This window comes from Peromyscus leucopus, chromosome 2, assembly GCF_004664715.2.
Source record: "Peromyscus leucopus breed LL Stock chromosome 2, UCI_PerLeu_2.1, whole genome shotgun sequence".
Taxonomy (NCBI): domain Eukaryota; kingdom Metazoa; phylum Chordata; class Mammalia; order Rodentia; family Cricetidae; genus Peromyscus; species Peromyscus leucopus.
The window spans coordinates 11597020-11669108 of record NC_051064.1 but is presented as its reverse complement, the minus strand read 5'-3'; the positions used below and the strand labels follow the sequence as shown (position 1 = coordinate 11669108).

Here is a 72089-nt window from a genome sequence, read left to right as displayed (position 1 = left end):
TTAATATTGCTTTCCCTTTTATGGTCTGCTCAAGTCCTTGGCATTTAATCCAAGGGCAGAGATGCTAACTATATTTTGGCCAATAGGGTATTCCTTTCCCAAGCATTTGAAAATAAATTGAGGTGTGAAGAAATGAAGGTTTCCTGAGCTGAGTCATTGATGTCCAACAGAGAAATTCCAAACAATCAATTGTGATCATGTCTCTAGATCTGTTTCCATTTTTTTTCTCTTCATTGAGTGTGTATTCTGCTTTTCCTTCTTTTTTTTTAAAAAAATTGTTTGTCTACCTTTGAGATTGTAATTTAATTACAACATTTCTTCCTCTCCTTTCCTCCCTCCAAACTCTCCCATATACTCTTCCCTACTATCCTTCAAATTCAATTGACCTCTTTTTTCATCAACTGTTATTTTCATCAATTTTTATTTGCATGTAAATATATATTCCCAAATAGGAACTGTTGAGTCCATATAATATAACTTGTATGTATGTTTTTGGGGCTGACTGTTTGGCACTGGGCAACCAATCATTCTGAGAGCAGCCCTTTTTAGCACATCTCCTTGTTTCCCTGGGTTGAGTTAAAGTCAGTTTCTTTGGCTTACAGATAAAGCAATCTTAATCTAAGCATTAACTACAAAAGAACTACATCACTGGCTAATTTTGTACTCTGAGGATTAGTGTTAGAGTCTTATTAACCTATAGCATTAAGCTCATTGAGCAGAGGTTTCATATCTATTAAATTAGATTTAACAGAAAGAGAAACACAGCACAGGTTGAAATTCACAACAGTATTTCCCCACAAATCACACAGACTCAAGTTGAATAGTTTATTCTAAGTGTCATTTATTTAATGATTTTTCACAAAAGACTACATTTTTTCCCCTTCAGAAAATAGACTTTCTATTTGAACATGTTAGTATATACCTGTAATTCTAGCACTTGGGAGGGAGATTGAGAGATTGAGGTAGTGATTTATGAGGTTGAGGCCACACTGTGGCTATATAGAGAGATCCTGTCCCAAAAAAGCGAAAGGGGGGAGGAAGAAAGATACTAATAGACTTTCCACTTCAAATTTAATGTTCTATGTCAACTTAGCAAATAATTTTGGCTTATATTGTTCCCTCAGTAACAATCAGGACAAGTTAGTCTAACTTACATAGTATCTGATGTTTCCATAAGAGCCGGCAGTGAGCCTTTCCTCACTAATTAGCTTAATTGGCTTAGAGGAGCACTGTCACTCTCCTTCTACACAATAACGAGAGGTTTTAAGATATGGTGTGGTGATATTGTGTTCCCCGAAATATTGTGCATGCTAATAAACTTATCTGGGGTCAGAGAACAGAATAGCCACAATATTAAACATAGAGGATAGGCAGTGGTAGCACACGCCTTTATTCCTAGCATTCCAGAGGCAGAAATCTGTCTGGATCTCTGTGAGTTCAAGGCCACATTGGAAACAGGCAAACATGGTGACACACGCCTTTAATCCCAGAAAGTGATGGCAGAAAGCAGAAAGATATATAAGGCGTGAAGACCAGAAACTAGAAGCATTTGGCTGGTTAAGTTTTCAGGCTTTGAGCAGCACAGTTCAGCTGAGAGTCGTTCTGGATGAGGACACAGAGGTTTCCAGTCTGAGGAAATAGGGTCAGCTGAGAAACTGGCAAGATGAGGTAGCTATGGCTTGTTCTGCTTCTCTGATCTTCCAGCATTCACACCAATACCTGGCTCAGGTTTGATCTTATTAATAAGAACTTTTAAGATTCGTGCTGCAATATGGTCTTTTGTAAACATAACCATGTCTGATAGTATACCGGTAGCATTCTACAAACTAGAGTCATCTGCGAAGAGGGACTGTCAATTGAGAAGATGTCTCCACCAGACTGACCTGTAGACAAGACTTGGGGCATTTTTTAAATTAATGATTGATGCGGGAGGGCCTGATCTACTGGGAGCTCTGACTTCACTTGGCAAGCAGTACTGTGTTGTATAGAAAAACAAACTGAGTGAGCCACAAGAAGCAAGCTATTAAGTCGCATTCCTCCACAGCCTCTACTCCAGTTCCTACTTTCAGCTTCCTGCCCTGCTTGAGTTCCTGCCTTGGTTTCCTTCAGTGGTAGACAGTGATCCAGAATGTGTAATCCAAATAAACTCTTTCCTCTCTAAGTTGTTTTTGGTTATGCTTTCTATCACAGCTGTATAAAGCAAAGTAGAACAAACAGGAACCTCGAAATTTATCCAAGTAAAAGAGAAAGGATAAATGCTTTCAGACAAATTGTTAACTTCAAGCTGAGATTTGGCAGAACATTGGGAAGAAAATATCTTCCACTCTTTTGATATCACACACATATTCACTGGACAGAAGCAATCCAAGGTTTTGTAATACAGTTTGCTGTAGGGGACATCCGGCACCCAAGCTTTCTATATATTGTCACAAGATATTTTTAAATACCTATTTAGAGGATATATCTGTCTGTTGATTCAGCTCCCCTACTTCCTGTCAACAAGGATATTATTCCAATTCTTCACATACTCAGCAGCTATTTAACAAAGTAAATGCAACTCCCAAGAAACAATAATCCATCAAGCTAAAAAGTACACTGAGAATTCAAAGCAACATGACAAAGTGCAGGTGCTATAGCCTGTTCTGATCCCCAGGCACTCTTATTTTAGAAACGATTCTAAGTAAAAACCCAGTCTTATGGCACCCAGTAAACAACATCTAATGGGATGCAATTGGCAAAGGGAAGGAGAAAACTTATAAATAGTTAACTACTATAACACTGACAGTGAGGAACCACTGATAACATTTTTAAAAAGATGGATTAGACTACTTTTGTAGACAAATGAGTGCTTGTCCACAGTCATTTAGACATGAGCAAGCTGCTATGGACGGCTTAGTAAACTCAGAAGCAACCTTGTTTTATTTAAGTGAGTGGGGCACACTGACCTATTAGGAAGAATTAATATTCTGTGTAGAGGCTTGTGTTCAAGAAAGTAATGAGACAGTCATTTAAATTTTTATGAGAGAGACTGAAGAGATGCTTAGCGGTCAAGAGCCTTTGCTACTCTTCAGAAGACACAAATTTGGTTCTCAGCATCCATGTCAGGCAGCTCACAACTGCCTGCTACCCCAGCACCTAAGATCCTCCCCACTCCCTGGCTTCTGTGGACATCCACATGCATGTGCACATACACACATAAATTTAAAAAATTAAAACCCTTAAATTTCTATGAGAATACACTATATTTAAAATTCTATCAGATTTATTTGAGGCATAGAAGGGGAGGAGAGTGAAAGAAAAGGAGCCATGAGTCCCAGGAAATAAAACAGATGTAACTAAGGGCTTAGTTGTCATGGTAGCATATAGTGTCATGAAGGACTTGAGAGTGCAAAGAGGAAGGAGAATTGGAAGATAAATAACTGGAATTGCAAGAGAAGCTCAGAAACAGCCCCAGGGTGTTTAGGAAAGGATGCCTAGACTAGTGACAGGAAAAAATCATTGTGCAAAGGGAATGGGGCAGCATGATGCAGGTGGATAAGGAAGATGGATGTTTAGAATTAATCTGCAATACCTGTGAGTTTGGAATAAACTGAAATAATTTTATTCTAAATAAATCAATTGACCAACCAATCATACATATCAATTATGCATGTGTCTATTTGCAATATCAACATCAAGCTTACCATTTTTCATAACAAGTAGGTATAATTCTTTGAGCAGTGCCATGCTATGAACTAAAGGAGATACAGACCAGAAAGGAGGCAATGTCCCCTTTCTTGGTATGTTTAGCTGAATGAGTGAAATTGCCACAAGTCTTTGTAATGCAAGGCAAGGCCATCCCAAGTAGGTACAAATGGGTCCTTTACTGAGCACCTACTTTATGCTAGGCTGTGTTCTAGCCTTTAAACATATTATTTAATTCTGATATGCTAGAAATCTCAAAACCTATACATTCTTATGTCACTTTCACAGATGGAGAAACTGAATCCAAAATATTCAATAACTCTCCTTAGGCCTCATGGCTACTGAAATCAGAAGTGAAAGATCCAAATTCCTCTGATTTGTAGATTCGCTTTCCTTTCCGTTCTAATCAATTAATTTATTAGAGTTTGATTGTATTTATTTGCTTCATAGCCAACAAGAGCTGAAGTATTTATTATAAGGACTTTATCAGCTGGGCTTTGCCTAACAGAGTAGGGGCAATTCATTTTGAAAGATAGATCAGTGATAGGCTGAGAAGAGAGAGGCTGCTATGAGATTGGACATCTTCCAGTTACCACAAAGGGAGACTGTGAAGAAAGGTTCTGATCTCTGAAGTAATCAGTACTTTGGTCTTTCAAACCTCTGTTCTTCTAGACAATGAAGAAAACAAGTGTTTTTGAGGTATTCCCCAATTGGGATATTTTGCCATGGCTATCAAGTAGATTCTAGTGAGTGCATGAATAGATATGGTTGAAAAACAGCAATAAATGAATAAACTGAATCTCTAATATAAGGACACATCCAAAATACTTTCCTCTTTTATGACTCAGGCCCCATTCCATAGGCTTTCCTGTTTATGTATATACCACAGAATTGGAGTCACTCTACTGGTTCATTAGGGAATGGCCTTCTCGAAGCTCTTGGCTTGCAATGAGGCCTATGGAACTGGTTTATTATTAAGGTGCTTAAGCAAAGAGGATGCCATTGAGAAAATAGTGCTGATACATGATCTATGTAATCCAAGCATTCCTTACCGTGAAAGAGAATTGTAGTTACAGAGTTCACAGGATTGCATCCATGTGACTTTCAGCTTGTATTGGAACATTGCTTTTTAATCATAGCCTATGCCTAAATGAGTCCACATTGAAATCTCCCTCCCTTCTTCTTTTCCTCCTTCTCCAAGAGTTTCATATTTAAGTGAAGAAAACTGTTCATTGATGTGTTTCTAGCTAACACATCTTTCTATCAAATCTTGATTGGCAGGGTAATGTAAAATTTACTGCAGATGCAGAGTGATTGGGCTATTGTCCCCACTCCTACCCACCCAACTCAGCGAATACTGTACTTAAAGCAGACCCTGAGTTCCACTTTTGCCTCCTGTGGGGCAGTGGTCATTTGTGGTGCTGATGAAGTTATTGCCCCAGATGGGAATTTGTTCACTCAACAAACAAACAAACATGATTAAATATTACCTAATAATCAAAAGTGATTGACAGCACATAGTAAACATGAGACTCCCAGAACACTTATTTATGAAAATCTTGATACATATTCCTCTAGCTTAAGAGCATCCTGTCTGTACATCTGTTCTTGATGGGAGGAAAGCTTTGTGGCTTTGAGTTGGTGCACAAACATTGGGCTAAGTGATGCCAAGGGCTTTGGAATTAACCTTAAATGCCATTTGCAAATGTTTGAAATAATGTCTCTCCTTCTCTTTTTTCTTACATCATTTGTCTTTTGCTCCTTAATATATTCATTAATTGTTAATACTGAAAGCTTCTGCTCTAATCTGCTTGCCTGGAACACTTTGAAAGAGAGATAATATAATTCACTGAATAAACAGACAGGGCAGGCAATGTAAATCTCTCTTGAGAATTCACTCTTCCCCTTCCCCACTTTAAATGGACTCAATCAGAGGGAGAATTAACCAGTTATTTACATATTTTAGAGTCCTGTGAGGTTTTTTCTTTTTTCTTTAGCTTGTATTCTTTTCTCATACATTATGTCAGACCACAGTTTCCCCTCACTCCATTCCTTCCAGTCCCTCCCCTCCCCTCCCCTCTCCCCGACATCAATTCCTCCTCTGTTTCTCTAGAGGGTCCATAGTTGCTGCTTCAGTCTCGGTGAGCCCCTGTGAGCCCTGCTTAGTTGATTCTGTGGGCCGTGTTTTCCTAGTATCCTAGACCCCTCTGGATCCTACAGTCCTTCCTCGCCTCTTCTGTGGGGTTCCTCTGGCTCTGCCTAGTGTTTGGCTATGGGTCTTTGTGTCTGCTCCTGTCATTTTTTTTGTGGTGGATGTTGAGTGTTTGAACAGGCAAGCAAACTAGATTGAGAGTCCTTGTCAATTTTGGATTGGTATTTGCAGAAAGGGTGAGGCATCATGAAGCAATCTCAATGAATTTACCTGTCCTTTCAGTGATCTTCTGCAGATACTTGTGTTTGTAGATCATGGGAATAAGGCTTTGCTTAGTTGAATAGTTTCTAGCTAACACTTATTTCTATTGAATCTTGACTGGTAGGGTGCTGTCAAATGTCCCTGTAGGTGCAGAGTGATCTGGTCATCCCCAACCTCCACACTCAATGAATACCATTCTTAAGGGAGATGCTTGATGCAGTGGTGAGTTGTGATGCTTGTGCGGTAATTGGCCCAGATGGGAATTTGTTCAATCAACAAACACATGATAGATGCTTACTTTGTGGTGAGCAGTGTAGTAATTTCCAGTTATTCATCAGTAAAGAAAACAGTGGGGTCCTATGGCAAGCCAGCCTGGGGTCCTGAGGATGTATTTCTCTGTGGGCACTGAGCAGGAGAGCGGTAATCTTTGGGTTTCAGTTCCTTTTCCTTCACTACATGGGGGCAGCAAACTGTTTGTATGCCAATGCAAATGTATAGGTCCAGTTGTATGCCAATGCAAATGTATAGGTCCAGTTGTATGCCAATGCAAATGTATAGGTCCAGTTGTATGCCAATGAAAATGTATAGGTCCAGTTGCCTAGCTGTGCTTTTGCCTTTTCTTCTAGGATTTAAATTAAGCTTTATAGTGGGAGTGATCTGTCCATTGTTCATTAAAATATATATTAAATGCTACCAGATTCCAGGTTCTGGGCCAAATACTGAGTATACAGTAGTAATCTAGAAGATACATTATCTTCTCTCAAAGAACATGGTTAGATAAGCAAGACCAACATTATAAAGCAAAATATCAGTTTTTTACAAACTGAGGCTGGAATTATTAGTCAAAAAACAGAATGTTCTGAGGAAGGTGAGTACAAAATACCTCCTTAAGATTGGAGGACTTTTTGAGTGGGTGTTATGCAGCGTTGTTATGTAATTGAGACTTGCACAATTCCAAGACATGAATGGTATCCTCTAGAGTTGTGCAGCATGGTAACTAACGCAGTGACACCAAAACCTAAGGGGAGGACTGGGGAGACAGCTCAGCAGATAGAGCTGCTTGCTGTACAAACCTGGGTGATGTGTTTGGTCGCTAGGGTCTGTGTGTAAAGCTGGAAGGAGAGAAACAATCACATGAAGCTGTGTTCTGACCTCCACACGCTCCCCCAGCAGTTATAGCCATCCACCCATGCACAGCCATATGCGTGTGCGTGCTTGCATGCGTGTGTACACACACACACACACACACACACACACACACACACACACACACACACACCTTAAAAGTGGGGAGAATCCAGAGTAAGAAATTCCAACAGAAAAGTGATAAAGAACATGTATGATAGCCACAAAATGAGCTCAGGGGGTTGTCAGTCTCAGAAAAGACCAGTAAGAGTGAAGGTATAGGCATGGGGAAGCCAAGCAGAGGAAAGAATAAAAGTGCAGGCAAAGAACTGACTATTCTCAGCCGTGTTCATTGTGATAAATATTTGATTTGATGTTAAATAAAATGGGAAGCCATGAAAGAATTTTAAATAAGGAAGTGACAGAATATTGGTTTTTTAAAAATTCCTCTTGGGTGTAAAGAGGACAATGTGTTGAAAAGAGAAAGAATAGACACTAAGAATTCTGTGGCCCTAATTTAGGCAAAAGATGGTAAAGAATTGGATTTAGGTGCTAGATTAAATAAATATTTTGGAGGCTGAAAAAATAGCTCAGCAGTGACTGCTCTTGCAGAGGACCTGGGTTTGATTCCCAGCACCTACATAGTGGCCACAACCATCTATAACTGCAGTTCCAGGTGATCTGATGCTTTCTCTTAGCCTCTGTGGTCACTGTACATACACAGTGCACAGTTGTACTTGCAGGTAAAACATCCATACACATAAAAACAAAAACAAAGAAAAACAATTAAAAAACTAAAATATTTTTTTTGTTAGTAGAATTGAGAGCATGGTGGATTTTATATGTTGTGTTTGTTGTTAATATTTTGTCAACGTCATACAAGCTAGGGTCATCAGGGAAGAGGAAATCTTAATTGAGAAAATATCTTCATCAGCCTGATCTATAGGCAAGCCTGTGGGGCATTTTCTTAATGACTGATGTGGGAGACTTCAGCCCACTGCAGGCAGCACCACCCATGGACAGGTAGTCTGGGATGCTATGAGAAAGCAGGCTGAGCAAGCAATGGGGAGCAAGCCAGTAAGCAGCACTCCTCCATGGCCTCTGCATCAACTCCGATCTCCAGGTTCCTGATTTGCTGGAGTTCCTGCCCTGATTTCCCTCAATGATGGACTGTTATCTGGAAGTTGAGATAAAATAAACCCTTTGCTCCCAAATTGGGTTTGTTTTTTTTTTTTTTTTTGGTCATGGAGTTTGCTTCATCAATATAAACCATAACTAAGACATGTGGTTAGTAAGAGAGATTTATGTCATAGCATAATTCTTAATATTTACAACTTAAAAACTCAATAAACCATTTTTTGTAGCTACATCACACAAAAAATTATGGTTGAGCAGTTAGAACATTGTTCTGAACTAGAAGTCCTCAGTTATACTTGGCATATGACCCAGTGCTCAGCAAATGCACAAATATTTGTGAGGTGAATAATTAAAGTTAGTAATATTCCTATCACTCTAGTAATTTACAAGAAAAAGTTAAGGTCATATTAAACAATTTTTCCTGATTTCTTAAATATTAGTGGACTAATAAATATCACGATTGGAAAGGCTTATCTGAGATGCTTTCACAGCCCCATTACCAGCAAATCCACATTTTTGTTGCTATTGGATGAGAGGGACTCATCCCACTGGGCTGGGTCCTCAGTAGACTGTGAGTTGGGCTGCTTCTGACCTCCCTGGCACTACATGGGAAAGGCAAAGATGATAGTTTTGAAGCCTAGGTCCAACTGTGACACGAGAAGACAATTTCCTCTTTTACTTTAGGTTAATCTAATAGGATGTCTTATTTTTCACAGATTCAATGATCTTTGGAGGCTGTGACTTACAGATGAAGTCTACATTAATAAGACTATATTAATATTTATATATGAAAGAGTCTAAACACTTGACATCTAATTTCATGTTAATTAAAAAAAAATCTATTTTCGTCTAACCTTTGTCTGAATGTTATGTAAAGGTTACAGTGAGCATTTGCTGCTTGTGCTGTCTGGTGAATCTGTCCTTCTGGGTGTTCAAGGGCCAAATCCTGGAGGTCAAACAGTACTTGGCTTCCTTCCTTGTAAAAATAGGAGGGACCCAGGAGATGACAGAACTCTAAAGGGGCCCTAAAATTCTGATTTCACCAGAGAGGCAGTAGAGACCCCAGAGGCTGAACTTACAAGTGCACACCCTGAAAAACAGTCTCTGGAGGGAGAAATGCCCACCTCCTCCAAGGTGAGCCACATGGTCAGCAAACTGCTGATCCATTCCAGTCAATGGCATGACTAGTGAAAGAAGCATTAAAGGAGCCAATATGGGTTCCCAACAGTAACCACTCTTGGAGACCTGACTGACAACAGAGCAAAAGAAGCGTTGGTTTGGCTCCTGTCTTAGTTACCTTTAAAAATTTTTTTTACTGATTTTTGTGGATTTCATATCATACATCCAGATCCCACCCATCTCTCTCTGTCCCCTTGCTTCTGCCCTTTGCTCTTGCAATTCCCCCCCCAAGCAAAAACCCAAAATTAAAAAAAAAAAAAAAACAACCACCAAAAAAAACAAAATAAAAAAACAAAAGGAACACAAAGAAATCTCAGCATGGAAGCCATCGTGTGGCCTAGTGAGTCATACAGTATTCCCTTTAGTCTATATATCTTTACTTATAAGTATTCATTGCAATGAGTCGTTGGTCTGGCTTTTGCTACACCGTCTCATTCTCACTGGGACTCCTCTTGGATATCCTATTGTTGCCTTGTGTCATGGAGATCCTGCAGCTTTGGATCTGCAGGTCCAGCCCCTTCACATGCTCCAGCAGCTCCCAGAGCAGGTGGATGTTGGGGTGGGCTTCCTTGTCGTCCTGGATCTGGGACTGGGTGGTAGCTGGGTTGGTCACCCTGCCAGCTTTCCCTTATTGTCACCACCCAGGCAAGCTCTCCAGCACTGCCTTGGCTAGCTCACCAAGTGTAGCAGACAGCAAGGAGCAGGGCCAGTTCTGCACTCACACCCTCAGGTCCAACTCACCGCACTCACACCACCAGGGCTGTGGCAGTCTGTCGGAGTCCAGCTCCAACCTGTCGAAGGGTTCTTGGGGAGAGGAGAGAAGAATGAGGAAAAGATAGATAGAAAGATAGAAAGAGATGATAAGAAAGACAGAGACACAGGATAGCTTTGGGAGGGCCCTGGGTCAATAGCCAATCACCTTGAGGTTTATTACAAAGGGGTTTTTGTATAATGCCAAGGGGTAAGGCAAAAGACCTCCCCATTTCAAGATCAAAGCACAATGTACACCCAAGTGTAGACCCTTCAAAACACCTGGTAACCATGCCCCTGACCAAATCATCCCATTATGCAGCTCTGCTGGATAAAGCAAGCTCAGATTCTCTGACCTTGAGTAATTAGGGCCTCCACATAGGGCCAGCTCCGCCGTTTTGCCCAGGTGAGGTGCAGGGCCCCCTCTCTGGATTGCTGAGGTTGGTTCTCATGCTCCTGAAGTCAGCTCTCCTTCCTGTCCAAGGTAGCCAGGAGTAGGTTGGGGGAGCATATTTCCCTTATCCCTGCTGTCCAATGGCATATGAAGGAAGGGGCAGGGGCAGCTCTCCTGCTCTCATGCCCCCAAGCCTGGCTCATCTGTGCCCCTGCCAACAGGGTCAGCTGTACTGTATGACAGGGTCGACTGAGGACTGGGCCTGCTCTCCTGCGTGCTGCGACCAATGGCAGGACGTGCCAATTCTCCCACTCTCAGGACCTCAGGACCAGCTCTCCCACCTGCCACAGGTTGTGAGGGTGGAGGGAGGAAGTGGGGACCGCTCTCCAGAGTGGTGCAGTTTTAGTGAGGGGCAGGGCCAGTTCTCCCTAGTGCTGCAGCCAACTCTGTGCAACCCTATCCTCCCTGCTTTTGGTGGTAACAGGGGCCAAAGACATCGATATAGACCCTGGCTGTGGTTAAGCCCTGGACCCAGACATGGCCTGGACAGTTAGGGACTGGACAACACCATGGCCTCAGTGGCAGCATAGGCTACCCAGGTCTGTATGGCCCCAGTGGTAGCCTGACCCTCTAAGACCAACATGGCCTCAGGTGTTGGCCTGGACAGCATGCCTCTGCATAGCCCTTGATGGCAACAGGAGCCATGGACATGAACTCAGAGCTACAGCAGGGCCATGGACCCAGACGTGGCCCCCAGCAGCAGTCTGGGCCAGATGTCACCATGGTCCTGGGTGGCAGCATGGGAATCCTGGATGAGCATGGCCCCTGTGAAGGAATATCATATCTCAAGGATATGATGGAAGCTAGCCAATAGTGATGAAGCTTCCTGGTCAGTACCAGCTTGATTTGTCCATGTCCTGTGATTCAAGTATGTGGTGTCTTTAGCAGTAGGGTCTTATTATCTTGTTCTGGATAACCAATAAGCATTGATAATGGTCTTCAAAGTCTAGGAATCCTCACTGGCTGATGTCTCTGAAGTAGGCAACCCATTTCCAGCACTGGGATTTTCATCTGTTAGCCTGTGGTGTTTAGTAGGGTTGTTGTTGCCCAGTTATAGGGCAACTTCATTCTCTGTCTTTTTTTTTCTTTTTCTTTTCTGTCATGTTTTTTGTTTTTGTATTTTATTTTTCAAGACAGGATTTCTCTGTGTAGCCCCAGCGGTCCTGAAATTTTCTTTGTAAACAGGCTGGCCTCAAACCCAGGGATCTACCTGCCTCTGCCTCCCGAATTCTGGGATTAAAGATAGGTGCCACTGTACACAGATAAAGGGTTACTCCATTTTAACTCTCTGTCTGTCTGTCTGTCTAGCATGGGAACTATAACTGGTGGAGAATTACTGGCAGTTGATAGGTGCTAGGAGAAAGAAAGTCAGATTTCGTTAACATTGTGTTCCCTATGGGGTGGGAGAGATGGCTCAGTAGTTAAGAACACTAATTGCTCTTCTAGAAGGCAGGAGTTTGGTTTCCACTATAACATATGAAGCTTGGGCCATACTAGTTAAGTTTTCATATGAGTTTTTAAAAAGGTATTTTGTATAAACACCTAGAATAAAAGTATAACCAAAAAAATAACATAAGTTATATTATAGAATTTCTACTACCTTCCAATCAGGATTCTCATCCTGACTTTCTTCAGTCAGGGAATCACACTCTTTTTTAAAATTATTTTTTAATTTTATAATTTAATTTAATTTTATATATCAGCCATGGATTTCCCTCCCTCCTTCCGTCCCTAGCCCCCAGTCCTCATCTCAATCTGCCCACCCCCCCATTGCCATCTCATCCAGGGCAAGCACTTCCCTGGGGATTCAGCTCAGTCTGGTAGATTCAGTCCAGGCAGGTCCATTCCCCTCCTCCCAGGCTGAGCTAAGTGTCCCAGCATAGGCCCCAGGCTCCAAACAGCCAGCTCATGCACTGAGGACAGGTCCTGGTCGAACTGCCAAACAGTTCAAGCTAATCAGCTGTCTCACTTATCCAGAGGGCCTGATCCAGTTGGGGGCTCCTCAGTTATTGGTTCATAGTTTATGTGTTTCCACTAGTTTGGTTATTTGTCCCTGTGCTTTTTCCAATCATGATCTCAACATCTCTCGCTCATACAATCCCTCCTCTTTCTCGCCCATTGGACTCGTGGAGCTCCACCTGGGGCCTGGCTGTGGATCTCTGCATCTGCTTCCATCAGTCATTGGATGAGATTTCTAGAATGACAGTTAGGGCGTTTGGCCATCCAGTCACCAGAGTAGGTCAGTTCGGGCTTTCTTCTACCATTGCCAGTCGTCTATTGTGGAGGTATCTTTGTGGATTTCTGGGGACCTCTCTAGCACTCTGCTTCTTCCTATTCCCATGGGGTCTTCATTTATCATGGTCTCTCTTTCCTTGTTCTCCCTCTCTGTTATTGATCCAGCTGGGATCTCCCGCTCCCCTAAGTTCTCTTTCCCCCGACCCTTGGCCTTCATTACCCCCACGTCCAGTTTGCTCATGTAGATCTCATCCATTTTTCTGTCATTGTGCAATCCCTGTGTCTTTCTTAGGGTCCACTTTACTAGGTAGCCTCCCTGGAATTGTGAGTTTTACATCTAGGATCCACCTATGAGTGAGTGTATACCATGTTTGTCTTTCTGAGTCTGGATTACCTTACTCAGGATGATTTTTTTTCTAGATCCATCCATTTGCCTGCAAACCTCATTATGTCATTGTTTTTCTCTGCTGAGTAGTATTCCATTGTGTATATGTACCACATTTTATTTATCCATTCTTCAGTTGAAGGGCATCTAGGTTGTTTCCAGGTTTTGGCTATTACAAACAATGCTGCTATGAACATAGCTGAGCATGTGCCCTTGTGGTATGATTGAGCATTCCTTGGGAATATGCCCAAGAGTGGTATAGCTGGGTCTTGGGGGAGATTGATTCCCAGTTTTCTAAGAAAGCACCTTATTGATTTCCAAAGTGGTTGTACAAGTTTGCACTCCCACTAACAGTGGATGAGAGTTCCCCTTGCTCCACATCCTCTCCAGCATAAGCTGTCTTCAGTGTTTTTGATCTTAGCCATTCTGACAGGTGTAAGGTGGTATCTCAGAGTTGTTTTGATTTGCATTTCCCTGATGATTAGGGATGTTGAGCAATTCCTTAAATGTCTTTCAGCCATTTGAGCTTCCTCTGTTGAGAATTCTCTGTTTGGCTCTATAGCCCATTTCTTAATTGGACTGTTGGGCATTTTGATGTCTAATTTCTTGAGTTCTTTATATATTCTGGATATCAGCCCTCTGTCAGATGTGGGGTTGGTGAAGAACTTTTCCTATTCTGTAGGCTGTTGATTTGTCTTGTTGACCATGTCCTTTGCTCTACAAAAGCTTCTCAGTTTCAAGAGGTCCCATTGATTAATTGTTTCTCTCAGTGTCTCTGCTACTAATGTTATATTTAGGAAGTGATCTCCTGTACCAATGTGTTCAAGACTACTTCCTACTTTTTCTTCTGTCAGGTTCAGAATAACTGGATTTATATTGAGGTCTTTGATCCACTTGGACTTAAGTTTTGTGCATGGTGACAGATATGGATCTATTTGCAGCCTTCTACATGTTGGAATCCAGTTATGCCAGCACCATTTGTTGAAGATGCTTTCTTTTTTCCATTGTACAGTTTTGACTGCTTTGTCAAAAATTATATGTTCATAGGTGTGCGGGTTAATGTCAAAGTCTTCAATCCTATTTCATTGGTCCACATGTCGGTTTTTATGCCAGTACCAAGCTGTTTTTATTACTGTAGCTTTATAGTAGAGCTTGAAGTCAGGGATTGTGATGCCTCCAGAGGTTGTTTTGTTGTACAGTAGAGAGTCACACTCTTAAAGACTCTCAGAGATAATCATCCAGGTGACCAGCTTCAACTTATATCACAGGGGTCTTTTTCAGGTCATATTAATTACTCCAATGGCTGTCAAATACCCCAGTGAACTATAGTTTCTAGCTATGATATCCCAATGACACTTGTCAGCTTCTAATGGTATTATGTCCCATTCAACCAATCTTAAATGTATTTGAACAGTGTGGCTTAGCCACAATTCCTGTAGAGTGTTGGCTGTTGACAATGCTGACTGGGAGCTCTAGTTCTGGACTTTGTCTGGCATCATGAGAAGTTATCACCCTGCCTGAGAGAATGCCAAAATTCAAAATTTGGGTTATGGCTTCCTTTCATTGTTTTTTTTTCCTGTGTTGAAGACCCAACCCAGAATCTCAAGTAGACTAGGTGTGGGTTTTACCATTGAGACATACCCTAGCCCCCAACTCTGTTTTTTCCTGAATGCATATCACTCATAAAGATGGGAAATAACTCCTTCCTTGGTACTGTATCTGACTCTCCAATGCTGCAGGCCATTCAGACAGGCCATTCAGAAGTTCCAACTGCAGCCATAATCAGCAAGCTATAAGAACTTCCAATGTAAATGATCTTGCTAGTGAGCTAAAGAATGCCCTATTTATGGAGGTTTGAGTCATTGAATGAAAAGCCATAGCAGAGCTTTCCACATTACTTTCTCTTCTCTTCCAGAACACTCTTATTGCAGTGATAGCTGGTCATTTTGTCAAGGACTGTGATCCTTTGAAGATGCCTGCTTTAAATGTGGCAGAGGCAGTCATATTTCTAAGGACCACAAAGAACTCAAGAGTAAGGAAAGATTGCCACAACTGTAGTGAGCCCATCCATCCCGTTCATGGTCTTGACTACATGGATGAGCATAAGTGCTAATCTCATGTAGAATTTATACACATTCAAGAAGTTTGAACCAAAGGGAAGTGCTATGGGTGTAGGGTAATGGAGCAAGGAGCCATCAATGACTCCATGCTACCAATGTGGTGAGTTAGGGCACCTTTAACTAGAATGTACAATGAAGACTATAGGCTAATTATTTTCCTTTGCTGCTCTCATATTTCTGACTGATGATTGTATTTTATCATGCTGTTGTCACTGAATCCTGCTCACTGGTTAAAGTTCAGTAGAGAGAGAGGCTTTATTCAGGTCTGTGGGCTTTACTTGCAATGTAAAGGAAGGAAAGGGAAGGGGAGCCTGACTTTTCTTGTTCTACTCTGTCCCAGTGTGAATAGAGAGTTTGAACGTGAAGAGTTGAATCAGATCAGCAGTCAGTTCTGTGTTTCTTGACTGTGTTCCTATGTAGGAGGTAAAACCAATTGTAAATCTATGGGTTTCTATAAATAACCCAAGTTTAGCATAGTGGTGGCCTTGGGTTGTCTGACTTGAGTAGCTATTCAATAACAACAAGTAACATGTGTGCCAGGTCTTTATAGAAAATGCAGCTTAGTGGTGGTAAATAAATCAGAAAAGCAAACATGCAAGGAAAATGCCAGGTGAGAGGAGGTGGGATCATTGCAGCCTTGATGTGGGACACAAATGATGGCAGAGGTTTAGAACATACTGTTTTCAAAGTCTACATCTAAACCCCTGAGTAAACACTGATGCCTAGAGCAGCATAATTTGGAGCTACTCAGGAACTGCAGAGAAGTGCATTTTCTCAGAAATCAGGATGTTATTTTTGTATACTATATTACTTAGACAACTGTATTTCATTTTCTGTAATCAATTTTTCAAAGTCAGGTGGAATAAACAACTGAAGTTCTAGAAAAAAATGGAAATGTATTTTTAAACTATTCCAATAATACTTAAGTAGGGCAAAAGGTGAAAATTCTAAGTTGAGCATTGTTAAGTGAGATGTTCTCTACATTTCTAAACATCCATTTGTACCTATATTTCAGCATCCTAATTCAATTACACAACTTATTTCTTGATTTTGTTATGAAAGATAGCAATGAGGAAATAAAGTTGGGTTTTTTTGGCAAGCTATATTGAATAAAGAAACAAAAGATATTTGGAATAGTATACTAACCTTGTTAGTTCAAGATATGACCATGGGAGTAGACTGGCGGATAATAGAAACATTAAGCTATCATGTATATTGGGCATGGGGAGATGGCTCAGTGGTTAAGAGTACTTGTTTTTCTTGTAGAGGACCTGGCTTCATTTCTGAGTGCCCACATGGAAGCTTACAACTGTGTGCAACTCCAGTTCAGAAGGATCTAATGCCTTCTGGTTTGTAGTGGCACTGCACACACATGGTGCACAAGCATGCATGTAAAAACACCCATACACATGAAGTAAAAATAAATAAATCTTTTTTTTTGAGACAGGATTTTTCTGTGTAGCTCTGGCTGTCATGGAACTCACTCTTTAGACCAGACCAGCCTTGAACTCAGAGATCTGCCTGCTTCTGCCTCCAAAGTGCTGGACTTAAAGGTGTGTGCCATCACTTCCCAGCTAATAAATCATTTTTAAGATGAAATCATGTATGTTAATTTACTCATGGAGATATTTTGTTGGTTTTTAGTTTGATTTTTGCTATAAGACAAAGAGTGCCTCATTTTGATACAGATAATGTGATGAATGCTAATCTCTCAAGAATGTGCAAACACATTTTGAAGGACGAGTGTTTTGAAGTCCACAAAGGGTATAATAAGAACATAAAAATGGCCTCTGCTAGTCCTGATATCAATCTCTTGGGAGAAAGCCTTGTTATTAATTTCTTATCTTTCTTGGTTGAAACAGCTTGGATGTTTTCCACATCATTGCATATGAATAAAATGATACATAGGTCCAGCACTCTCGGGTGGACAGAGAAGGTAATTCAGGTTGGTGGATACTAAAGGCAGTGGCATCCCGAGGGCTGCGAGATGAACATCTCTGCAGGAGGAACAGCTGTGTGCTTTGACACAACAGCTGAAATACTCTGGATTTAAAAATAAATGTGTCATCTATTTTCCCATTACTGTTTTTTAATGAATATTTAAAAAGTCCTTTTCTTAAATTCTGGCTCTGGGCTTACACTTGACAGTATTACTTGATTCCTAAAAGTTAATGGGGCTGTTTTCACTTTTTTTTTTGTCTAAAAAGAAAACCTCTTAATTTATATCAGTTTATGCAATAAGTAGACACTTTCTATTTAAAGAGAGTGCTGTTCTGTTGTGTCTATAACCATATCCACAGAGGTGGAAATCACTTTCTGTTAGGGTTTTGGATCTGAGGTGAGTCTTTCAAGCCCAGCAGAGTGCTCAAGTCCTTGCTTCATGGGCCCTTTGATGTCGAGCCACAGCCTTGGCATTGACTTCCTCAGAGGCTGAACCTGCTTGCTCTGACAGTGCCCTTGAGTTACATTTAAAGGTAGCCTTTATTTTCTTGTTCAGAGTATATTCTTCCCTAATTACATAAAGTGCTTACACTGTAATAATTATAGCCTAGTGGATAAATATGTAGGAAAATTCCAAAACTGTAAGAAAAAGGAAAAGGGAAAAACTATTAAAGTGTTAAGTTGATTTAAAAGATATTAATGCTTTTCATTTGACATCAATGAGATAGATTTTTGCCTACTTTTCTTAAAACTATCTCTTCAAGTGGGCAATTCTCACGGATCTAAGCTGGAGTTTTTGTTGTTTTTTGAGTCATGCTCTGCTGAGGTTTCTTCTGAACTGAGCTCTGCTTTCTGTTTTGTTTTTACGGAGGCTTTCCTTTTTTCCTTCCTGCTGCGCTTCCACATTTTCAAACCACTCCTGTGTTTAGTTCAGCCTCTCTGTGGGGCTCGGGCGGGGTCAACAGTGTCCAGCTGCTACCGATTTGAACCAATTACTGTCTCTGCAGTCTTTCCTGAAAGTGGCCTCACCCCGAACAGCAGAGGCCACTTCCTCAACATGGAGGCTTATGCTGCCCTCTGGAAATAGATGGATTGAAGTTTCTAACTGCTTTTCCTAGATTTCTAGTGTTTATTGAGGAGTTCCCGTGTCTGTCCTGACTGTGCCCTACTCTCCCACTTGACACACTTTGCTCATCTTTAAGCAAATAGATATGACTGTAAGATAGAACTGCTTCATCCCTAGGTTAAAATGAGGCAGTAGGGGAAAGCAACTTTCTTGTTCTACTGACGATAAAGCCCTAGAAGTAATTTTACCCACTTTATTATTCAGTTCTAGAGATAAGCTTCAGGAAATATCTCTTATGAGCATTTATCTTAACCAGTTCACAAAATTTCATTATTATTCTTGCCAAAACCAGGACCAGTGTATCCATCAATTTTAAGCGGCAGCTTATAGGCACTTTGAATCATAATTTCAATTTAGTTGGAGCTCAAACTGGTTGTGACCTCAACCCTCCGCCCTCTTCCCGACTGACGTGCTTCACTTTGTTGGCCAGGTGTGGAGTACTTTTCCACCTACACAGGGGTTTCCTCCTTGAAGCCTGCGTGCTCTGCTCAGTAGATAAGAGCATCTTACCCTCGGTTAAGAAAAGTATATGGAGCACTTGCATTTGATTTACTTTTGGGTGGGTGGGGGTTCCAAATGCCACAGTGCAATCATGGAAGTCACAGGACAACTTGTGAGTGCACTCTCTCCCTGCCACCATGTGGGCCTGGGCATTGAACTCACCCTTGTACCTACTGAGCTATCTCACAGGCCAGTAATTTTTACAACTAAAATCCTGTCCATCCATTTCTTCCTAAAGTGAGATTTTTCTTCCTTCTTCAGCCTCTGCAATTGAGTTTTCTATCCTGGCATCTGTAAATAGGTCAAAGATTTTATGCAAAAATTTGCCACTATAAAGAAGATATTCATTATTTTAAGAGACTATGTCTTAGTTGTCATCAGATTCCTAAACTACATGTGAATCCAAATGATTAAATTTATTCTAAGGACTGATGTTAAAATGTTCATTGCTAGTGTAAGGCTAATATCTCATGAATTACACCCAGCACAAGGCATACACTATGGTGATGATTCCTTAAAGCACACAGTTTTTATTTATGACATGATTTTGTCTGTTCCTCTGCCCTCCCCACATTTTTCTTCTTATAACAGGTTTCTGAGGCTCTGAATGATTTATTCAGCATGTACCACAGATATCATACCATCAGGGTAAATCAGAGGATCTAGACTGTTGGAGTGAGATTCATGGTCCTTTGCCTTCCAGGTCTCTTCAAATATTGTGAAATATGCTAATGAATTAAAAATGTATCATGAATGTTACTGAAGTCTGACTGTGGACACAGCTCAGTGGTTCAGCACTTGCCTCACATGCACAAAGCTAGTTTGCTCTCCTGCACGGCCGTACCAAGACAAAACAAAGCAACAGATAAAAGCCAAAATGAAACAAAACTCTGCAAACCCTCAGCTCTGCTTCCTTTCTCTTTTTAAAATATCTTTTGCCCCAGTGAGCTAATGACAGGGGACTGGTCTCCTAAACTTTCTTAATTTTTAAAAGTTCATGATGGTATTACAGAGATAACCCAAAAGACATTAGTAACCTCTCCTGAAAAACAAAAATTGTTTTAAAGTCTAAATTCAAACAACCCCAAATGTAAAGCAGACAGCATATTATATGGTGAGTCATGCATTAATAGTTCACTTTGGATAATTAGATGCTTTAGTTTTAGAAAACCTACAAAAGCAAATTGTGTGTGTGTGTGTGTGTGTGTTTGTGTAGAGGGGGCAGGGGTCTCTGCAAACACCATGGCCAGCAGCATAATGATCTGCATGAGGCAAGAAGGGAATCCAGTTCAATACTACTTAGTTAGCCCTTGTTGGTTCTAACTTCTAGAGTCTGAGGCCAGGCAGTTAATTTTAAGACATGTTGAAGTACAGCACAATTTTGGAGAAAAGCTTCCTAGTGACAATTATCCCAACCCCATGTGCACAAGAAAGTTTAAGGCGTGACTATATCAAAACTCTTTTGCAAAGCACATGTGACCTCTTCCATAAAGATGAGTTCTATAGCTTAAGGACCTAGGATGTTGTGTGGTCTCAGTCATACAGATAGTATAGAGGTAGAGTTCACCAAGCTACAAAGTACATGTGACATCTCCCCTAAGCTTGGGCTCTATTGACTGAGAAGCAATGCTCAAGATAAAGGTATAGGGAGGAAGAGTATGGGATAAGCATAATAGTCTCTGGATTTTGGTGTGGGCTGGCCCTACATATAGCAGATTACCTATTAACTATATCCACTCCCAGCCTTCTAGATGGAAAAAGGCATACACATCTTTTCCACGGAGATAAGTCTAAATGTTTAACATTCCTGGTTTCCCTAGTGCTATGGGCATGAGGATCCCATACCCTTTACAAAATAGAAATGTATTAATTACTGAAAACATGAAATTACTTCTCAAAAGGGTAAGAAAGGTGTGTAGCTCAGTGGTAGAGCATATGTCTAGCATATAATATCAATTCCCAGCACTGACAAAATAGATGTTAATGATGACTTTCACTGCTGAAGATTAAGAGTAGTATTAGTGGCTCTGCTACAGTCATGTTATTGTTTATAAGTCTTATGCTATTGTTTGTAAGAAAACCATGTGCATGTTATTGTTTATAAGAAAGGTACATGTATGCTACAGTTTGTAACTAACCACTAGTACAACTAGTCTTTCAGGTGCCAAAGTCAGCTATTATTGAGGAGTTCCTACTTTGCTTCCCATGTAGTCAGTGATTACAGGTATTAAATGGTACTTGTGAATCTGGTAGACTCATCATTGTCTGGGGAGTTTCTCCTTTGTAAAGTACTGGTGCCCACAGTGGTCTCACATGGACCTTCTTACTTATTCTCTTTCCTTTATAAAAACAGTTCCAATTCACTTTCCCTAGTGTAATCATCCAGGCACCATCCTCATTGAGCCACTTTCTAGTGGGTTGGACTTCAGTTAGCAGTCAAACCCTCAGTCAGTGGTAGAAACTGGAAACGACATCACAAGGTGACTGAGGACAGAAAAGCAGGTGGGAAATAACTGATGAGAGCCCAGATGAAATAATGAGATGTGAAGAAGAAATGATTTAGGAAAGAAGATTTGTCCCTTAGTGTAAGTTTTGTGTTTTCTTTTTGTGTATATAGAAGATATGTTTTATGACAATGTTATCATCCAAAATGACATCAAAACTCCTGGACTCAACTGTTGTAAAGTATAAAGGATGAAATCACTTAAAATGATGTCCTCTGGTAAGGTCATATATACTTCCTAGCAATGTGTGTGTGGAGAAAAAATGACTGAAAATAAATCATAATATGATTCTCACAATAGGGAGAGTTTTGGTTCAAAGTAACAAAGCCAAACAGATAACTACAGCTGAACTATAGTCCAATGCATCCCATGTCTTTCTTTTCTGTGGATCTAAAACATTTCAAAGTGGTAATCCTGAGTGTTAATATTAAAGAAGCCTTCAGAGCTGATTAGCATACAGTCACCACTAGCCAAAGGTTTCTCTTGTTCTCCATGTCATCTTACACTGCCACTATGCTGAGCAGCCAGTGAGATGGGGCACATTAGCCTGGTTGCTTTAGACTGGCAAACCAAATGCCTCCATTGCCAAAAACACCATCCTTAAGTCAAGCTTCCCCAGATTCAGGCCTCCTCTACTGCCTCATTCATTGTTGCGCATCCCTGAAGCACCAGAACACATTATATGATGGTGCTTCTTTTTCGATGTTCAGTAAATATCTTTACATGTACAACTGCTAAACCTCATTTTAGTCCTAACAGGTTTCTGACCACAGATAGTTGGAAGGAGGTCTTGTAAAGTCATGATGGCAATGCTAAAAGGAGCGAGGAGGGACAGGGTGTGAGTAGTCTGCAGAAGCTATGAATCAGAAGGTAGGACTGGCTGCTGATTGAAAGGAATCTGAGGGTGGAATTTACTAGACTATACTACTGCAAAGTGAGGTACAACAGGTGACACAGAGAGAGAAACCAAGAGGTTAGTGAAGTGTTGGCAGCAGCACAGGGAAAAGAATGGTGAAGGTGAGAACTTCAAAACCAGAATACATCAGTTGTAGCGGCGTATGTTTGTAATCTGAGTACTAGGATCCAAAGGCATAGAGATCAAGGGCAAGCCATGGCGCCATATCAAGACTGTCTCAAAACAAATACAAAGATGGAAATAAAAAGCCAACCAAAACCCCTCACTTAGAATAGGAAATAAATTCTTGTCTTCTTGTTTGCCATGGTTCAGTCTCTTCTCAAGACTCAAGACAATCCACTAATTGCAAGCTCTATAAAATAAAATAACCAAGTTACATATGTCCAGTATCTAATTGCATGGAATAAATGTTTCCATTTCAAAAATGAAGAACAGAAGGATTTAAAAGAAATGCTGAAATCCAGAAGGGAAAATGCCAACCACTGTTTCCCCATATCCAGCATCTGGGGCTCATGATAGAATAATTTGGGCTCCAATGGCCTTTGGCATCCCTGCCTCTCCCGTTCTGCTGTCTCCAGCACCTGTGATCTCTCTCTGACTGGTTGCACTCTGTGTCTATGGCTTTCTTCAGCAGATCTCCCATAATCCTGGCATCTACAACATCCTACTGACCCCATTAGAACCTCACCTTTACCTTCCTTTCACACAATTGTCTCTCAGAACCTGCTTGTAGGGGAATGCAACCCTGAAAAGTTTTGCTTAGCCTCAGTAGATCTCTAGATTGTTGGTTCAAGAATCCCTGGCTCTATCACTTTTATGTATTTCATGCATGCAAACTGATTTCTGCTAGCTTATGAAGTATCCTGCCTGGCAATCTCTGGCCCATGGTTGCACCAGTCTCTCTGTACCTTTGAGATTGATCCTGAGAAACAAAAAACAAAAACAACAACAAGAGAACCCAAACAGTTCCCCAGGGAATTGGTTTGAGCTTAGAGTCCCTTCAGTTCTCCTGGAATTCTCAGCACAAACATATTCCTTTCAAATTAACTTTAATTTTCACAGATGGGATCCTTTGACCATTTGGATCTTGCCCTCAGGGCACCTTTTTAATTGTCCTAGTATAGAGCAAGAGGGCTCCCTTTAATGGTGCTACTCTTTTTAGCAAATATAGCTGTGTTGTCTACACCTATGTTGTCTGTAATTTCAAATTTGTTCATACTCCTTTTTACCCTGAATGCATGTTTTCATGTCTTTCTGTTCTTGATGCTTTCTCTCATTGTAGATCTTGATAAAAGCAATGAGTAGTAACCATGACATGCTCTGAATGTTGTACTTTCCTGAAATTTCTCCTACCAAGCGAACAGTCAAGTTCCTTTGAATTTAGCTTCTGTTGCGTTTTTATGACACAGGCAGAATACAGCCAGATTCCTTAAAACAATATCACACGAATGGCTTCTAGCTGAGTACTCACTAGAAATCACATGAGATGAGGACTCTACAGTCTGGATTTCTCTTAGCATTTTGTTTTTTCAAGCTCATATCAGAATGTCCTATTAAGTGCTGCTTAGAATATTCTGGGGTTGTTCTAGAGGAGATTCATGGAGAGGAGATAGATACGACTTGCTTTTGTATAATCTAGATAATGTAAGACACAATCTCTTTTCCTCCATCAATAACTTCTTTTCAACAGGCATAAGTTTCTGCATTTGAGGCCTCATCACTGGTTTATGAAATTGGAATGTAACTATTGATTTTAGTTCAATGTCTCTGTGAGATGCATCCATAACTTCTTAAATCTATTTCTCATACAAACCAACTTTAAAGGCCAATGAATCACACAATAAAGTTTATCATAACCACTTCAGTATTAATTTCCTGTATTAGTTACTTCATTGTGTTGCTGTTGCAAAATACCCAATGAAACAACTTAGAGAGGGAAGGGTTTATTTGGCTCACAGTTTGAAAGTACAGTCTACCACGGTTGAGAAGGTATGGTGGCATAAGCTTGAAGTAGCTGGGTACATTGCACCTGCAGTCAGGAAGCAGGCAACTTGCCTTTCTTCTTAGTTCAACAAATCATTATTTTTCCTTATACTTATAAATGATTTTTCTACAGAAAAATGTTGTGCTCCTTAGTTTATGCATGCTATTCTAGACAGTATGTTTATATACTTTGGTAAGTATGCTTATACAAAGAAGGTTCAAATTAGCTCAGCATGTTTTTTTAATTTTATTTTTACAATTGTTGTGTGTGTGTGTGTGTGTTGCATATATAAAAGTTAGAGACAATCTTGTAGTACTGAGTTACCTTCTACCATGTGAGCTCCAAGGGATTGAACTCAGGTAGGTAGACAGCATGCTCCCTTACCTGCTGAGTTGTCTTGTTGACTGAGCATATTTAATTCTTGAAGCATAGCAAATACAGACTATATTTAAGAACACTCTTGCTATTTAGAGAAAAGATTGGGGACATATTTTACTATTTTATTTTTCTGAGCAGCCCTCTCCACTGGTTCCAGGCTTTATGATGCAACCATACTAAATCTGTGACTTTTTTCTTCTGAAGGAACAAAATATAATTTGTGGAATTTTCCTCTTGAAAACAGTGTGACAGACCACAGGTATAGATATCCATATATTTTGCTTATCTCTCTGCTTCTCTGTCTATCTGTCTTTGTCTCTCTCTGTGTCTCTCTGTCTCTGTCTCTCTCTGTCTCTCTCTCTCCATATATATATATATATATATATATATATATATATATATATATATATATATATTTGTGGAAAACTACTTTATTAGCAATTTAGCAACTCTAACATCTTGGAACTCTGTCTTTCTCAGACTTACCAATCCAAGTGTCTTGGGGGGGGGAGAGAAGATAATATTATTCACCAAACATGGTATATGTTGGCTACACACAGCTTTGCAGTTTTGTGACTACAAGGAAGGAATCTTCAGTTAAAAAGTAGATCAGGCACTCAGTGTTTGAGTTTGGGGAGAAGAATCAAAAAGGAAGAGTGAAATACCCATTTAGGTAGGATTTTAACATAACTAAATGAGAGTAGGAAAAATACTACAGGGTCAATTAAAATGACTGCGTAAGGTCAGTGAGCAATGAGACATAAATGTGAAAAAAATGATTAAGGTTTGCTGAAAATAAAAAGGGAACACTTTGTTTTAAGTTCAGTTTACTAGACTTCCAGGGGACATGCAATTCATTGAGAGGAGATATGTAAGACTTACTGTTGTATATTCTAGATAATGTAAGACACAATCCCTTTTCCTCCCTCAATAACTTCCTTTCAACAGGCATAAGTTTCTACATTTGAGGCCTCATCACTGGCTTATAAAATCGGAATGTAACTGTTGATTTTAGTTCGATGTCTCTGTGAGATGCATTCTGCTATCCACACGATATTTCTCATCTCTTGCTCCTTCAACTTTACATATGCATAAAACACACCATAGTGGAATTGCCTGTTGAATGCCAGCACATTCATTTGCACCTAAGGAAGGAAAAAGATGACATGGACCATCAGCTGGTCTACAACATACTACATTTATGAAGTAACACACAAGCTAGAAATGTTTTCTGTTTCTATGGTGCTCATTTGTTCTTAAGTATAAGTTAGACCAATAGTGGGAGCAGAGGTAACTTAACACATCTTAAGGAAGTGTTACATGGACAAATGTAGCAGGTATCAACCTTAAAAAGTAAATTTATGGACAAACAAGATAAGCTTCACTTCCTAGCACTACAAGCAAGAAAGGTATGTTTGGGGAATGTATGTTAACTTTGCAGTAATATATATATATATATATATATATATATATATATATATATATATATATAAAATTTATATATCTGACTTTCATTTGGTGGGCTAACCCAGTTTAGGTAAAGTATTCCTTCTTGGCCACTACTTCAAAAAATCTGAAGAGATGTTTAAGGCTGTCTACCTCTCAGGGCAGTGTGATAGTGTTCTGAATTTAGTCTGACATTGTGAGCTTTATTTTTAGGTGCTCTGTAACTACAGTCCATGCAACTGCATTGCTTTGTTCTATAAAATTAAGTAAGCAAAAGAAAATGAAATTCCTGAAGACCAGAATAAAGTTGCAAATTGAACAGTTTTTTCACTTTGCTCCATTTTGATATTAGGATGGAAAGAAAGCAAAAGAGGTATGTGGTCCATCCTGCTGCTCTGCAAACCCTAAGCAACACAGTGAGAAGTGGAGGCCACCCCTGTTCTGTACAACAGACACTCATTTTTTTCCTGAGAAGAGCAGCTTCCTTGATGGCCCCTTTGTGGTGCTGGTACAGACTGTGTAGTTTTTAAGGATCTCTAATATGTTGGATTATTTGTCTTGTTTCTATTTCTTTCTATGAAAGTGGGCTGTTGGAAAATGCCCAATGTCTAGGTACAGAAAAGTTCCCAAGATGCATACAGTGGCATCCCAACTCTGAAGTCTGGTTCTTTATTAATGTCAATCAGGTAGGCATGGGTGGGGCATCAATTGAATATACTAGAAAAAATCTCTAGATTTATGGAAACCAACTTGATTGGGAAAAAATAAAAATTTTCTTTATTAAGTAGTGCAGTAGCTAAGGACTTGACTACAAGTGATTAACTAATCTGCATTTTTTAGGGAAAGGGAATAATCTAGGCTTTGCATTTCCATATGACTATTTCCCAAGTAGGTATAGCTGTGCCTGCATTTTAACTATGTATAAACGCTTCCTACAGGTGACATGGATTAGGGCGTGAGAGGAACCAAACTGAGAGGAGTTAGTATCTGTGGGACATTCTTGCTTTCCTTTTGTAGCTACTAACTATGGAAAGTCACTTCTAAAGCTTCCACTAAACATTCATTCTGTACAGGAATATTTATGGGAAACTATATATGAGCTGCAAGGCTCTAACCCTCTAAGGAAGCAATAATGCACAATGTTAACTGAAAAGCATCAATTGTCCTGATGAAATATAAAAAGAAACTCCAAGTGAGAAAACATTTAAAAGCCATGATAAAAACAACAAAAGCATCTAAACCATAACATTTCCACGTCTGCCATACCTCTCGCTCATAGAACACATCTTCCAATGTCTTTCCCCCACTGCCACCTACAGCCTCAAACAAAGGCTTGTAAATCTGAAAAACAAAGACAGGAGTTTAAGTGTAAAGGATATTTCATTTCTTACAAATGCATAGAGATACATTTTTTTTTTTTAGCAAAATAGATATTGGTAATGTGTGTGTGTGTGTGTGTGTGTGTGTGTGTGTGCTTTAAAGAAAATTTGTACTGAATGCTTTTGGTCAAGGCTTTCACTTTCTGACAACCCCTATTCCTCCTGCCCCAAATCCAAACAAACAAAGAGGTGAATAAAATTCTCACTTTCTCACTTGTGGGCTGAATGGCTGCAAGCATTTGGAAAAAGCTATGTTTTTCTCAATGTTCATTGTCATTTTCACACATAAAAACATTGAACTTAGTGAACTCTACAGTTTGACCAGTATAGGTTTGTGAGTTCCTTGAGATGACAACTGATGCGTATCATGGAATCTCAAGTGCAGAATGAGTGGAAACTGGGGAGAAGCTCAAAATTAAACATTATACTAAAGCGTTGCCCACAATTATAGATGAAATACTAAGGAGGTTTATGTCTACTGTTTGCTGACTGTTTTACTGGAAGGATTCAGAACCCCACAAGGAAACACCCGGGTCATTCTTAAACTGAGGAAGTGAACTGCAGGACATACATGTGACTACCCGCAAAGCTGAGGAAGTGGGTCTGGGTGAGCGGAATAAGCGTGTGTGAGGAACTCCAGCCAGTCTTAGAGTGCTGAGGAGAGCAGAAGGAGGAAAAGCGAGTGAACGGTTCTCTTCCTCTCCCCGTTTCTGCCACTCAGCAAAGGGGTTGTGAAAACCCACACATATTCCATATTCTCATACTGTCCCTGTTCGTGTAGTCTCGTGTTCTGTCCTGACTCTGTTTCCCCAGTGGGTACTTGAAAGGAACATTGAGGTCAGGCTGTTTTATGTAACTTTGACATAAACTCTCACTTCCAGGAAATTGCTGCAGTCTCTTGGGGAAGTTGCTTTATAAGGTACTTCAAGACGTGCTCAGATAACCACTCCTGGGAGATTTAGACAAGGGCTTTCTTGGCAGGACTCTTAGAAGGCACCAGCTTGGACTGGAAACTTGAAGTGTTTCTCTGGGAGGCGTAATTACAGCGAGAGGCGCTGCTTGCTGCCATCTGGATATCACTTTGGATAAGGTGTCTGAATGGATGTGTGAGCTTCTAAAGGGCCTGTGCTGAAGAAATGCAAGGCACTCAGGGTGCTGGTGAAATCACTTACTCCATAATTATCTGCTACTCTCTTCATCTGCTCAAAGTCTTCAGCTTGAGCTAACAAATGCAGCCCCTCAGGATAGAGCTTGCCACAGGTGGGGAAGAGGGTCTCTCTGTCTTCTTTGCTCAATTCAGTGCCAAATGAGTTCAGAGTGATGATTAAAGCACGTCTGTCGGCCTCAAACTGAAAGGGAAAGACGAGAGCAGCAAATCTAATAATCTTTTACACCACATGCTACATGCAGAATTGCATCTCTGAAGTGATCCACTTCCCACGTCTAATTACAATGTAGGCATGTGTTACTAATGTCCCTGTAGTCTTGAAAGGGAGTAATTTGTTTGTGGGGGGGGGGGAATTGCATAGCCCTGTGATGGCCTATGACTCTTGAAACCCTATCAAGCTTTATTTCCCAGGCTCCCTGCAACGAGTTACATGTTGCTCTCATGTAGGTCACAAGAGTCACAAGAGTAATAAATGTGTCTTCCATAAAAGTGGTAATAATGCCACTCAAGTTCAGTCATGGAAGGGATAAAGCAATGCAAGCAAAAATTTCTGCCATGGTGTTTGAACAACAAAAATGTGCATCACTACATATTACTAACCCCTTCTAATTGTTCTCGTCACTATGTTGGTGTTGTTACTGTTTGTGATGATGAGGATGCCAGTGTTAGTTCCTGCCAAGCTGGCTCACTGATGCAACTTGCACATCCCTTAAAAGTGTCAGTTAGTCACAGTTCTCTATTTTTGCCCTCTTGCCTGTTCTGTCTGTCTGTCTGTCTGCTTGCCTGTCTCTCTCGGTCCCCAATCTGAGACAGCCTTTTTCTCTTTCACTATCCTCATCCTCCCTCTCCCAATAAACGTCTTGCATTCACTCTGCTGCATGTGGTATGTCCTCTTAGTGGCATACCTTGGCAGGGCCCATTGACGATATCCACTTCACAGTGATTTATCCCTTCATCCAATCCATCCCTCATGCATGTCATACCAGCTCTATCATTAAGCCACATCCCTAGTCCTATTCACTTTATAGAATTAAACTTTATACTACAGACCATCTTTATTTTCATGGTTTGGAATTTTTTTAATGACCCATCATCTCTGATTCTGTAGCTAAGAAACATGTGGCTTGGAATAATTGATCTTCTTTTTAAGGCCTGATTCTTTATGATTGCTAAGAGGTCAGTATGTACTGATGACCTATGTTGAATACCATAGGCTGCTAAGCTCCTGTTCCATCAATCCTGTTTCCTGTAATCATGCTTGTCTTTCTTGAGATTTCTTTCCTATTACTTTGTTCTCCATGTTTCTGCTGTGATATAGATATATAGGATATAGAGATGATAACATAAAAGGGTAGATTAATGAACCTACTTTTAAAGAACAACAACTTGTTTAAAATGTTTTACATTGGTATAGATTTTAGTTTATGTTTAAAATGTTTTACATTGGTATAAATTTTAGTTTATTGATGCATACTTAAAGTGAATTTTGTTATACTGTATATATATATTTCTATTCTTGTTTGAGGTATTATGTTTATGTAATTTAAAATTTAAAATTGTAATGGATAATCAAGAAATAGATTAATAATTAGTCATCTATGATAATCATATTTATAGCCATGTTAGTTAAGTCTTCTAGGTATACATAGATATATTTCAGATAGATAGGTAGTCTTCAAACACTTCAAAGACCTACAGAATATGGCATTTAAATGTTTTAAAAATTTAGACGTTCTGGACAGTGAGACATGTCTGCTCCTGGCAGCACTGGATTTACTTCGGAGAGGAGGATGGGCATCGAAGACACTCCATGTGGAATTTATCTTCACCTTGGAAAAGATAGCCATTCAGGCAAGAAACTGTTCTTGCCTGGACTGCTTGATCGTCTGGACATGCAAGACCCATGGAAGGATGACCACTGAACTTTGCTTGACAAGATGGTCCTTCAGGTTCCTGCTTTGCAGAGAAAACTGACAGACATTCTACAGGACACTGAAAAATGACGGAGAGACTCTAGCCTTGTGAGGTGAAGACAGATGCCCCCACTTTATAAATTAGGTGACTGTCCAGGCTGCCAACTGTCTCTGTCTACCCTGCAAGACTCCTGAAAGTTGCTTACATCCTTCTCCCATTTCTCAGGTAGTATATCCTTCTGAGGTCTTTGATGTGGTTAAAGACTAGATAGTTATAGTTTCCTCAGTTATGATAAAAGATAAGTTAGATATAAAACCTTAAAGTCACAAATATAAGATAGATAGGATATCTTCTTTAATATTGTAACTGTAATTCTTGCTCAATAATTGTTTTGTTATATGTAATTTTACTATGTTAAGGTTAAAACCTTCCTTTTTAAAAAAAGAAGAAAAGGGGAAGTGCTGTGGATATCGCTCTATATAAATAAAACACTGATTGGCCAGTGACCAGGCAGGAAGTATAGGTGGGACAAGGAGAAAGGAGAATTGGGGGAACAGGAAGAAGGAGGGGGAGACACTGCTAGCCACCGCCAGGACAAGCAGCATGTAAAGATGCTGGTAAGCCATGAGCCATGTGGCAAGGTATAGATTTATAGAAATGGGTTAATTTAAGATATAAGAACAGTTAGCAAGAAGCCTGCCACGGCCATACAGTTTATAAGTAATATAAGTGTCTGAGTGATTATTTTATATGTGGATTGTGGGACTGTGGGGCTTGGTGGAGCCTGGAGAGAAGCTCTCCAGCAACACTGCTGTCTCTCAGTTTTTCTTATATTCACATTAACTCTTCCATAACCCTCTATTCATTTTATCCTGAAATATATATCTGTATACACACACACACACACACACACACACACACACACACACACACACACACACTTACCTTTCAACCCGCTGAGTCCAATTCATGCTTTCCATAAATGAATGGATATGGGGGTCATCCACCAGGACATTGGGGAACCTACCAGTGGCAACGCCACACTCCTAGAGAAAAGTAACTCTCTTCTCCAGCAGCCACATCAACCATCAATAGCCTCTCAGCTAGGGGTTGGGCCTCAGGTGCTCTTCTCTACTCCACCCTGGGATTTTAAATTGAGATGATCTCATGCAGGTCTTGTGTAGGTAACCACCACGGCAGTGAGTTCATGTGTGTAACAACTGTTATGTTCAGAGGAAAGCATTTCACTGCACACTTCCCTGTCTACTGGTTCTTACAATCTTTCCTCCTAGGCCCCTTTCCACTCCCCCAAGGACTCCTCCTCTTCTTGTCCTGGCCATGCAAGAGGAGGTCGCTGCAGGAGGGAGCACATGCCATTTGGAGGATGGTTACAACTTAAACACCTAAGGAAGCCACTGGAAAGTTGGATAGACTATATGTATTATTCAAATAATCCCTTCATTTCCTATCTCTTGCCTTTGTAATAACAAAGTTTATTTCTTATAGTTTATTTCTTAGCTTGTAAGCACATGTTCCATTCCATACATCTGCATGCTCAGGTCCTTGAAGTAGTTCATACTTACTATGTCATTCTAAAATCTGTCCCTGTACTTTTCCATTCCCTACTCTTAACTATTGGAAGAGTTCTGTTTTTGTTTGTTTTTGTTTTTGTTGTTGTTCATTTTTGGAGTCAATGCCTATCACATAGTAGCATTCTGTCTACTGAATCTAACAGAACAACCTCTCTGATTTCATCACCTCTGAATTCTCTACAATATTTTCTACAGTGATGCTACTGGAAGTCGTGGCTCAGTGGCTTTGAAATCAGTGAAAGTTTACTAAAAATGCAGAATCTCAAACCACAGTCTAAAGTTAAACCTACTGAACCACACTCTGCCTTTTGAGAAGATTCCACAGCTGTTCACCAGCAAAAGAAAGCTGCAAAGAATGGCTCTGAGCTGTCCTTCATTACTTTCCACACTTACTAGCTAATAACAAAGCCAGGCTTGCAACAGCTCTCCTGGAAGGCTTTTGTTAAACAGGTGTTTCTTATCATCAGGAGAATGAGCATTCCCACTGGTCCTTTTGATTGCTCTCATGGAAATGATGGGTGGGTCAGAAGCAGGGTAGCCTTATTTGGAAGCAAAGGCAGTTACATTCTGGCTCCTGCATATAATCAGTCCTGTAAATCATTTTAGAATTTCCAGGGAAAAGAGAAGAACTGCAAATGGGGTTGTTCATGGCAATTAGAACCCTTGAAATGAAAGTTAGGGTGGGATAAGCAACATGCAGGTAGTTGTCCCAGATGTGCTTTGGTATTTTCTAGTTGTAAGATGTTAGAACTTTAAGGAGAGAAGTATGACAGGGTTGGCAGCGTTGCTGATATCAAGTCAACAGAGACCATGCCAGAGGAGGTCGCTGCAGGAGGGAGCACATGCCATTTGGAGGATGGTTACAACTTACACACCTAGGGAAGCCACTGAAAAATTGGATAGACGGGTAGATGGGGAGAACCAGGAAGCACTTCACATGCCAGGTTAAGGAGAGATGGTTCTGACTGACTATCATGGATTATCCAAACAATCCCTTCATTTCCTATCCCATGCCTTTGTAATAATGAAGTTTACTCCTAATTGTTTATTCCTTAGCTTGTAAGCACACGTTCCATTCCATACCTCTGCATGCGGAAGGAGTATTCTCATCGAAAGCTGTCTTTATCATAACACGTGCTTCTATTTCTGGCCTACTTGATTAGGTTTTCTTTTGAATTCTTTTTATACTTTAATGTTCTTTATTCCTTTTGTCTGAAGGCTCTTGGTATGATGTGTAGCCTCATAGTGAACATCACTCTAATTTAAAAAGTTTAAATATATTGTTCTCTGATCACCCCTAAGCAAGTCTGACACAGCATTCCTTTTATTTTTCAAGAGGCTTAGAGAGCCACTGAGAGAAATGTGTTAAACACTAAGTGCAATCTGTGCCCTGGGATGAACCCTAGCCTCTCTTGATGTCCACCCCAATCTCCCATGCATCTATGGGTCAATCTTCTGTCAAGAGGACCTCTGAGCATGGGTGGGATCTAAGGTGATAAAGACAAAATTTAAAAGGGTGTTAACATCAGCTCCAGAGAAGACACTGACTTGGTGTCCCACACATAATCAAATTCCTGCTCCTTGTGTGTTTTGAACTATATTCTTTTTGCTGGAAGCTCTAATGGTGGAGGACTGCTTAGGTAGGTTTTGTTTTAGGTTTTTATAAGGATGATGTCACTGTGGACAGAGCTATAATGGACTGTAGTGTCAACCCACAGGTGATTCCTGCTGTTCAGTGTTCCCTCTTACCAGTTGCTGTAGTATACAAATATTTAGCGAATTGTAACCTATTTTCTACATATCCATCAACATGAATCATAACCACACATTTATAGTTATTTTGTCTGGTTAATTTTTGCATGGCCAGCAATGGAATCCAAGGCACCATGTGTTCAACCACTGAGCTACAAAGCTAGCTTCCAAGGAAACACTACTCTTAAGACATCAAATGACGTTGCTTATTAAATTTTCAGATAACTTCTGAGATAAAGAAACACAACATGGTCAAAGCAAGGACAAGTATGTAAACTCATGAGCCAAAGAATCCTTCTTACCTCAAGAATAGGGCACATAATTTCTGCTGTGACATCACCGTGATCCTTGCAGAATTTGTAGAATGCCTCAAGGTAAGACTTAGAAAGAAGAGAGATTATAAACAATGAAATAAGTAATTTTCCCTCTAGAAATTTCTAAGTCATCTTTTCATAGCTTATGAAATGCTCTAGTGGAAATGGAATTGTTTCTCTCATAGGAGGATATTCCATGGTAAATTTAATAGAGATTTAATGTACCTGTGGCCCAGACTAAAAAAAAAAACTCCATAAAAGAACGAAATTGCACTTATCACAGTGTCTAATTACTTAACAAGCATTTATGTAGTTAATTCCAGCTATTCTAACAAGACTGCCAAGTCATTTGCTGAGCTCTGCAAATGATTTAGTAACTCTAATATTAAATCTCGTCAGGCACATTGACTTTGACTATGTGAATATATTGGAAAAGCAGAACCTGGGTTGTAAGGTTAAATTTCCTGGATTTGTATTCCAGCTCTAATACTTAACTAACTCGATACTAAGTTATTTCTGTCAAGGAAGCCTCATGTCTCTACATCTTTCAGGTTTATATGAGGAACAAGAATTATATACAAATCACAGCTTTTCTATTAGATTGAGTGAGTTAAGGCCCATGAACTGCTTAGAACACTATGTTCTGTTATATCCCAGGAATGCCTCCTTACAAGTATCTCTTTATAAAACAAAAGATGACTATAAATAAAATGCCTTTGAGGGGACTATGTATTTGAGCTTAATACACTATTTACATACCACAGTGGTGTATATTAATTTATTGTATGATAGTGTCCAGTAGCAGATTTTCTTGCCTTATGGTACATAGCCTAACGCTAATGGTGGTAACACAATCCAGACAATCTGATGTGCAGCAGCACATATGACATAGCATTTACCAGTTGTTAATGCTCTCACAGGATTAAAATTGCATGGACAGATTAATTATAAGACTCAAAGTTTTAGAACCAGATCTGTCATGGGCCTGCCCCCACTTTTACCCCAGGGTACTCTTGAGTAGGGAATAAATGAGAAATATTTAGATAGAAATATAGAGGGGAGAGAGACAGATAGAAACACAGGATAGCCTTGGGAGGGCCTGGATCAAAATCCAGCAGCCCCTTCTGTCTCTTCTAAAGGGCTATTTATAGAAATGTCAAGGGGTGGAGCAAAAGACCTCCCCCCAACACAGTCAAGTGCAGACCCTTCCAACACCTGATAATCATGCACATAGTCAACCTTAGGCAGCCCTACTGTGTAAAGCAAGCTCAGCTCTCACTAGGAAACCTTTGTGGACTCCCACAAAGATCTACAACAGAGATGGATGATACAAAACAGAATGCCTACTGTCTATGCTGTTTGCCTATGATATGGTTTTTCCCACACGTTTATCTGCCCATCTACCATCATTAACCAACACTTTTTGCATTTAAAGCATTGTACATAGAGCAAAGGATAGGAGAAAATGACATGCATGCATATAACCATAAATGAGCCCAAACAATAAAAACTATATTCCAAATATGCATTGCTTAATAATTGCAGAAACTGGCCAATGGGCAAAGTAACTGTTAATAAAGAACTCCATTATGTTATATTGTGTAATCAAGAAAAATACATCTGGGAAAAGAATTACCTTGTATAGTTTATTGCGCAGTAGTTCAATATTCAGTTCATCGAGAGTATTTTCAGACATACAGTCTTGGAAGAATGGAGCTGAAAGCAAAGGTATATGAATCACAAGTGAGACTACAAACTAGAGGAAATAGCACAGCACTATCATCCTGTGCTCACTGCAAATGAGAACTCAGTGCAGCAGCAGTCCACACTGGGTAAGGCAAACATTGATTGGGGTGGTAGAACTTGTTATTCATTAAGCATTTACTGCGTGTGAACCCTAGACACTACTTGTTGTACCAAAGACTGGATACACATTAGCTTATTTAATTTTCACAACCTTGGAAACAGTCACCTAAGGCTTGCTTACTTTTTGCAATTCCTTTTGCTGTGGATATCTCTCTATATAAATAAAACACTGATGGCCAGTGACCAGACAGGAAGTATAGGTGGGACAAGGAAAGAGGAGAATTGGGGAAACAGGAAGAAGTGGGGAGAGACACTGCAGCCACTGCCAGGACAAGCAACATGTAAAGACGACAGTAAGCCACCAGCCACGTGGCAAGGTATAGATTTATAGAAATGGATTAATTTAAGATATAAGAACAGTTAGCAAGAAGCCTGCCATGGCCAAAAAGTTTATAAGTAATATAAGCATCTGAGTGATTATTTTATACGTAGATTGTGGGACTGCAGGGCTTGGTGGAACCTGGAAAGAAGCTCTCCAGCAACACAACCTTGTAGAAATATTTACCATCTGCAACCCAATTTATACCAGGCACATTATTTTACTAAAATTATGTTTAAATTCATTTTCAAAACTGTTGTGATATGAAATGAGGAAAGTGGAGGTAAACTGAAGTGTCCAAGTCATTGTACTGGGACCTTGCAGAGCTTGCCTTCGGATTCATGGCTCACTCATTCCAGACTCAACTTGTTTCCACCAGGCACAATATCCAAGCCACAGATATTTAAAAGTGACCAAGCATTCCCTTACCTTTATAAAACACCTGTTTAAAGGGCAACTATTTTGGCTCAGAGTGTGGTCTCATGGGTAGAACGTGTTCTTAGTGTGCAAAATACCCTGTGTTTAACCCTGCTCCCCAAATTATTTTGTTTTTTATATTTTCATATGTTTGAGTATTTTGCCTGATGTATGTCTGCACCATGAGAATGCCCAGTGCCTGCAGAGACCAGAAGAGGCTGTTGTATCCCCTGGAACTGGAGTTACAGATAGTATGAACCATCACATGGGTTCTAGGAATTGAACCCAGGTCCTCCAGAATAGCTGCCAGTACTTTTAACCATGGAAACATCTCTTCAGCCTCTAGTCCTCAATTTGAAATGAAAGCTATTTTGCCCATGACCAACAATGAATTGCTACCATCTAGAATTTCTGACAGTGATAATGCTTGAAATTTGTCCCATTAACATTTTGAACAATGGCATTGTTATCAGTGCTATGTTATAGTGAAATTAAGTCACTTCATAATTAATCTAGATAATTTGATAGAGGCTCCCAAGTAGCACAAAGCAATGACATTTCTAAACTTCTTAAAATAAAATGCTCCCTCGGTATGACCTGAATTGGATAAGAGTTAAATATGAAAGACTAAGGATCACAGAAAGGGAACCCAGAGTTTGAGAATGTACAAGTTCATCATTTCATTGCTGTAACATGGTAGGAAGCAGGAAGATTTGGTGGTTGGGATATTAGCCCCAGCTCCTTCCCTAACTTGAATGGCTTATACATGACTGAGCCCAGATTGCTTCTCTTGTCTTCATCTGAGAAATGAGAAAGCAAGGCTAGATGATTTTTTTCTGTATGTGTGTATGTTATATTTGTGTACATACTCTTATGTACATAGGCGCCCATACACATGTGTGTGCACACAAGCATAAGTCAGAGGACAGTCTAGGTATCATTCCTTAAGAGCCGTCAAAACACCTTGTGTTTTGAGTCTCTCTCACAGGCCTGGAGCTTGCCAAGTAGGCTAGGTTGGAAGTCCAGCAAGTCCTATTCAGTGCTGGGATTAGAACAATGTGCCACAACACTTGCCCACCCCCTTCTTCTTCTTCTTCTTCTTCTTCTTCTTCTTCTTCTTCTTCTTCTTCTTCTTCTTCTTCTTCTGCAAAAGTTGGGGCTCAAGCTCAAGTTCTTACACTTGCAAGACAAATGCTTCACCGACTGAGCCATCCCCCCCAGGCCTGAATGATTCATTAGGTGCTGTTTGTTTTTATGAAGCAGGGTCTCTCTGTGTAACCAAACCGACCTCAGGCTTGTCCACCCCCCCTGCCTTAACCTTCCATATATGTGTGTGTGTGTGTGTGTGTTTATGTGTATATATATGTGTGTGTGTATGTATGTATGTATGTATGTATGTATATATGCCATCATGCCCAGCTTAAATGTCCTGTACAAAACGATGGATCTGTATAGTATAAAAATTCATAAAAATGTTTCATATTGAAGGTACATTTTCTAATGACTGTGCTAACATGCACAGGCCATTTTACACATAAGTGTTCATACCTAATGGTGTTTCAACCAGCACAGCCTTGAAGAGATCTGAGGTGGTCTCTGCAATGTTGACTGCTTCCATCTCTGTGAAACGGCCCAATGGGTGACACTTGGCTAGAACTTCTTTCACAGATTTCTTTTGCAATGCCCCATTCATCAGTAGAATTACATTGTCTATCATATAGCTGCATCTGGAATAATAGTCAAGCATTAGAGAAACATTTAACTGGGTGGTATGGTGATTTGTAGTTGAGCCCTGAAGAAGTCCACAGGTCAGACTCCCTGGGAGATGATATTCAAGCTGAAATCTGAAGAATGAGTGGAATTTTTGATGTAAAGGGCTGAGACCTGGAGGACAGAGTTTTTAAGGTAGAAGAAAGAACATTTGAGATAACACACACATACAGACACACAGAGACAGACACACACACACACACAGACACACACACACACACACACACACACACACACACACACACACACACAGAGTCTGGATCACTGAGGTAGGCCCAAGGTTGCCTCTGCTAGGTCATGATGTATAAAGGGAGGAGCTTGGGTATTAAGGACAATGGTGGATGCTGAATGCTTTTCAACTATAGGGAGTGTTATGGTCTATGTATTTAATATTAAAATGGAAGAAGAGGTAAATACACATCTATAGAATGTGGTGCTTTACAAAATTTATTTTATTTGTTCTCCATAACATCACTGTAATGTTGGTACCATTTTTGTCTCAATTTTTCAGATGAGGAACCAGAGACCCAGATAGATGTAAATGTAGTCCATAATGGCAGGTATAGCTAACAAATGGGAGAGCTGAGAACCAAACCCAGGCAGTCTGCTTCAAGGACACTATTTTTTAATCAGTATGTTATGCTGTTTTTAGTGTTTAGGACCATGAATAGATTGGGGAGTTCTTGGTTGAGAAGAGACAGTGAGGGAAAGAAGACATTTGCAGTATATGTAGATATTCTGGACAGAATGAGTTTAAGGTATGCAAGAGATAACCAAGAAAGAGCCAGAAAACCTCAGAAGTGCAACCTAAAGATAGCTAGAGGCAGGGAGAGGGCAGTTTAAAGCTAAAAGCCAAAACCCTGAAAGGATTAAGATCACTTCCTAGAGAGTATATGTGTAAGACAGTTTTATGTCTACTTGACACAAGCTATAGTCATCTGAGAGGGAACCGCAATTGAGAAAATGCAACCATAAGGTTGGGCTGTAGGCAAGCCTGTAGGACATTTTGTTACTTACTGATTGATGTGGGAGGACCACAGCTGGGCTGGTGGTACTGGGTTCCATAAGAAAGTAGGCTGAGCAAACCAGTAAGTAGCACTTCTGCATCAGTTCCTGCCTCCAGGTTCCTCCTAAGTTTGAGATCCTGCCTCGGCTTCCCTCATGGACAGAGATTCAGGATATGCAAGCCAAATAAACACTTTCCTACCCTATCGCAGCAATAGAAACCCTAACTAAGACAGTATGCAAAGGGTTCATTCTGTGCAACCACAGGAGGAACCTCAACATTTAAGGGCTAAAGGATATAAAGAAGCATGGTCAGATGGGAGGAGAGCCAGGAGAGTGAACCCCAAAAAGTTCTAAAAAGCTATAAGGATATATTACAGAGTGTCAGTGACCACAGGTACATTAAAGTAGACACTGACATAGACATCCCTAGGCTAAAGAAACTAAGAGACCATCTAAGGTAGTAAAAGCACTCAGTGGAGTATGTTCATGGGAGAGTAAAGGGGCGGGGGAAAAGGCAGGATTGATCAATGTATGTTTAAATGAATGGGAAATGAAAAAAAAACAGAGAGAGAGAGAGAGAGAGAGAGAGAGAGAGAGAGAGAGAGAGAGCTCATCCCACAAGCTGACCTTAATGTAAGGGGAAAGTAGCCTTTCATTTAGAAGGCTACTATTTGTTTCAGGTGAGAGAGAAGGGGGAATGTGTAGTACCAAGTGGGGAGAAGCAGTGGAAAAAATGAGGTGACAGGTTGGAGGAAGGAAGGGACAGAACACTCATGAATGAACAAAGGTCCTCTAGTTAAACAATGGTGGGAGACTACACCATAATGTAGACTTGGAAAGTGACACCTTGCAGTGGATTGCAGTAAACTTGGATATTGCAATTATTAAAATTATTAAATTAAATTAAGTTATTAAAACTATTGCAGAAGCCTAGTGCATGGGTTACAGGCTTACTGAACACTTGTTCATTTCATAGTGGAAAAGCAAGTCTGCCTTGCTCTGGAAAATCTACAGTCTATCCCACTGAGAATTCTAACTAGCATTCTTGAAGCAATTATCCTTCATACAAGGCACTTGACTATAAAGTTTCTTTGCTTCCCAAACAGCAGCACCAAATTTAGACATTATGAAATTTTAGAATCCACTTTATCTGTTGAAAATAATACTACCATGATATTGTTTCTTTAACTGTCCCTTTAGGCTCAAAGGCAATTACCTGACAGAGAATTTGCTACCACTTAATAGTCCTTGGTAAGCTTCAGGCACTTGATGTTCCCCACAGCACTCTGTAATGTAACAGCATATGCATTCTTGACATTCTGCAACTTAAGTCAAGACTGTGTGGAGGATTTGCCTACATGTAATGGCCTGCAGAGGGTGCAGACATGTGTATATTACATGTGCCTATGTTTTTGCTAATACAGAAGTTGGCTTCTTATCACAAAGAGCAAGAGTAGTACAGATTGGGTTGAATTTTATTTCAACTCATTCTTTGAGTGTACTTGTTTCTAAAATAACAATAACACCAGTTCTCATAGCATTGTTTAAGAAACGAATGATTAGGGAGTATCTCTTTCCTGTCCCTGCCTTCCCTCCTTGTCCCCATCACACATATATACACCACACATAGGTATATCGATACCAACCAGCTGTTGGAGGTGGGACATTGCTCAGAAGATAGCTTTCTCCTACCATAATACCCCTAAAGCTCCATGGCTATGAATATGGTGGCTAGCTTCAAGTCACCTGGTTATCTACCTAGTTCAAACTCTTGCTTTACATAATTTTGTTCACAGATAAATTTAGATAAAGTTCTTGACAGATCCAGGATTAGTACTTACTCTGGCAGGGTAATTTTCACTACTACTCATAGTCTACACCAACATCCCTGTTTTTAGCCCCTTTTCTAATAGTTGATTCTATGCCTCCTTTATCAGCATCTGGGGAAGTCATAGACTAGTCATTTAATTTCAAAACTACTTTAAGTTGTTAGAAGTACATTTTTAGGCTAGGCATAGTGGAACACACTTGTAATGCTAACACCTGGGCAATTGAGGCAGAGGACCACAAGTTTGAGGCCAAATTGAGCTATATAGTGAGACTCTACTTCAAAAATTATAAATAAGTATTAGTCATTCTAGAGTTTGAATTACATGGCAAGCATTTTGCATCTTCTCATTCAAGCCTCCTGACAATTTACTGCTGAGACTTCACAGATCTGGGCACCAAGGCTGGGGAATATGTACCTTCAGATTACCCTGCTCCAATCTGACAGGAATTTATTTGCAGTAATGTTAACCTGCCTCTCTGTGAAACCTCTTTTCCATTCCAAGTATACATCACTTGCTCAGGTTGTATACAATGCCCACACAGTACCAACTGCAGTAAATAAACAACCACTTTCAAAGCCACAGCTTCAAGTCCTTTGTCCAGCTCAAATAAGACAATCAGCTCAAACCAGACAATACTTTCAGCACTTTGGTCTTAGATTTGTTCTCTGCTCTTGGTCTTTCTTTAACTTGTTTAAGAATGTTGAGAATACCTAAAACATATTTTTGTATAATAATGACCAGATTCTGAGCTGGAAGGACAGTTGCTGATGGTCAGCTAAGAGTCACAATTTACTGAGTTAGAGAAACTTTCTTTTATGGAAAAAATTTCAATACTTCAGTGTCATTAACAGCAACTGTGAAATGGCTGCCATTTGCTAACTACTGTGGGCACGAGATAGAAAAAGGTGAATACTTTTTAAGAAAGACACAGGTCAGCGATGATCTGCAGTGTTTAAGAACTTGATAATTTCAGGAGTACTAATCAGATGTGGTACAGGGATGCCTCATTGCTAAAATCTGTCTTACCAGCAGCTCAGATTATGGGTGACTTGGAGGAACATCCATAAAGTATAACTTCCATTGCGTCCTATCAACAGTAGATGTTAACATAATTTGTCATTTTGATGTTGACTTTGATCTTCTGGCTGAGGTAGCACTTGACAGATTTCTCTAAAGTAAAATTGCACCATCCATTCTTTCCATGTTCTGCCTCTTTAAAGTTTCTACATGCAGCACCCCTGAGAAGTGTTGATGATGATTATCTTCCTTCAGCACAGACCTTCTTCAATAGTTATGGGGATGTTTCCACAGGGGAGATTTATTCTTTCTCCTTTATTTATTAATTAATTTAATCATTTGTTTGCACCAGTATTGACCCATGGTATTTATTTTATCCTAGGATGACAGTTCAGTGCCTCTTCCTTCAGTGTGTTGCTCAGATCGTGGCAGTTTTGGCCACTGTGAGAGCTCATTCAGTTGGACTGATGCTCCTTTCACATGCCTGTGTCATTGTGGTTTGGTTCTTAGCACTTGCTCCTGTCCTGGCACTATAAGGTGGTCCAGGCTAATTTTGCACATTTCCTGTCCCCGTCCTAGAATCAGCTATTTCTCTGCAGAAATCTTTTCTTCCTATTTATGAGCTAATTCTGCTAGAGCCACCGTCTGGGCACTTGTTGGGCTTGCTAAGAAGTCTGGCCATCTCAGCTGAGAGAATGAAGTACCTGTGTGTGTTTGCACCAAAGATTCCATCCTAGTGCAATCACTCAGTACCCACCACTCAATGATATCATCCAAGGCTACATTTTTCTTCTGCTGTAGAAACAGAATATTAACAAATCTCAGTTCTGGAGAAATCTCTCACGAGTCTCAAATCTATGGATTTGAGAATATGTCCTTTGCTTCTTATAAGCACAAATAATTTTATTATGGATTTATAATGTAAAACTAAATAGATGCATGCTTTTAATTTACATATTGTTGTTCTGGAGATTGAAGCAGGCTTCAGAGATGCCATGGCAGTCTCCTGTCACTGAGCTGTGTTCCCAGCAGGATCCGAACTCTTGTACTTCTTTTTGGTGCATATGACCACTCCTTTTCCCACAGGCACCACAGTCACATGGACCACAGAGGCATACAACCCAAATGCCTCTGATACATTCCTCTTCTCTTTGCAATCTCTATTCTTTATCAACAGCACTACTGTTTTCACTCTTAAAGTAATAGCAGCCTCCTTCTTCCTTCAAGGTCAAGCGTACATTTCCATTCCTTGTATATGGGCACCATTTAAATTGGTCTATGATGACCTCTTCAGAAAAAGATAAGATAATTTAAAATAAAATGTTTTTTTTTTTCATGTGTAAGGATATAGCCCAGTGGTGGAATGCCTGCCTAGCATGTACCAAGGTCTGGAATGTGGCCCATAGAACTGAACGGGAAAAATAAAGTACACAGTTTAGGAGAAAGAATAGTCAGGTGGTGGTGGCGCACACCTTTGATCCCAGCACTGGAGAGGCAGAGCCAGGCAGATCTCTGCGAGTCTGAGGCCAGCCTGGTCTACAGAGCTAGTTCTAGGACAGTAAGGGCTACACAGAGAAACCCTGCTTTGAAAAAACAAAAGGAAAAGAAAGAGAGAGAGAGAGAAAGTAGAGCAGATGTCTGAGGAATGTTCTTGGGCAGAAATGAGACTTGGTAAGAGGCAGAGAAAGGGTAGGAGTGCTTAAAGGAAGACTGTCATCAGAGTGAGTGGCCTGAGGCAGACAACTGCAAATGCCTGGGTGAGGTGGGAGCATGCTCAGCACCCCACATGGTTTTGCTGGCACGATGGAGTAGGATGCGAGACTGAAGGGGGAGTGCAAACAAGTGTCCAAACAGAGGGAAGTAGAGCATTATTTTAAACAAATCTGGCACCAGAGGACAAGAAGGGGCAGACTTGGTAGGGCCATGGGGCAAACTAAAGTAAACCATGCATATCAAAGCAGTTTGTAAATCATAATAAGATTGTCACATTAGAAGGAGCTGAGGCTTGGGAATAGATAAACATGATTCTAAGGCCAGTTCTGCCACTTAAAAGCCAGTTCACAAGCACTCCATTTCCTCAGCTTAAGAATGGAAATATTTATTCAGTTTTGAATGGTTGGCCTCAGGATTAGTCATAATAAGAACACACAGGAGAGTGCCTTGTATTAAAGAAGGCCATGCACTCTGAGAAGGGATTTTCTTACAAATTGGTCTCTGTAGACAAGAAAATAGGAAGTGTAAAACCACATCTTTAATATGAAAATTTTACAATGTTTATATCTTTTTATTAAGCTTGGGATTTCCTCATATGTGGTTTTACATTTACTTCAAAATCCACCCTTCCTCTTGGAAGGTAGGAGGGTAGGAGGTGGGGATGAGAAACTGAGCAGTCATATAGAAGGCTGAGACATCCAGAAGACCATGAGCCATGGTGATGAGCCAGTTCAGGGGCTTTTACCTGAGTTTAATCTTCAGAACCCACCGTGGAAGGAGGGGATCAATTCCCCAAAGTTATCCTTTGACATCTACATGAGTGTGCCTGTATTCACACATGCACACACTAATAATAACGAAAATTTAAATTTTAAAAAGGACGTGAGCTGGTAATGCTTTGGGAGATTAGTTGCAAGTGCTTGATTTATAAAAAGGTTGAAAAAATCAGTTGCAATTTTTATTCTCTTCCTCTCCCTCCCCCTCCCTCCCTCCCTCCCTCCCTCCCTCCCTCCTCCCTCCCTCCCTCTCTCTCTCTCTCTCTCTCTCTCTCTCTCTCTCTCTCTCTCTCTTTCTCTCTCTCTGTGGGGGAGGGCAATTCTGCACCTTCAACACCTTTAAACTCTTCATATCTTTGGGTGGTCATTGTTCTAGATGACATTTTCTTTAAGTAAATGTTCAATGCTATTTTTTTCCCTTTGGCAATGAAATCATTAACTTCAATTGAAGTATATTATATGCATAAATGAAAATGTTATAATGAGCTCGTTATACTTTGTAATTAAAATATGCTAATATAAAATCCCCAACCCCAAAATGAAAACAATGCTTACTAGTGTGTTGTTGGATGTTTTTGCTATGTTGGGGACCTGCTACCTAACCTCCAAATAAATCACATGGAGGCTTATTATTACTTTTAAATGTCTGGCCTTAGCTTGGCTTGTTGCTAGCCAGCTTTACTTAACTTATCCCATCTATCCTTGGCTTCAGGGGCTTTTACCTTTCTCTATTTCTGTATACCTTTTCTTTCCTTCTTACTCCATCTCTGGCTATGTAGTTGGTGACTGGGTGACTGGCCCCTGAAGTCTTCCTCCTTTCTCTCTCATTCTTTCTTCTCTCTCATTCTTTCTACCAGACTTCTCTTTCTATTTATCCTCTCTGCCTGCTAGCACTGCCCATTTCTCTCTCTCCCCCACCCCAATTATTGGATTTTCAGCTCTTTATTAGACCACCAGGTGTTTTAGATAGGCACAGTAACACAGCTTCACAGAGTTAAAAAATGCAACATAAGCAAAAGTAAACACACCTTAAAAATAATATCCTATAACACTAGTGACTGTTCTAAAGGACAGTCACTTTTATATATAAAAAGACTTGAATTCATTTTTTTAGATGGAAGCCCTGAAGACTCAGTCTGAACTCCCTCCTTTGGCCTCAAGTGAACAGTGTATAACTTGATGATTATACTAAATATATGGTCTAAAGGCATGCAACTATGACGTGGTTTGATTCTGAAAGTCACACCTTTATTATACTGCTTTATTTTATGGGTTAATGTTGTGCATGCATGGTGTGTGTGGAAGTCAGAGGACACCATGAGAGTGTCAGTTCTCTCCTTCTACTGTGTAGGTTCTGGGGAGGGAACTCAGGTCATCAGGATTGGTAAACAAGTATCTTTATTCAATGAGCCATCTTATGGACCTGAAAATCACATCTTTACATCAAGCTTGATTGCTACAGTTCCTTCCTACCTAACAGGGCACACCAGCATCCTTCCATCTGGACAGTATAATGCATTCTGTGCTCAATGACAGTTGTCTTAGGTGATTGGAGTTCTTAGATATGTTGGCTAGGTCATGTTTGCATATATGGGAAACAGAGAAAGGAACATACCATATAATTTCAGATACAAATGTTCACTAACAGAGGTATGGTGTGTGTGTTAAGTTTGATCCATTTTAAAAACTATTTTATCTCCCAGTGAAATTCCTCAGTGAAAGGTACTGGTTCATTCATACAGGCTGACCTGTCATTCATTCTGACACAGACAGTAAGGGCCGCATTGTATCTCTCGACTTAATAATTTTCAAGTGAAGGTTTGACTTGATAAACATTTAATTAAGTCATGGAGTTGCTCAATCCAGACCTAACCAGATGTGCTGCATGGGGAAGTCCTGACATTTTGTATGATTTGCAGATACATTTCTGAGATTCAGAATACACACAAACATTCTGTTCCCTCTGCAGTTTTAGTATCATGTTTTTGGTTCTCTGAAGCTTCTCTTTTTTAAATAGAGGAAGTGAAAATTAATTTTTCAGAATGATTTAATTTTTGTTGACACATTCGTTTTTTTCTTCTAACAAAATAAAATATTGAAAAATTATTCTGCATTTAGCATTGCCTATAATAGCAAACATCAAAATGAGAATGTATTTTGCATATTGCCCAAACTCTAGAACTGTTAACCTCTTTAGTATTTACAATAGTGATCAGACTTGCTGAAAATTTCTCAAACTTATTTGCCTTTTTCTATACTGGTGTCATGTTCTTTGTCTTTTCTAGATGTGTAAAGATGCTAAAATTTCAAATCCCTCTCATCCTTTCAGGCAATAGTCAGATACATTTTCATTTTAGCTTTTTAAATGTTTCCAACTCAGGGCTGGTTAAGAGCATTTGCTGCTCTTGAAAAGGACTGGGGTTCAGTTCCCAGCACCCACATGAGGTGGCTCAAAACTTCCTGTAACTCCAATTTTATGGGATCCAATCTGACACTTTCTTCTGGTATCCTCTAGAATCAGGCATGTATTTGGTATACATACATAGACATTCACAGATCCACATAAAATAAAGTCTTTAAAATGTCTCCAGCTAGAAGGGGTCTCTGTCTGTCTGACTGTTTATTCTCTCTGTCTCTTGGTCTCTATGCATATATACTGGCAGAAGCAGTGATGAATGTAAAGAATACTCAGCATATTCATTCACAAATATTTATTACATATTTAGTGAATTGTATTATCTGGAGTCCATTACAATCTCTGCTATTTCCAACTGTGTGCTCTTGGGTAAGTCATTTCATGTGCTCATTTGAAATACAGTTATCCATAGTTCCTACCCATCTGCGAAGACAAGGACTTTACTTACTATGTTTTCGTGTGTTCTGGGTTTAGAGTAGAACAGGGATGCAACAAACTTCTCTAACAAAAGTAAATGAAGTAACTGGCTTCCTGGTACCTTATCTGGAGTTCTCTCTTAAGGAATGAAAATTGCTCATTTCATGCCTTTTCTGTAACTTTTCTATCCATAGAACGATCCTAATATTAAAAAGATGGCTCTATTCTTTTGCCTCTTCTAGCATACTTGAAGCATTTCAGGAACTCAGAGAAAACTACCAATCAATAGTAGGGTGTTTCTGGTCGGTTAGGTCAGTTAAACATGTTAGAGCATCTACTATAGCCTGCTTCTTGCAGTAAAAAAACAATAACACCTCATCTTTAGTATGTTTAATTATCACTCAGAGCAGGTTTTATAATTTTTTTTCTTTCTGACACAGATAAGAAACAAGTCCTAGTGGATAGGAGAGGATCTGAGAGCACAATCTGCTAATATTAAAATATAAATATTGAATATCTTCTGAAAAAAGCAATTTCACTTCTGAGAATCTATACTAAAGAAATTTCGTCACATGAAAGAACAGGCATAGCTGAAGTGTGATTGATTACAGAGTCACTTGAAATGCCAAAGAAATGAAACAAGCCGGGATGGTAGCACATGCCTGTAATACCAGTGCTCTGGAGGCTGAGGCCGGAGAACTGTGAACTCACGGTTATCTGACATTTACAGAGAGACCTTTTAAAATCTATCAATCAATTAATCATTCAATCCAGATAGAGAAAAAGGAATGATTAAATAAATTGTGGTGTACCAAACATAATAGGATACATTATATTCATTGTATAAAATACATCTACATGTATTTGGAAAATTCATAAAAATATGAAATAGGTAACACAGACAATGTCTATAGTGCAGTACTATTGTCTAAAACAAACAATAAAGCTAATGAGATAAATTTGTCCTTTTATGTAAACGTGTATATCTGAAACTTTTCACATGGAATATGTAGGAAAGATATAATCAAAACATATGCATAGTTATGATGGAACTTCAGGACCTAAGTACTTATTATGTTCCTTTATTTCTAAAAACTCAATAATGTGAGTGCCACTCAGTATGGTTATTGTGAGAATTAAGTGAACCAATACATGTAAAGTATTTATAAATGCACTATCCTGTAGTGAGTATTAAATTCTAATTAAAAAACTAATTTTTAAAACATACTGATTCTTTGCAATAAAAAAGGAAGATAAAATAAAACTAGGACAACAGATATGTGGATCACTACCAAGGGAGATGTCGATCTGTATCCCAAGAACCAAGGTTATGAAATAGCCTCAAATCTCTTGAAGCAATTGTGAGGAAGGAGGAAGTAGTTTGGAAACCAGGTTACCAGGATCCACCCTGCCCCCTGGTGGACAGTTAATGGTTAGGCAGCTCATGGACAAAGCCCAAAGGAAAGATCATGCTTTTGGCCCAGATTTATATCCCACTTGAAGATGTGTTGCAGGATGACATCCTAAGCTCCTCCACACCACTCCCTTAATACCCTTAATCCTCAGATGCTAATTTTACTAATTTCAGTTGGCATCAGCAGCTTAGCAGCAGTATTAAACTGGTTTCTTTTCGTTGTTCGACTCACCTGGATCTAGCTACTTTCTAATAGAAATACCTCTCTTCCTACAAGCCTGGGCTTGGGCATTTGCTGCCTTTGTGCACCCTTAACTCACTCTCCCATGTGAACAGTGTGCTGGCCTTTGCAAGTAAAATTTGCACATTTGAACATTTTTGAGTGAAGGTAGACGAGATGTGTTTACTTATTATGTAAGTACATATGTTTACAGGTAATTTTCACAAATTTATGATTGATGTAACACCCCAGAGAACCACACTTGGTTTAATTATACCACATTTTCTCTTGAAATTATTAAACATTTTTGCTTTTATTTTATTTTACAATACCATTCAGTTCTACATATCAGCCACAGATTCCTTTGTTCTCCCCCCTTATTAAGCATTTTTAAACCAAAGGCCCTGCATTTTACTTACAGTTGCTATCACAAAATATGTAGCTGATCCCTTTTTAGAACTAAACCCACAACTCTGTATTGTATAAAATGACCTTTCTTCCTTAGATAGAAACCAAGGCTTTGAATGACTAAAGGTCTTTTTCTTGGGGGTCCCAAAGTAGCATAATGTAGAGTCATGTTGGAACCACTGGTTGTGCGAATTTCCCAACCTGCATCAGGGTCACCTGAAAAGCTTATTAAATAAAATCCAGATTCATAGACATGTCCCACTAAACCATGATTTTTGGAAGCACAATCTTGAAATCTGCAACTTTAATAATTCTTCCACAGTTAGGAAATAAAACCCTTATGAATTCATTTTTAATCTTAGAATCTTGCACAAGTCTTCACTTGCAGTAGTCACTTAATACGTGTATTGTGATGATCAAACACATACCATCCAGTTCAGGCAGACCAGATTTTGATTCTGCAGAATAGCACTGGTGTCTTTCAGTTCTTAAAGGGTTGTGGAGGTTTAAATGATAAGGCCTTATCAGCCACTGCAGCTGAGACTGTTTAGCTACATCCCTGCTTCCTGTGGAATTTCTGGAGACAGCAGTACATCCTTTCAGGCAGAGCCATGCAGAAGATTGGTAGAAGGACTTTTCTGGCTGGAAACTCACAATCAGGAATGAACAGCGGTATTGAAGTAAGTGACTTTGCATCACTGTTACAGAACCTGACAGAGGAAAGACTGACTGACTCATCACTTCAGAGGTTTTACTCAACCACGGTGGGAAGGCAGGGGCAGAGCAGAGCCTTTGCACTCACACCAGCCCAGGAGCTAGGTCAGCTGCAGTTGCTTACACAAGCTCAACTCAAACCACTCACACCCTTTGTGAATGGAGAAAGGCTCGACAGAAGTAAAACTTGCTCTACCTGCACTTGAATGATATTCATCTGATCAGCACAGCATCTCAGGTGACAACCGTGACATCATGAAGACAGGAAGGAGGCAGGAAAGGCATGCCCTGAGAGACATTCCTCCTACTTCCTTCAACCAGGACCAGTTCCATCACGTTCCAACAGTTTATTCAAAATATTAATCCATCCATAGATTGAACTATTGATTAGATCAGAGAGAGCCCTTAAGTTCTAGTCATCAATGGAAAAAAATCTCTCTCACACACACCTATAGGTGTGCTTTACTTATTCTTGGCATCTTTCAGTCCAATCTAATTGATACTCAGGATTAATTGCCACTATTGTCAGTCAATTTCAAATATTATTGAAAATAATTTGACTGTGAAATTTATGCACTAAGCACAGTTTGGGGGAGGGAAACACAAAGCTTAACATATCTAAATTGTCTGACCCAGAGGGAAGGCTCCACAGTCTCTTAAAAATAATGTTAGAAAATTATTTATGTTGGAAAAAAGCTGACAGTGAGTGTAGGGATGCTAATATTTCAAGTCAACAGTGACTTTAGTCCCTTAAAAATGTAGAAAGATGTAAGGTAATGATGAGATAAATGGAAACTTATTCACTATATCCTTTAATTCACATGGATTTTGAATTTCTACAGAGAAAAAGAAAACCTTTGCAGACCACCCCTTCCTTTTGCCCTTTCCCTTACTCATCACAAATCCAGATACTAAATTCTGAGACATCCAACTCCCCAAAGCATCCAACCACCATAGCATCCTCCCCTCTTTCCCATCTCGACTGTCAAGATTTTCAGTGCAAATTGAAGAAATAACTTCGTCTACATCTTCTATTTTCATCTCCTGAGCACATCTTTTATAATAACAGAATTATCTACCTAAACAGATCATTCTGCTCACTTTGTGAAGTAGGAAGAATTAACAGGTAAAAGCAAATAAATAAATAAATAAACAGGAAGGAATACAGCAGATTTGGAATCCAGCTGCTTGGAGCACAGTACTTGGGTGCTTACTTACCAGCTCTGCAGACTTAGGCAGATTATTTTTCAGTGCCCCAGTAAATAAGTATGATAGCAGCATTGCCAGCTACTGAATGAGCACTGTGTGCACAACAGTCCTGTGAACTGGTATTCTTCCACTGGCCATATGAGAAAAGAGCATAAAGTCATAGACATTAGATTGCTCAGCTATCCAGCCAGCAGTGGTGGAAGCATTCAGTCATCCCATTTTATGGCCTCACAGCAGGAAAGTACTCCTTGTCATATAGGGTGGTGACCATCAAGTGAGGAGTACAGATCGGCACAGAGAAGCATGTGAACTTGGGTGTCTTTGTGAAAGCCTTCCTCTCTTGGCTTTTACTTAGGATCAAAGCCCTGAACCTGGCCAGGCTCTTTTCTCATCCCTGCCCTTCTTTCTCTTTTCACATCTAGGTCCAGATCCGTATGAAATGAGTTCCTGTTTCTAAGCACAAACTCTTTTCATGTCTCACAGTTATTCCTTCAACGTATTCACATTTTAAATATTGCTTGTGTTCGTCCTTGTCTGCAGATCCTTTGATGTCAGAGCTATTGCTCCAAGCCTGCAGGTACCCCTGACGGACTGAATGCCCTAGCTTGTGACAGTTGCTACCTAATCCTGTCTTGGCTTTTCATCATTCAAGGACAAATCTCCTTGCTCCATTCAGATAGGAGTTCTCAGAGTCAAGGTATTCATTTCCTGTCTAGACTGCTGAGGACTTGCCTGATTTTAGTACTGAAAGGCCCGAGTCTGCAGAACCTGAACACACAGCACAGGACAAAGCCTGCAGATGATCTGTAGGCCATCTCTGGGATAGTAAGGAACTTTGGTTACCCCTTATAAAAGAATGTCTAAAGGTTTCTTCAGATTAACCCGAGATTCTCAGTATCTTTCATTTTTAACCTAAGACTTCTCATTGCATTCATCCCTGTGCCCATGGTGAGGACTGTTCCGGACCCCCCTCCAAACACCCAAATTCCCAGACATTCAAGTAGGTAAAAATGGCATAGTATTTGTATGTAATCTACATGCATTTTTCCATATATTTAATGTAAATTCTAGATTACTTCTATTAACCAATATAATATAAATGCTATATAAGTTGTTGTTATAATTTCAAGGAGTGTGACAACAAAAGTCTGAACATGTTCAGTACAGTAGGTACAATATTATCAGAATATTCTTGAGCTATATATGATGGAGGTCAGGACTGCTGCACAGGTCCTGAAGGGTATATTTTTCTGGTCATTGTATTAAAATTTTTTATCTAGTAGAATAGTAGAATACTTTAAATGCTGGAAAGATTATTTTAAAAGGTTGTTCTGCAAGAGAGATGAGCAGTTGAAATGCTTCTGTAAAATACTGGGTAGGAAGGAAGAAAAACAAAACAATCTCGGTCTGTACTAAACATTCTTCACTAACATGCTGCTGGATCTGTTCCTTTGTTTCATAAACTGTGCATAATTATGGTATGCAAAACCTTCAGATATTCTTTCTATGGAGGATTTAAAAATATCTGCTCCACATTTTCAAAATAAGTTTCTCATGTACAGTAATTATCTCATATAAAATGTGCAAAGCTTAAGATAATCAATTTAAATTTAGACTGTCTCTCTTAGGGTTGACTTTGACAGTGCTATAGTGTTGCCTCAGGGTATTTCCTACTAGGGCAAAATAGAATCTGATTGTTGGAAGTTCATCGGGGCTAGAGAGGCACTTGACTTCACAGAACATTTTGGAGGGAGAATAAGAGAAGATATTTCATGACTGTGGGACACCATCCCCCCATTTGTACAAACTGGTTATTGAAATAAATCTCTGAGCTCTGCAGAGAGCAGCAGGCTTCTGCCAGAGCTGAAAAGTCACTCCACAAGATGGTACGGTGGCATCAAACACAGATGGCCCTGTAGGAGCCAGATGTAGTGGTGCCCATCTGCAATGCTAGCATGCAGGAAGCTGAGGCAGGTGAATTAAGAGACCAGAGCCAGCTTGGGCTGTATAACTAGTATAGGACCAGGAGAGCCACATAGTCTGGCGTAGTCTCAAAATAATAAGGGTTGGGGAGGGAGCGCAGTGGAAGGGGGCTTGCCTAGCATGCTGGTGGCCCTGGTTCAAGTGCCAAAGTTCAACAGTCATAAGACCTAGTTGTACATTCCTGCAATCCCAGACACCTGTGAGGTTGAGTCAAGAGGACTGGAAATTCCGCACACAATTATAAAAATAAAGATTAGTAGGCCTGGAGTGTAGTCAGTGGCAGAGCACTTTGCCTAGTATGTATGAGGTCTGTTGGGGCCCATTTTCAGGTTTTCTAGTGGCTTTACCCAGCAGGTCTGCATAGAGAGGATGATTGGACCACGGGCCTGAGTGCAGGTGTCAGAGATGGTCGGTACTTGGCTGTGCTGGGGGGAGGTCTTTTGTGCCACCCCTTGGCATTCCTAAAAATACCCAGGCCCATTTGGATTAGGACCCAGATCATCTTGAGGCTATCCTGTATTTTCTATCTGTTTTTCTCCCCTCTACCCTTCTAACTAATATTTCCTGCTGCTCCTACTCAAGAGTACTCTGGGAAAATGTGGGGGTGGTGGGTAGCCCTTCCACAGAGGTCCTGAATTAGGTCTTCAGCACCAAAAGCATACAATACTGACAATAAGTATTATAAAATTAAATTGCATCAAATAAAAAATAGCTTTTTAACAATTACTACTAAAAAAAGACTACTATATTAATTTACAAAGTAAATTATGCATACATACAAAGTATGCAGCTCAATTAAAAAGTTCTATAAGCTCTATAAAAATAAGTAAATAATTTAGTGTTAAATAAGTATGGAATAATCAGTTTTACTCATAGGGAACTGAAAACTACAGGGAGAGATTTAGAGGTCTTAATCTATTAGCTTGTCAAAAATTTAAAAAGAATACAAAATGCTGGCAATTGTGTAAGAACACAAGCCTTCCTATGTACTAGTTTGGAGATTCAAATTGGTTTTACTTTTGTTGTGAGCAGTTTAGCAACATCTACTAAAGCTTTAAATGCCCATTTCTAATGGGAAGCAAGGGGATCATGAATTCAAGACAAGCCTGGCTACACAGTGAGTCTCAGGCTGTTTATTTAGATGTAGAGAACACGTCTCAAAATGAAGCAAAGTAAGAAAAGCACATTTCTTTGACTCATCACTTCCACCACAACAAACTGAACCTAGAAATGAATTCAAGACACGCCTAGCTGGCTGGGAATGTGGCTCATTAACGGAGCATTTACCTTTCCTTGCAAATATAAGGTCTTGGAGTTTGATCCCATGCACTGAAATGTCTTCACAGAAATTAGCTAATTTTTGCAATGTAAAGGAATGAAAATAATTTAGTTACTTGTTGAGAGATGACTGGTAAATGGAGTGATCTCATACTTATAACATAGAATTATGTGGTTATTTAAGGAGAACAGTGTTCACAGGGATATCAGTAAGAAAGAGAGAGAGAGAGAGAGAGAGAGAGAGAGAGAGAGAGAGAGAGAGAGAGAGAGAGAGACAGACCCAGAAAGAAAGACACTGTCTGTATACATCTGAAATATGGAGTGTTGGTTAGGGTATGCATTATTAGACTTACATACATGTAAATGTTTTATGAAAAAACACAAGAAATTAAGAAGTGGTTTCATTGGGGAGAGGAACTGGGTGGGGATCAAAAGCATATGTGGAATAGGGCAATTTTTATTTTTTCCTGAACTCTTGGAAAGTTATAATCACACCCCTTGACCTGCTCTTCAATGCCCACTTCATTTGATTCATAGACACTTTCCTGATTTCTGTCTATTGCTGAACACAGTGTTCTATACAAAGTCCTGTTCTTTTATTCATTTGTCTACTTTTAGACCCATACAATGCAACATTTGCATCATTGTTAACATCTTTCTATGAATATATTGTATGTTTGAGTGCCAAGCACTTGGTAGAACTTGGGCCTATTAGTTATAACTTTGTCCCTCGTAATTAAACTTGATCTATATAATGCCCAGCATATCTATTATAAGTCTTTGCTTTTAGTTAGGATAGCTAGAGTGTCACAAAGCTATTCAAGTGGCTCACGTGAGCACTGGTGTCACTGAAGTGCCATGTATTACTATGTGAGCACTGGAATTTGCCTTAGAACGAAGAGCACACACATCAAAAGGTGGAAACCACTGATAAGGGACAAGAATAAAACATGCAACTATGACAAGAGGCAGTTGTACTGTGAGAAAAGGACCAGGAAAGGTAGATATGACTTTTAGAACAATTTGTGTGTCTTCCCCCACCCTGCAAATGATATAAAACAGTCACTTAAGATTTACCTCAGTACTAACACTTCAAGGTCTAGCCCCACTCAGTAGTTACTAAAACAAAAACACTTGTGCATGGAGATATCACCACCTCCATAATCGGCTTCATATTCATGAAGTAAGTCTTCTCTATTACAAAAATAGGTTGTGAATTTACCCATCACTAAAATCTGTATGCATTCAAAATGACAGACAATGAGGTCTAACATAGACACTCAGGTCTACTCTTCCACTTATAACTGTTAGGGGCCATCATCCATCACACTGGGGTTTAGCAGAGCTTCACTTACGTCATGTAGGTTAAAAATGTGCTCAGGGGCTCCAACGAATGATTCCGGAAATAGTCAAACTCTCTACAGAGCTTTTTCCTCATCTCTGTGTCAATTTTGGAAACAGTGAGAGGGTTTGTTTCATTAGCCAGGAAGTTGCCGTATTCAGTGGTCTGGAGATGAATTTTCAGATCTGAAATGCAAAGAACCCCAAGTAAAGTTAAACTTGGAGAGGTATTTGTAGTAACTTTAAGGTGAAGACATATTCACTATCTTCTTAGATTTTTACATCATTAAACTAGAGTGATGATCTCTAAAGAAGTGAAAAGTCAGCAGAAATAGCGATATCGTAGCACACCATAAGAATTTCAAATTACCCAAGAAACAGTATTTCACACAGCTAAAAACAAGCAAGCAAACAAAAACCCCTAGACCAGAGCCGTTAATCTTAAATGTCAATTTAACAGGATCTGGACTCAATTGAGAGACAGTCCTCCAGGCTGATGATTTCCAAGTTATCCAAGAAGGCTCTCCCCCACCCTAAGTTGCACCTTCTGGTGGAGGCCCAGATACACAGAGGCCTGAGGAAAAGTGTCCTTTGCTTGACATCCTTCACTTTATGCTGGTGATGTGTGTCTGTTCTGTTGCCGCTGTTGACCACCACTGCTGTCCCCCTGTCAACTCAGGACCAGGGGACTCTCGAGGAGTCTTTTAGGCCTTCAGCATCACATGGGGACTGCTGTAGTGTCCAGTTTTGTGGCCTGAACAGCAACAGGGTTGTCAGCCTTACCATCATGCAGAGGGCCACCCAGACCCCTTGGGTTATAAGCTGTTCTAGTGAACTTCCTATTACAATATGCACTCACTCTGTCGGTTCTGTTCCTGTATAGAACCCTCACTGATACAGACCGCTTTTTGTTGGCCAATTTTAATCTTTTGTAAATAGTTTGAAAAACTTGAGAATGCTAAAGCTCTGTCCAACTTGAGGAAAAGAGAGACTCGTGACCGCAGCCATAGATACAGGGTGGGCTGGGCAGCCCCATGGCTCACTTTCAGTGTCCTCTAGTTACGGACGAAGAGGCGGAAGTCCAGAAGGCCAGAATCGGGGAGTTATATGGAGGTTGTACTGGAACTAGAAGACATTGTGCTCACAGAATCAAGCATCACCACTGCACCATCCACTCTTTTCATGTCAATGGTTTGTGTTGCAGAGAATTGAACTCAGTTCCAGCTTCATTTTATTGTCTATTCTTCCTCAAAAGGCCATGTGCCATGCTTTTGTTACTGCGGATCCCATTCTCCAGAATCATTTAAGTAAACTGGGATTCAAAGCCATGTTTAAATGACTTCAAAGCCATGTTTAAATGACTTCAAAGCCATTTAAAAGCTATAATTTGCTGTCAATCAATACAATAATTTATCACATACTCTGTAAAGCCTCGATTTTGCTGACCTGAATTTGAAAACACTTTGTTAATACTTCTGGCATAGCACCTGCTGTATTTTGAATATTTCTGATAAGGCTAACCTGTCTGAATATTGGTTTCCTAGCTGGTGGTGCTATTTTTAGAGACCAGAATTATGGCCTATTTAATGGAAGGTGGTTACTGGGAGTGGGCTTTTGTTTTGTTTTGTTTTACTTTTTTGTTTGTTTTTATTTTTCGAGACAGGGTTTCTCTGAGTAGTTTTGGTGTCTGTCTTGGATCTTGCTCTGTAGACCAGGCTGGCCTCAAACTCACAAGATCCGCCTGGCTCTGCCTCCCTAGTGCTGGGATTAAAGGTGTGTGCCACCACTGCCCAGCTTGGAAGTGGGCTTTGAAGTTGGGACGCACTGCCACAATTACATTTATTATCTTAGTCCTTCTTACCATCCTCCAGTTTGTCGTAGCTCTAATTAAGCTTACATCTATCTCTGGTTCTGGTCTAATCTCTCTGCTTCCTGGTCCACCAAGATGTGAACAAGCCATGACACAATTCCAGGGGCTCCATCTAAACTGCTTTTTTCACTGTGGTGTGCTGAGAGCTCAGCAAAGTAAGAGCATTTGTTGTTTTTGAAGACTAGGATTCAATTCCCCGGAGCCACATGAGGGCTTACAACTGTCCATAACTCCAGCTTCAGGGGCTCCAATGACCCCTGTGCGTACCAGGCATGCATATGATACACAGATATATATGTAAGCAAAACACTCATACACATGAAATAAAACATGTAAATCATTTAAAAAGAAGCAGTAGAGTCCTTGTGGTAGGGAAGCTATGGGGACAGGAAGACGAAGCTTCTGTTTACACTGCATCTCCCTCCATTTAGGAAGCAACGAGATGCTGGTACTCAGTTGGCTTCTTCCTCCCCCTATCTTTATTCAGCTTGGGATCCACTCATAGGACAGCAGTACCCACAAAGAGTAGGTATTCCCTCCTCATTTAAGTCTTTGGAACCCCTCAAATACAATTTCCTATGTCTTTTGGTCAACTCCAAATCCTGTCAACTTGACAAGGAAGATTAAAACATCACAAGGAGATAGATATATTCAACAAATAGTGACCCCACTGATATGTATAATATTCATATTTTTATGTAGTTAAAAAAACTTGATTCATACAAAATAAATACATCATAAATAGAAATTTTAATGTGTCACTTTAAAAAAAGATTGTAGGACAGCAGAATTGAAGCTCAAGCAATAAGCATGTGTTGTCCCAAGGAAGGCTAACAGGGAGCCATTCTGAGCTATGGGTGGATGCCACTCATACCTGGGGGAGGGGTGATGAGGTTCTTGAGAGGTTGAGATATAGGGCATTGGATTCTTCTTCAGTGTCTTGAATAGATTTTGCATCAAAGTTGTTCCTTACTGAATCAATTACCTGTTTAACTCAATTTTAAGCAATTACACTTCGTTCCATGCCTTGTTTGTCTGTCATTTTGATGGTGCAGATTTTTATGTAATTTTGCAGTTTGTATTTTCACGACCAAAGATTATTTGCCAACAGAAGCAACACAAATGATGGCATTTCTTTCAGAACCATGATATTTTGCTCACTGACATATGTTTCTTTTAAGCTAAATAACTTTCAAACCTTTTCCCTGCCAATGAGAAGTTGTAGTGAAATACCTCCTTTGCTCCAGACCCTGGAGGAATCTTAGCATGCTGGAGTCCTAGAAAATGGAATAAGTGACCCATTTCCTTCACCAGCACCAATATGACCCACATCCAGACATTTGCATAGTGCTCCGGGTTGTATAGTTTTCAAAATGGGTTCACTATTTTTCCCTTGCATTTCCTTAAATGATCATCTAAGTAGGGTGCCAGCAACAGGCTTTGAAATCAAGTTCATCTGGATACACAGGCTTCTTTACCATAGGAACTGGAAGGCTTTAATAGAATAAGTTAGGGGATTACTTCTTTGTAAGGAGCAGGACACATACCTTTCAAGCCACTAAGAAACAAGAGAGCTGCCCTCAGAGCACATGTGGGGAGATCAAACTACCATTTTATTAATAGAGGTAGCATGGTGTTTTCTCTATTAAATGAGGAAATACGATGTTTTACAGACTGTGGTATCCCCGTACTTAATGAATATAATAGTTTCTAAACAGCAATAGAAAAGAAATCCATTAGGCCATTTTAATGAACGAGAGTACTTTATGACATAAAGTGGCAGGTGTCTATGTATGCCTGAATGTGTGTTTGTCAGAATGTAAAATGCTTCTTTTGAGTTTGAAACTACCCCCATAAAGGGAATGATCCAAAGCCAGGTGGGTGGTGAACGAGAAAGTATCTTCATTATTAACCTTCTGTGGTGGTTTAAATAGGTATGGCCCCCATAGACTCATGTTTGAATGCTTGACCCATAGGGAGTGACACTAAGAGCTATGGCCTTGTTAGAAGAACTGTGGCGTGGGGGGACTTTGAGGTTTCATATGCTCAAACTACACCCAGCACGATATCCACAGTCTCCTTCTTCTATCTACAGATCAAGATGTAGAACTCTCAGCTCCTTCTCCAACACCATGTTTGCCTCCATGCCACCATGTCCCACCATGATGATAATGGACTAAACCTCTGAAACTGTAAGCCGGGACCAATTAAAAGTTTTCCTTTATAAGAGTTGCCATGGTTATAGTGTCTCTTCATTAGCAACAGAAACCCTAACCAAGACACCTTGTGTTCATTGATTGGCAGATATTTTGGAAAATTATTTTATTTTGTGAAGCTTGCTATTTGGACCTGATTTTAAATTGAAAGTTGGGTGTGCTAGTACATGTCTGTAACCCTAGCGCTCTGGAGGCTGAGGTAGAAAGATCAAGAATTTGGGACCAACTTGGGTTACCTAGGGAGATTCTAAGTCAACAAACAAACAAAAAGAAACTTCTCTTCTCTCTTGGAAGTTATGCCAAAGAGGCAACTTTAGACGCACCTGTCATCCAGGGTACTGCTGCAGCCATTGGAACCTTCCCATCTTCCAACTCTGCTAGTGCTGAGCTTAAGGGGGTCTGCTGATCTTTCTCAACTCTGTTTTCTGATCCAGAAGATATTAGAAAGCTCGAATGGCATGAGTAAGGCCCTGGGTATCACCTCTAGTACACACACACACACACACACACACACACACACACACACACACACACACGCATGCACGCACACACACACACTTACACACATATACATACATACACATACATGGCATGGGGGAAGTCTATACAGTCATGCTATGGCAATGGCTAAATAAAATGATATCTCTGGTTTAATCATCAGCTTAAAAAGGCAACTGCAGTATATCAAGAGGCAGTATATAGAGACTACTTCAAGATGTTAGTTTTTCTCTTTTGTGTATTCCTCTACTTCCTAAACAGTTTGATTGTCTAAGAACTTTGACTTTTATTCTCTAAGTGGGGAATTTCCCAACTGATGTGCTCAGTCCCATCACTGGATTTAATAATTATCTAGATTTTAATACATATATCTGTTATGGTTTCAGTATGGAATATCCCCCCAGGCTCTTGGGTTTGAATACTTGGTGCACAGATGATGGTGCTGTTTGGAAGCTTGTGGAACCTTTGGGTGATAGAGTCTAGTGGGTAAGTCCAGCTGGTAAGCTTGTTGGGAGAAGTCCTAGAAAATTACAGCCCTTTCTCTGCTTCTAATCCTAAAAATGGGAGCAGACCATACCCAAGCTCCTGCCACATGGACTGACCCATTGTGTATTCTTTGCCAAGATGGACTGGTCGTCCCTCAAACTGTGAGACACACTACTTCTTTCTTTCCTTCTAAGTTGTGTATATGAGACATTTTGTCACAACAATGAGAAAATAATTATTATAAAGCCATGCACTTCTTCCTCTATTTTGCTAACTTAGTATTATTCATATGGTATTAAAACTTCATAATTACCTTCAGTCCTTTAGTATGTCAAATCTTGCTGTGGAATGTCATTCTGTATGTTGTGAATGTGTTGCTCTGATTGGTTGATAAGTAAAATGCTGATTTGCCAGTAGCCAGGCAGGCAGTATAGGCAGGATAAGCAGACAGGAAGAATTCTGGGAAGAGGAAGGATTGAGTCAAGAGTCACCAGCCAGACACAGAGGAAGCAAGATGACAAGGCAGAACTGAGAAAAGGTACCAAGCCATGTGGCTAAACATAGATAAGAATTATGGCCTAATTTAAGTGTAAGAGCTAATCAGTTATAAGCCTGAGCTCATGGCCATACAGTTCATAGTTAATATAAGCCTCTCTCTGTTTACTTGGGTCTGAGTGGCTGCAGGACCAGGCAGGAGAGATTCATTCCGACTGCAGGGCCTGGGCAGGACCAGAGAAACTTCCAGCTACAAAATCTTCTTTTCCTCCTTCCCGGCCTCCCTCCCTCTACCCCTCCCCTCTTCGTCCTCCCTCTCCTCTTCCCCTCGTTCCTCCCTCTCTAACTCTCCCTCTTTTGCTTCCTCTTTCCTCCCTTTCTAGGGTCTTGAAGTTTTGCACATGTAGGTAAGGCTAGCTTTGAACTCAATCCCCTTCTGCCTCAGCCTCCCCACTGCTGGAGTTATAGGCATCTCTCACATCTCTTTGCTGTTTCCCACTCCTACCTTTTCTTGTTTTGGATGATCATCTGACACTCAGGTTCTTTTGTCAATATTTATTGATTTTCCTAGGCTCTTTGCTGTTAATGAGCTCCTCGAATAACATTTACTTTTTTCTAAGAACTGTTTCAATCTTGTCCTGCTCTTACAAGTGGCTTATAAGAGATGCTTGGTGTTCTAAGTAATTTAAGACAGGATTTATAGATGTATAGAGTGTTTTACCACTAATAAGATGGTTTTAATATGTGTCATCTCTTAACTTTTCATTGATCCCTATTTCATAGATGAAGAAAATGAGGCCTGGAGAGGTTGTGTGTCCATATCTGTTGCTGGACTTAGATGTGACTCTTATCCTTACCCAGTGTTACCAACAGCATCCTGACCTTCACAGTCAGACTTTCAAGGCACCTCAACATTTTTCTCAACTTTAACTCCAGCCTCATTTCCAGTTGTTGCAATGCTACTGCCAGACTGATTCACTTGACTTTTGCTTCCTTTAAGTCACTGGCTCCCCAAATGCCCAAAATGTTTATCTGTTTTAAGCTTTTCTCCAAAGTCATCTCCATGAGTATTCCTAAAATACTATTTTTCAAGTTTGGTTCACTGTCATGTGTAAACTGGAACTATTTTTGTAGTTTTAATTTTTAGTGATTTTTTTTCCTTACCAATGAATGATATCCTGAGATAGATATCACTTCAGTACTTAATAGTCTTAGTATTCTTCACAGCACTTAATTTAATTTTTTTCAAGTGTATGAGCCTCAAATATTATATTTCATTTGTGATTGAAATCTGGCACCAGAAGACGAGTGTACAGCATCTCATTATAAAGTCCAGTGAGGCTTTTGTTCACTTGTTTGTTTTGAAAAGACACTTACTCAGGCTGGCCTCAAACTCTATCCTCCTGCCTCAGCCTCCTAAGTACTACAATGCAGACATGTGGCACCACACAGCCTTCTTCACTTTCTTATTCCCAGGAATGAGAGTGTCCAAAATCAGTTCTCACTGAAGCAGAACAGAATCAACAGTCGTGTGTCAAATACAAAGAATCCAAACCTGGAAATGGGTGCTATTTCCGGACTTCTGATCTAGCAGAAGATCTAGAACCAGAATCTAATTCTTGTTGTATAGACATTGCAATTCGGAGCCAGTTTCACAGTTCACAAAACATCTCCAGGTATTTCTGGTTCTTCCCTGAATTGGGAGATAATCTGAGATAAATCTGAGAGGTAAAATCTAAGTATCAGATAAGGAAGTTCCAAAGCCAAAGACTCCATAGCTTGCTTTCACCCCAGAGCTAGGAAGCATAGACAGGCCGGATTTGTGCTATACAGAACAGTCTTAGGCTTCGGGAGGCTGGAGAGGGAAGGATGTAAGGTATACTTTCTGCCCATAGAAGCTTACACTACAGCTAAGAAGGTAGCTCAGTAGTAGAGTGCTTGCCTGGCATTTGTTTACCATGTCCCAGGTTCAGGGTTCAAGTCCCAGTAGTGCCAAAAAGAAAGCGCTCTCTCTCTCTCTCTCTCTCTCTCTCTCTCTCTCTCTCTCTCTCTCTCTCTCTCACACACACACACACACACACACACACACACACACACACACACACACCTTAAAATAGCTTATGGATAGGAGATGGTTGTAGTTGGAATTTCTTTGGGTCACCAGCCAGCTCCCAAATAAAGACACAGAGGCTTATATTAATTATGAATGTTCAACCTTAGCTAAGGCTTGTTCCATTAGCTCTTTTAACTTAATTTAACCTACGTTTTGCCTCAGGGCTTTTTACCTCTCTTTCTGTATGTCCTGCTTTCCTGTTTCCTCCATGTCTGTCTGTCTGGCCCCTGGTGTCTCCCTGGTGTTAGTTATTTAGCTGCGTTGTGTTCTTACCCTGCAAGGAAGTGTCACGAAACACGACAGAATCCGCTTATAGAGTTTATTAGAGATAAAGGGATAGAGAGTGCGCAGGTCTGTGGGAGAGACAAGTGCGTGGAGAAGAGGAAGAGAGAAGAGAGAACCGGGAACATGGCGCTCTGCTTTAAAACCGGCTGGGGGCGTGGCCAGGTCACGTCACTACCTCACGCGTGTGCGTAGATCACATGGTCACGTTGCGCGCTTACGTGGCCATGTAACGTCACGGATCCTGGTTACACGAGATACCTTGGCCCGGAAATGGCTATCTTGACCTGGAACTGGCTAGGCGGAGGTGTCCAGGTCCGCCGGGTATCCTGGTTACGAGAGACGCCCTGACCCGGAAATGCCTATCCTGACTGGAATTGGTTAGGCGGAAGTGTCTGCCTGGTATATGCGACTGTGGGGGCGTGTTATGAACCCTTCACCTGGCATCTCTTTTTCTTTCTTCCTTCAATCCTAAATTCCTCCTCCTACTTACGCTCCCTGTCTGGAATTTGCTCCTATACCTCCTCCCTTGCTATTGGTTGTTCGGCTTTTTATTAAATCAATCAGGTGCTTTAGGCAAGGTAAAATAGCAGCACATCTTTACATAATTAAACAAATACAACACATATTTACATAGTTAAACAATTATTCTGCAGCATAAAAAAATGCAACACATCTTTACCTAGTTAAACAAATGCAGCACATCCTTGCATAGTTAAACAAATATTCTGCAACAGATGGTGCCTTATTTCTTCACAAGCTGACACTTTAGTCTGCAGCAGGACAGGTAAATGAGGTTAATGTCCTTTGGCAGGTGATATATGCAAATGTCATAGATGCTGCACACAAGATTAGGTTCACTGTAAGTTATGGACCACAAAGCTGAACCTTGCCTGTTGCCGGCCGCAGGAATATCGTAAGAACTCAGCTGGTTATGTCAAAGTCACTACCTGGAGGAATCAGGGAATTCCTCCAGAGGAAGCCAAATCCCAAGGAGTTTTTGGTGTTACTTGGCTTGTTATATATCAGCTGTCTTCTGTTATGAAAATCATTTGTGCCTTCATAGTTTTCCCAATTGACTTTTCCCTAAGAAGGGCTAACAGTGTAGATTGATCACTCTCTGGACATACACATTCCAGGTATTTGGAGAACAGCCTCAGGAAAGGCTTTCTCTGGAATCAGATTATCTCCCTTAGCCACTTTCAAGGACTACAGGAAACACCGCCCAGGTGGGCGCCCATTGTTAGTCCCAGGTGGACTAACAATGATAACAGCCCACATGCAAGTCTCCTGACTTACGGTAAATTCCACAAGGAGACACTGCCTAGGAGAGGTGGATGTTAAGTAATAGCTTTACACAATTTAGCTAGGACCCTCCCTTTATATACTTCCAGGGCACGGGAGGTGAAGAGAGAAGAGAATGGAAGAACTAGATGGGTAAGAACTTGAGAGGAACAAACTGAGATGGGGAAGAACTAGATTGAAGGGCTAAAAGAGAGGACTAGAGGAATGAGATGGAAGATGAGGAAGAGCCAGATGAGAGAGAAGGAGACAGGAGAGGAGCTGATAGGGGAAAGAACTAGATAGATGAGAACCTAGAAGGGACAGAACTAGATGAAGGAATTAAGATAGAACCTAGAGGGAACAGTAGATAAATATAGAGAAATCAGGCAAGAAAGGAGCTAGACATGAGAACTATCACAGAATAATAAAGTGTATGAACTAAGGAGTTTCGTGTACATAGATTCATTTCTTCCCATTAAAGATTAATTATCAGCTGGTTGTAGATTCTTCCCAGACCCTGGGAGGGGACTATCGAGGGGCTGGACCCCCATAGTCCCCGATAGTTGCCAATTCTGTGTCACCAGGGATACAGTAGATGTAATGTCTTGAAATGAGGGTTAAAAGGGGAACAGACATTCGCCAGGAAAATTAGGTGGAGGGAATTTGTGATTGAAGAGATATGTCTAAAAATGTCAAAAGCTTCTGACCCAAAGCTTGAAAGATGGACAGGCAGAGGTCAGCTGATGTCTGTTTAGCTTTGTGGGAGCCACTGATGTAGCATGGAACAATGACAGTGTTGCATATCCATTCCAAATATAAAACAAAAGTCAGTGCTAGAATGAAAGGCATGAATTGTGTCTCACGATTCAGAGAAAAGTCTTCGTGATAAGTCTTCCTCCTATATGTAGTTTTACTTTTTCACAAAATTTAATTTTTAATTTGTACGTCTGTGTGTGTGTGTGTGTGTGTGTGTGTGTGTGTGTGTGTAGGTGTTCACAGAGGTCAGAAGTGGGCATCCACTCCTCTGGCACTGGAGTTATAGACAGTTGTGAGCTGATATGGGTGATGGGAACTAAAACTTACTCCTCTGCAAGAGCAGCAAACATTCTTAACTGCTGAGCCATCTCTCTGGCCCCCATATTTTAAATTTAAAAAGAATGTGTATGTGTGTATATACAGTGAAAACTTTCCAGTGTTCCTTATCTGCCACATCAACACCACCAATTATTTATTCTTGTCTTCAGGTAATTGTTATAATAATTGTATTTAGTTTCTTTTAATTCATCACACATTCTTTGCATCTAGATAATCACATAAAGCCATTTTTTTTTTAAAAAAAAATCTATCACCTTTTAAGAAGCTAAGACATCTCATGTCACGCATGGTCCTCTTTTTGCATAGCTCACTCATTTCATGTGCCTTGGTAATCTTTCCACTTCCACTATCCAGGAGTTTCTCATTTTAGTTTTCATTTTTTCCAGCTATAGAATAATCCACTATAAAAATGTCCCCAAACTTAATGAACTAGTTTCCTACAGAGGGACATTTGATTGGCACCTGTGGAGGTTTGGATGAGAATGTTCCTTATAGATGCTGGCACTTGAATAGTTGGGGGGTGGCATTGTTACAGGGACCTAAGGAGGTGTGACCTTGCTTAGAAAGTACCTCCTGGGGGTGGGCTTTGAGGTTCCAAAGCTTCAAATGCTCTTTCTGATTCCATTTCTTTTCTTCCTGTTTGGTGTTCAAAATGTTAAGTTCTCAGCTTCAGCTCTAGCTGCCACACTTCTACTCTGCCATCATGGACTCATCTCTCTGGAACGAGAGGGTCAAATAAACCCTTCCTTCTATAAGTAGCCCTGGTCATGGTGTTTTATCACAGCAATACAAAAGTAACTAACACAACATCCATCTTTTGCTTTTCCAAGTAATAATACAATGAAGACCATTTGCACATATGTCCTCCCACATGTGTGCAAGCCTTTTGATGGGATGTGAAATTTCCAGACACTGCTTTTATGCATTTGAAATGTTGATGGGTTCTGCTCAACTGCCCTCTTTAAGGGTTCTTATTTGCCTAGCCATTTCATTTTCTATAATGAGAGTCCTTTTAAGGCAGAAACTACATCTTATCCATGTTTGCTTCTTTGGCCTTAGCCAGAAAGTGTTTGATGTATGCTGGCTGTGTTAGTTCCTACTTGAAGGCACAGTTGGGGGAAAGACTGGAGATCAAATCCCTTTGAAGAGACCTAACGATTAAGAATATAAAGTGAGCATCTTGCATTCCCTTCAGAAGACTCATGGCAAGGAGAACAATGTGAAAATCCAGTCCAGAGTACTGTCTACACCCCAGAGCCAGTGCATACTTTCACTATGTTCAGAAAAGCCTACTCATTATTAAACTTCAGGTACGGGTGTCTCCATCTAAGAGGTAAGAATATTTCTACAATTATTTGTAATTGAGATTTTGATTTGAGCTTCCTTCTTTTGTTCCCTGGAAAGACTGACTCGCAGTGGCTCCCATGACTAGTTCGTGCTTGGGTTAGTCAGGGTCAGACTTGGAATGGGTGAGTGTTTCCGACCACATTCGCCCTGCTACAACACTCACAAGCCAGCACAGTCCTGAATATGAAGACTTCCCAAAGATTTCCTGGGCAATTTTATTTTCTGTCTTCTAAGTTTACTTGAAATACTGTATGTCCTTTGTAAGTGGTTCTAAAACAGTCTGCTGCTATCACACCAGAACACGATTAAAGACAACAGGCTTTAAAACAGTGAAAGAAAATTCAATCTTTGCTAAGTCAGCTTTTCTTTTGCAAAATGCACCTGCTCCAACATAGTACTGTGACAGCACAGTTTGGCCTTCTCCTCTCTATCCCCAGTTCACACAGTGCGTATTCTGCAGAAGTAAACAGAAGTCCTTAAGTCTCTAACTTCTCTCCCACAAAATGCCCTTGATTGATTCTTAACCCTGAGTTGGCTCAAAAGGTACCTGTGCTTTCACAGAGCAACAAATACATTGCTTTCCGGGGCTGTTTACTTCCTAACACCCTAGAAATGGACTAAGTGGGGCAGTCTGTGTTATTTCTATTAGCAAAACAGACCTGACATCAAAACAGCATGGTTCGGTTCCTGTATCTGTGTGTGTGTGTTGCTGGAGATGTTACTTAGGGCCTCATGCATGGCTAGGCAAGCAGCAAGCACTCTACCACAGAGCCAGACCTCCCAATATACCCAATGTACCTCTACGTAGAAATTAAGTGGTAAAGAAACACCCATATCTCTATTTTCTGTTGTTGGTGTCATGTAGGTTGCTCACAGCCATTCTAAGCCTCAGTGTCCTCAGCTGTCTGAGAATAACAAGTTCTTATTTAAGGAGCTGGAGGTACGGTTCAGAGATGAAGAGCGCTTGCTGTGCTTGCAGAAGGCTCTACGTTGGTTCTCACCACGTCAGGTGGTGTGCAACCTTCTGTGACTCCAGCTCCAAGGCATCCATGCTCTCTTTTGACCTCTGTCACACACCTGCACACATGTGGCATACACACACCCACAAGTACACATTTTAAAAATTCTTAAAAAGTTTTCTTGTCTGTATTTTTTTTCAGCATCTATGATACCCGGAATGTGGTTTACTGATTTTTGATAGCCAGTATTTCTGGGTATCTCCTAATAGCAGTCTGTTACACAGACTCACATATGGTTGGAGGTAGTCCCTATAAGCTGTCATGAGGTTCTGTTGGGTCAGTCCACCCTTCTGAGTTATGAGTCTGTAGACAGATAGATATCTGGGAATTGCATAATTGAAAAAATTCATATTGAGAAGAAAGATAGAAAAATCATGAGGCATAATGATAATAAAGCAATGATGCATTCGGCAGGGTTTCCTAACTAGGCCAGACACATGCTATATATAGTCCCTTCTTCTCTTCCATTTCCTCTTTCAATAGAATCTTTTGGTGAAAATGCCCCATGGTAAAAAAAAAAAAATCTTATAACTTTAAAAATAAAAACCAGATTTGTTTCATTTTTAATTATGTGTACGTGTATGTGTGAGGGGTGGGTATGCATGTGTATGTGAATGGGGGTGCTTTTGGAGGCCTTAGGCATCAGATGTCCCCATACCTGGTGTTATTAGATAGATGGCTGTGAGCTCTGTGCCCAGTGCAGGTGCTGGGAACTGAATTCAGGTCCTCTGCAAGATCAGTGCTTACTCTTAACCACTGAGCCATCTCTCCAGCCCTGGTGGTAACTTTTAATTCTTGATTTGTATCCTCTTCATTTTTTATATCTTAGAATTCTTTCTCTGACTTTAATACAACTTCTTTGATTTCTCTGTGATTTGAACAGTAAGTGTTTGGTATCAAAAGGCAGCTTAATTGTTGCTTGCATTTAAATTAGCATTTTTTTTAATTGCTTGTGGAGGCTTGATTCAAAACTAAATAGAATTTATCCAAATGACTGACTTCTCTCTGATGCAAGTATTCTGTCCTGTGTTAAGGTTTTTTTTTTTTCCTGCTTTAATTAATGCAGACATTTCTATAAGCAATTAACATTCTCTAGTCATCCAACTCCTAACTGAATATGCTGTATTTGGAATTATGTATCATTGTTTGCAGTCAATAGAATTACTTACCATCTGAAAGATCTGTTTATAAAGTAAATCAAAGGGCAGGTCAAGGCTGACCCCACCTTAAGCACTTAACTCTGGCTGTAACTAGGTCCAACTCTACAGCAGCAATCTCAGCTCCCTTCAGGCTCTCAGGGAAGCTAGCAAAGTCACCTTCAGAAGCTGTTTTTTAAATATGGCTTGTCCCCACACCCACCTCCTGTGTGCCACCCAGTTAATCCCTTCTCAAAGAGTGTTTCCCTTATCACTCTCTTACTTCTAGAATAATCTGGAAGTTTCTCAAAAATGAGTAAGAAAAGCTGTTTTTAATAACAAAATGGTTACAGATGTGCATTCTTTGTTAAATTTTGGGAAAAAATGTGATTTAAGAAAAATTATCATTCACTGGGTGTGTATCTATTTTTTCTCCTTAATAATTAAGTAGGAATTCTTTCCCCATGTATAAAGGAGGCCTTTTGAGGCTCAGAGTCTTTAAAGAACTGGGTCACCAACTTAGACACAGCAGAGGTCAAAGCCAGGACTTTCAGCCCACCACACTCCTGGCTTGTCTTTCTCACTTGTCCTTCAGTTAAAGGAAAATCTCAAACAAGTTCTTTAATCAATACTGAAAAACTGGAGCTAGTCAAACATCTCTCTACACTCCAACTATTAGCTGTTTCTTTCCCTGTAGACTCTAGCATGTTTGGTGAAGGTCCTTACCAAATAGTGTTTATAATTATGAGGATAGGACAACCAAGGAAACACAGTATTTTAAAGTACAATTATCAGGATATATCAAAAATGTGTGAGAAGTACTCTTTATTGAGACATTACAAATCAAGGTCAAAGGATCAATATAGAAACAATATATTTGAAAATATCTGCAAGAACTTAAGGGGGGCAGGTGGGGGTTCCTTGGGTGGTGTCCCCTGCATTCATTATGGAAGGGAATGTTAAATTGTGTCTAGAGAATATGGATACAGTTCTTTTCTCCTCACATCCAAGGTCCCCAAACCACAGGCCTCAGGGCGCCTAAATTCCAGGACTAAAAACCTGTTCCCGCCTTCTGACTCGAACACCACAGCCCTTTTCTCTTCCTTCCAGAGAGCAACATCATTTTTGTTTGTGTGTTTTCTTTTAATGGGGTGAGGTGAGCGGCTTACCTTCCAAGGTCTCACACTGCACTAGGTTGACGTAGTCCTGCTGAGTTAGGAGGCCGGCTTTGCATCCTCGCACCAGGCCCTCCAGGTAGCCATGGTCCACATTGAAGTACAGCTCTGCAGTCTCAAGCATACTGCTCAGGCTGAAGCGGCAGACACAGAATGCTGGCCCTGGTCTGGTCGGGAAGGTGTGGGTGTCTCAGTGCTCAGCTGATAGTCAGGGTGCTACTGACTAGTTTACTCCAGTCTCAGCAGCTTTCAACACAGTGCCTGGGTCTTGTTTTTACATCAACAGTGAGTCAGCCAGATGGTCTAAGTACACCCTGGAAAAATTCACTGTCAGGACCAGAGGAGGGGAGAGGAGGGGAGAGGAGGGGAGAGGAAGGGTCCTGGTGGTCTTCCCCCGCCCCCACAGTCAAGGTTATGTCTGGTTTTGCCAATGACACCTGAACTTTAATTATGTTACATTTCTTTCTTTTTTTTTTTTTTTTTTTTTAGCACTGTAAATGTGAATGAAAGTTTCTTTTTTAAAGCTCTTTTTTAAAACGCTGGGTGTGATGGCCTCCA

At 40.2% G+C, this 72089-nt stretch overlaps 1 protein-coding gene across 1 annotated transcript; it reads right to left on the bottom strand.

Annotated features, from left to right (window-relative positions):
* Positions 1 to 25642: 25642 nt before the first annotated feature.
* On the bottom strand, positions 25643 to 71799 carry Atp6v0d2 (ATPase H+ transporting V0 subunit d2). The gene is made up of 8 exons (XM_028885163.2): positions 71526 to 71799; positions 56530 to 56701; positions 38548 to 38726; positions 36034 to 36113; positions 34386 to 34463; positions 28830 to 29006; positions 27545 to 27619; positions 25643 to 25977 (listed from the first exon to the last, which is right to left on the bottom strand). Exons 1-8 carry the CDS (start codon positions 71653 to 71655, stop codon positions 25816 to 25818), a joined length of 1053 nt encoding a protein of 350 aa, XP_028740996.1. The 5' UTR covers positions 71656 to 71799; the 3' UTR covers positions 25643 to 25815.
* Positions 71800 to 72089: the final 290 nt, after the last annotated feature.

Coding starts and splice junctions, on each gene's coding strand:
- Atp6v0d2 (XM_028885163.2), bottom strand. CDS start 71,655: ATGCTTGAGACTGCAGAGCTGTACTTCAATGTGGACCATGGCTACCTG. Junction 38,727..56,529: donor ACATTTTTAACCTACATGAC/GTAAGTGAAGCT, acceptor CTATTATTCCAG/ATGCAGCTATATGATAGACA. Junction 27,620..28,829: donor GAGTAGCAGATAATTATGGA/GTAAGTGATTTC, acceptor TTTGTTTTTCAG/ATTTACAAGCCTTTGTTTGA.